The sequence below is a fragment of the Muntiacus reevesi genome, chromosome 21 (assembly GCF_963930625.1).
Source record: "Muntiacus reevesi chromosome 21, mMunRee1.1, whole genome shotgun sequence".
Lineage (NCBI taxonomy): Eukaryota > Metazoa > Chordata > Mammalia > Artiodactyla > Cervidae > Muntiacus > Muntiacus reevesi.
In genome coordinates this window covers 43,438,207-43,510,295 of record NC_089269.1, presented here as the reverse complement: position 1 = coordinate 43,510,295, position 72,089 = coordinate 43,438,207, and the positions used below count along the sequence as shown (strand labels likewise).

Sequence of the window (72,089 nt, the reverse complement as noted above, 5' to 3'; positions counted from 1 at the left end):
CATGATGAACGTCTCTCTACGCTGCAGGGCCGGCTCACAGAAGGGGCAGGGAGCGAAATATCTCGTGAGAGTACACATCGGAGGACCGATAGGTGTCCTGGTGTTCCAGGATGTCACAGACATTAGCAGCGCTTAAATAGGGTGAAACAGATTTAGAATCAAAGAAATACGACTAAGTCTCAGATTTCACTAACCATAAATGTGAAAATTTCTGTAATTAGTGAATCAACCCAGATAAAAAGTGCTGACAATTCTGACACCCATTACCATAAGACACAGGAGAACATTAAATACAATAACAGGAAATACAGTTATAGGCCAAATGTGCCATCCTTTTATTAGTATAAGTTTGACAGCTAACATCAAGCAAATACATTAATATTATGCATTCATTCCTATAATCATTGATTCAAAAAATTATTCAGACTATCTATCACACGCAAAGCATTGTGTTACGGACTAGATGTACTGTGTCAAACAAAACAAGGATGCATCCATTTCGGGTATTTCTATTTAAGGTGACAGAATTCCTAATTAAGCTAGCATAAATAAAAACCTGATTGCTATTGTGGTTCTAATGCTACTGTTATCCCTTTTCTCTCCTCCCTGTATCTTATTTTCTCCCTCTTGCTCTCTTCCTCACCATGGCTTCGCTTCATTCATAGTCTTTTTCCATTTGGTGGCCTATCTAAGATAAACGGCTGTCATCAAAGACAGACTCAATATTGTTTTTGCCCCCTTTCTTCTTCTTGGGTTCATCCTTGCCTATATCTGCTTTATGTCTGGGTGGATCTCCACGTCTAGTTATGCCAATGGACTATTAGCTGAATTGAAATATGCCACTGGGCTTCCCAGGTGGTGCTAGTGGCAAAGAACCCGCCTACCAATAGAGGAGACATAAGAGATGCAGGCTTGACCTCTGGGTTGGGAAGATCCCCTAGAGTAGGGCATGGCTACCCACTGCAGTATTCTTGCCTGAAGAATCTTAAGGACAGAGGAACCTGGCGGGCTACAGTCCACAGGGTCGTGAAGAGTCGACCATGACTGAAGCGACTTAGGATGCATGCACACATTGAGAAGGGAGAATATTTACATACATTTCTAAGTTTGTACATGTTAAATCCTACTTCCACAGACAGGAAAGACAAGAGATGGTGCTCTGCTGGGCTCACAGCACTGCCAGGAAGATGCCTCATCTACTCTTTCTTTCTTCCCTAAGCGAGCCTTTGAGGCAACAGGTGGAGGATGGGGTAGGATTACAGGATGAAACAAGGTTGGTTCTAGATGGATTGCATGGAACAGTACTCCACCTGCCATAAACTAGCAAAGAAGAGTGATACCAAAGGCTAAAACATGATTATGTAAAAGCACTGAGAAGTTGAGGATGTTTATTATAACAGTTAGAATAAACTTTAATTGTGTAAGACCACTGAGAATTTTTTTTTTTTACAGAACTGAAATTTCCATTTTTAGTAATCATCCTTACCTCTTCTGATCATGGAGAAAAAAATTAGATGGCTAATGACCTGGGCAAATATCCCAAGTAGGAATCCAAAGGGCAGAACTCTTTCTGGGACACACCAATTTCTGTGGCCAGGTCAATGGGGTGTTCTGAGCTTCCAGGTTTAGTATCAAAAACCAACACCTGTGGGAAAGGGGTAGCAATGGGATCAGTTTTACACGAAGCATCAATTTGGTTTCCCTGAGAAGATGTGGTTTTACTGTTAGAGAAAGAATGGCAAAAAAAGGTGACACAAATATTTTAAAAAATGCACAAATACCTTAAAAATTAACATAAATGTTTTGCATAGTTAGCATATACCTACTCATGTATTCCATTTGCCAGTTACCAAGAACAAAACTGCAGTTACAAGGTGATAAAGACGAGCATGCTTCCTGTTTTCATGGTACATGCACTCTAGTGGAGAAGACAGACATAAAGGAAGAGAGAGGGAACTTCTCTGGTTGAACAGTGGTTAAGAGTCCCCTGCCACTGCAGGGGACACCAGTTCGATCCCTGGTGCAGGCAGATTCCACATGCCACGGAACAACTAAAGCCCATGCACCAGAACTCCTGAAGGCCTGCCAGCCACAACTACTGAAGCCCAAGCGCCCTAGAGTCTGTGCTCCGTGCAACAAAAGAAGTCACTGCAATGAGAAGCCCATGCAACACAACTAGAGAAAAGCCCTCACACAGCAGGGAAGACCCAGAGCCACCAAAAATACATAAATTCATTTTAAAAAGAAAGAAAGGGAGAAAGAGGGAGGGGAAAGGCGAAAGAAGGAAGAGAAAAAGGCCAGGAGTAATTCTGAGACATGGAGTTATCTTCAGCTTGCGTAAAGTTGACTTGTGTAGGAGGAACCCAACCATTAGACTTGTCAATGATCAAAGGCAAAAACAAAACAAGGTTTATGATAGAGAGGGAGGAGGAGGCAGGCAAAGACAGAAATGCCTCATAGTCTCAAGACACTGTTTTGCGTTTTTAGGGAATAAATGGTTTGGCTCAAAGCTAGCAGAGAATCAGTCAGGATAGTTTGCCTTTTAATCCTCTTAATACCAGTATTTTAAAAAATTATACTCAGAGTTTCTGAAAATTCTGTAGAGTTTAGCTATGGAATATATGTGAGACTTTCTTTTTTAAGTTAATTTTAAATTGAAGGATAATTGTTCTACAGAGTGTTGTTTTCTGCCAAACATCAACATGAATCAGCCATAGGTGTACTTATGTCCCTTCCCTCCCAAACCTCACTCCCATCTCCCTCCACATCCCACCCCTCTAGGTTAATTCAGAGTCCCAGTTTGAGTTCCCTGAGTCATAAAGCAAAATCCTATTGGCTGTCTATCTTACAGACCATATTGTGAGTTTCCATGTTACTCTCACCATACATCTCACTCTCTCTTCCCCCTCCCAGGTCCATAAGCCTTTTCTCTTATGTCTTTTTCTCCATTGCTGCCCTGCAAATAAAGGCATTGGTACCATCATTCTAGATTCCATATATTTGTGTTAGTTTACAGTATTCATCTTTCTCTTTCTGACTTACTTCACTCTGTATTATAGACTCTAGGTTCATCCACCTTATTAGAACTGACTCAAACACATTCTTTTTTATGACTGAGTAATATTCCACTGTGTATATGTACCACAACTTCTTTACCCATTCATCTGTCCATGGTAATCTAGGTTGCTCCCATGTTCTAGCTACTGTAAATAGGGTGCTGCAGTGAACATTGGGGTTCATGGGTCTTTTTCAATTTTGGTTTCTACAGGATATATGCCTAGGAGGGGGATTGCTGGGTCATGTGGTGGTTTTATTCCTAGCATTTTAAGGAATCTCCATACTGTCTTCCATAGTGACTGTATCAATTTACACTCCCACCAACAGTGCAAGAGCATTCCCTTTTCTCCACACCCTCTCCAGCATTCATTTTTCGTAGACTTTTTGATGATGGTCGTTTTGACCAGTGTGAGAAGCTTTCTTTATGTCATACTTTACATTTTCTTGCCTCGAATGCCTCTATTTATAGAAAGTAAATAACTTTCTATCTGCCTCATTTTTCTCAACCCGCTTTTCTAAAAGATATATCAAGCAAAGAGTGAGTTCAGTGTTAGTGACTTGGTCACGTCTGACTCTTTTTGACCTCATGGACTATAGCCCACAGCTCTGTGTCCATGGCAAATAGATGGATAAAATAATGACCTATTTGATTACTGCTTTGGCAGAAATAAATGAGGATCTGAGATGCAATAAAACAGGTTAGAGAGATTATATATAGTTCATTGTAAATATGTGTTTAGTAATTCACAACCAACTACTGGTACTTAATTCTAAAATCACGAGTCAAAAGGACTCTTTCAGGTAAAATTCAAGTCACCTAAAACAGTTGGGCCCAGACTGGCATGGACCATCAAGACTCTGATAATCCTTGCTTGTAAGTAGATATGGTGAGGACTCTGTTTAGAGGATGATTTGAATGTAGGTTTGAGTTTCATGAATGACAGCATTACTGCCTCAGTCTTGCTCATCCAGTTGTTTTCAAGAAAATGTGATGACTCCCATGTCTGAAGGACAGGGGGAATCTTACTTCATCACTAACCTAAACTGAAAAGAGTGTAGATGGACTGGAAGAAAATCCCAAAAAGGAAAAAAAAAAAAAAATAGAGGAGCAAAGGTAAGACTCTGACTTTGGGGACAAATACAGGAAAATGTGGGCAAAAAGTGGGGCCCTCAACTGAAACTCAATCAAATTTCATTTCCTCTTCTCTTCCTGCCTTCTCAAGCGCATCTGCTCCTATTTTCAAAGATGAGCGATTGAACCTTATTGGGACCCTGGGGCATGTCAGTAGTGGTGAAAGGGGAATTTCCAACAGGTCCAGAATGGACCAACTGGAAGGAAAAAAGAGGGAGAGTTGATGGTGACTGTCATGTAAGGGGTTCCTTCCTGATTGAGTAAAATCTGCATTCAGTCAGTCAGTCAGTGAGTAATGGTGACGTTGTTACTTCCTGTTAACTCCATGATTCAGGGCTTGGGATGAGGAGTATAGGATGAGTGACACGTGTGAAATTAAAGAAAATAAGTAAACACTGCAAGCTTTTTACTCGAACTCCCATTCTCATGTAGGGTCATATCCAGGATAACTGCTCCATCCATCTGCTAGTACCTGCCTAGGAAAGGTATGTGTTGGACAGGTGTGTGTTAGTAAATGGACAGTCATGAAACAAATGATACCAAGCGTCTCTTCTCAAACAATCTAAGCAACTTTCAGTGATCCCAATAAAATGGGTGTAAGGTACACCTTTTGATTAGATAGCTACTGTGTTCATTTCCTTACTAGCCAGGGGTGAATGAGGCAGGAAAAAATAGCTTTGTCTGGACTAACTTCTGCTTCTTACCTGACTGACCAGAACAAGACAAATGCACTTAATAAAGACTGACTTGTTTCTAGGGAGATCAAGAAACTGGAGAACTTGAACAAGGTGTTGTTACCATGTAAGCTTAAAAAAAAAAACTAATTGTAGGCTTATGGAAAACAATTTGTAGCTACTACAATTACAATGGCAACTACTACTCATTAAGTAATTTGAAATTTCTGCTTATATTTGTCATCATGAAGGAAAAAATTAAAACCTCAAATGTTTCAAATTACTCCAGGCTGGAAATTCCTGATTTTCCATGTGTTTCCAGTAAGGTTTGACTTTGAGATGATTTCCGGAAAATAAAGAAAAAAAGAAAAAACTGGAGTAACTCATAAAAGCAAGTAATATGCACATAATTGTGTGAGAAAAGCTAAAACAACATTTCACAGCTGGTCAGCATAAAAACTGACTTGTCGGTTTTACTTTACAGATAGCACCTGTATGTCTTAAATAATGCACATGTACATTATTCACGTGAAGACTTCCATACTGTGTAAAATTTCTGTGTGTGAGAAAAATGAAAATCTAGCTTTTCTCAACATTTTTTTAATCAAATTAAGTAACACTGATTCTGAAGCATATGCTATCCATCACAGCAGATAGACTGTTCTGTAATCTGTCCTAGGCAGAGACAAAAGAAAAGGATTTTGAGTTTTATCAAGAATGTGGCATATTTCCCTAAAAAAAAAAAAAAAAAAATCTGCAATGCAGGTCTCAAGAAGGTTTGTTTTCTCTGCAAGGGGAAAGGAGGAGTTGACACAATACCTCCTCCCATTTTCTCAGGATTTGGTATGCTCTCATCACGTCAGTACAGCCTACAAGGAACACTGAGTGAGGGAAGAGGGTACGTGTGCAGGCCTGCACAAGCCGATGTGCATGATTGTGCACGTGCGTTGGCGTGTCAAGGGGCACTTTACACCATTGTGGATTGTGGGAGGAACATGGACAGGGAGGTAAAGGGCTAGGAATAAAGAGAAGATAGTTTAAGCGATAGTTCCCCCTTTAAAAAAAAATTAGGGTTAATATCAAAACTAGCATACTATCTATACTCTCTTCCCTATTTCCAAAGTGCAACCTTTGGTTTTCATTTTGTTTCCTGTTAAGAATATTTAATGAAATCTACCATCAATAAACTCTGAGCGTACCATGTAGCATTGCTAACTATGTGCTCAGTTGCATCTGACTCTGCGACCATATGGACTATATTCCGCCAAATTCCTCTGTCCATGGGATTTCCCAGGCAACTGGAGTAGGTTGCCATTTCCTAATCCAGGGGATCTTCCCAACCCAGGGATGGAACCCAAGTCTCCTATGTCTTGTCTTGGCAGGCGAATTCTTTACCACTGAGTCACCTGGGAAGCCCCTATTGTTAACTGTAGGCACAGTGTATTATAGCAGATCTCTAGATTTCAGTATTCTCAGTAACTGACACTTTACACTCTTAAAGAGGAACTCTCCATTTCCCCCTCCTGCCGGACCCTAGCATCATCATTCTTCTCTCCAGTTTTAGAAATGTGCCTCTTTTGTGTGCACGACACAGCAGAAGCTGGACACTGTGTGTGTCAGTCACTGAGTCATATCCAACTCTGTGCAACCACATGGACTGTACGCTGTAGCCCAACAAGTTCCTCTGTCCATGGGATTCCCCAGGCAAGAACACTGGAGTGGGTTACCATCCCCTTCTCCAGGGGATCGTCCCAACCCAGGGACCGAACCCGGGTCTCCCGCATTTGCAGGCAGATTCTTTCCCATCTGAGCCACTAGGGAAGCTCCAAAGGACATGAGGTGAAATGAAGTCAACCAGTCATAGAACAGACACTGCATGATAGCACTTATATGAGACAGCTAAAATAATCTTTGGTTTTGAAGCAGGTCTTCGGAGAATTTGCAAAGGTGAGGGGCACTTGCAGGGAAGGGTGACCTAGAATCTTTAAATGTGCATACAGGGCCTCCAGCAGCAGTGGCGCTGGTCTATTTGCTGCATCTAGCACCCAGCCCCTCGGGGACATGACATTCGGGGACCTCAAAATACAGCAAGACCTGTAGGGTAGGGACCATAATATGGGAAAAACTATTACAGAGTTGAGAGACTGAGATTGTCCAACTTGGGAGGTAAGGAGCAGGTGTTTGGCTAGAGGGGAATATTTTATTGTCGGTTATTTCCTCACTCTCAGCATTAAAATCATAGATGGGGGAAGGGGAGGAAATAACACTTTAGCGAATGGAAATCTGAGAAAATATTACTTACAAGAACATACACATCCTTTGCAGGGAAGCTGTGCTGGAAATACACAGCTGAGAGCACCTGCAGAAGTGGTTCTCTTGCTTTTTTTCCCCTCTCTAGTTGCATTTTCCAGTTTGCACTCCAAGTATTTCTTGGTACAGTTGGCTCCTTCTCTGAATGCTTAGCATCTCTGAATATTAATCATGACTTATTCATCTTTATATGTCTCCGGAGAACCTCCAGAGCACTCTGCAGTGGGTGCTTGGCAGGTATTTGTTACACTGGGTGGATTTTAAGAGACGTGGATTGAACATCAAATTATAAGGGAAGGGATTTTAGCTTTAGGAGAGCTGGCCACTAGTGGACTTTTGGCTTACCGGCAACTCATTTTGGTCTTGACTTTTATAAAATCTCTAGTTTGCAACTGATAACATTCTGGAGTCCAACATCTGTTTTCCTTTGGGGAAATGTGAAATCACACATCAGGGATGCTCATGTACTCTCAAAATGTAGTAGACACCTCTCATTAAATATGCACAGATAAAACTGTTACTTAGAATAATGAAATAATGAAGTAGCAATAAGTCCCCCTAAATGTGATGCCTCATATATTTTCTCTTTCTACTTTAAAAAAGGAAAATAAAAACCAACTATTTCCATCCAGTGCAAATTATTTCCTTGGAGGAACAGACATTAATTTTTCTGCAACATTTCTGGAATTTTCATGCTAATCCATTTTAAAAGTGTTGTGAGATGAACTTCCTAAAGTGCCCAAGTTACTTTCACAGAAAAAAATTATATCCAAGTAGAAGTTTTCTGAATGTGTAACAATTTACTCATCGTATTTATAAGCTATATTAGTTTCTGCCCTTGTAAATATGTGGTTATATTTATATTTATTATTTGATATTTATCTTTGCAGCTTTATTTGTTTCTATTCTGTTGCTCAACATATCTCTAAACATTTAAATCATCTATCAAACCAGTCAATCCTAAAGAAAATCAAGCCTAAATATTTACAGGAAGGACTGTTGCTGAAGATGAAGCTCCAATACTTTGACCACCTGATATGAAGAGTGGAAAAGACACTGGTGCTGAAAGGATTGAAGGCAAAAAAAGAAAGGGTTGATAGATGATGAGATGGTTGGATTGCATCACTGACTCAGTGGATGTGAGTTTGAGCAAACGCTGAGAGATAGTGAAGGACAGGGAAGCCTGGCGTGCTGCAGTCCATGGGGTTGCAAATAATAGGACACGACTTAGCAACTGAACAATAACCTGAGTACAAATATCATTATGTAATTAAAACTGAAGGCCTAAAATTCATGGACACGATTCATAGGAGAAATGCAGTATTTTGGAGAGGAGAAAAATGTTCACTAAGAAGAAAATTCATTTGGAATGTCCTTAAATGCTAAATAAGAAATCTGTGAATGCAAATGATTATAGTTAATTAATGTACACCACTGTCATCTAAAATGCCTCTCTTTAAAATGATCCTTTGAGATTAACCATGATGAAAAGGTTAAAATTATTGAATCCAAGTAGCTTTAGAGATGGCATTTCGTGACATATATTGGACTGTTTTTTACTGAAATTGGTAATAGCAATAGTAATAATAACAAACGCTATCTAAGGGCACAAGACAGCGACCACTGAAGACAGAACGGCCAGCACAAACTTGAAGACTAATGGAGGAAGAGGGAAACTGCAAGAAAACTAGGTTGTCCCCCTTTATTTCCTGATCTTGAAAGTCTGCAGCTCCTCAAAATATTCAACTGGTAGTATTGGTCTTAGACTGAGAGCCTGAGGGATTGTGGGATTAAAAAGCAATGGCCCCATATAAATTTCCACTAACAGTGGAGGAGGGTTCCCCTTTCTCCACATCCTCTCCAGCATTTAATGTTTGTACACTTTTGATGATGGCCATTCTGAGTGGGGTGGCAGGGGGTGGGGGAGCGGCCAGGGGGCTTCCCTTTTGGCTCAGACGGTAAAGAATCTGCTTGCAATACAGGAGACCAGAGTTCAGTCCCTAGGTTGGGAAGATCCTCTGGATAAGCAAATGCCAACCCAGTCCAGTATTCTTGCCTGGAATTCCATGGACAGAGGAGCCTGGTGAACTTCAGTGTATGGTATGGCAAAAAGTTGGACATGACTGAGTGACTAACATTTATTTACTTTTTCTGACCGGTGTGAAGTGATATCTCATTGTAGTTTTTATTTGAATTTCACTGCTATTGTGGAGAACAGTATGGAGAGACCCTAAGAATCTAAGAACAGAGCAACTATATGATCAAGTCATCCTATTTCTGGGCACACATCCAGAGAAAAGCAACGTTCTAAAGGACATATGCACCCCAAAGTTCATTGCAGCACTATTAAAAATTGTGAAGACATAGGAGAAACCTAATGGTCCATCAACAGATGAATGGATAAAAAGAATGAAATAATGCCATTTGAGGCCACATGGATGAACCTGGAGATTATCATACTAAATGAAGTAAATCAGAGAGATAAAGACAAATATCATATGATATTGCTTTTATGCAGATACAAGAAAGATCACAATAACTTATTTACCAGACTCAAACTTAAGAGAATGAATTTATGATTAGTAGGGGATAACTGCTGGAGGAGGGTTAGCCTGGGAGACTGACATGTACACATTGCTACATTTAAAATAGATAACCAACAACAACCTACTCTGTAGGATCTCTGCTCTACACTCTGTAATAGCCTAAATGGGAAAAGAATTTGAAAAAGAATAGATAAATGTGTAAGTATAACTGAATTACTTTGCTGTGTATCTGAAACTAACACAACATTGTTGATCAACTATGTCTGTGTCTATGTGTGCATGTGTGTGCTCAGTCATGCCCTACTCTTTTCGACCATGGACCGTAGCCTGCCAGGCTTCTCTCTCTATGGAATTTTCCAGGCCATAATACTGAGGTGGGTTGTCATTTCCATCTCCAAGGGATCTTCCCAACCTACATCTCTTTTGTCTCCTGTATTAACAGGCATATTCTTTATCGCTGCACCAGCTGGGATTCCACTATACTCCAACATAAAATTTTACTGAATTTAAAAATAAATTTTTAAAGGCAATGACCTTCAGCAATAGTAACTTCTTCCCAGATGTTGTGGTATTTCAGAATCCACTAGGGGTCATTGAGGACCCCAACGATCATTATAATCATTACAGCTATAAGTGATAGCTGACTCTCAGAACGTGCTTCACCTCTCCTCTGCAATGACTCCAGAGGGTGCTCCAGGCAGAGGACAATGGGCATCATTGCAGGCCACTTCTGGCATTCTCAGGTTGATTGCTCCACCAAGAACCTGAGTCCAGTTCAGGACCCTCCTGATTCCCTGAAAAAGTGATTAAATCTCTTGGCAAGGATACAAGAAACCATCCGCTGCTTGGCCTACACAGAGGTGCCCCTGCTATCCTTGGCATGCATCCTTGTGAATTTGAGGTAGAAAGCAGATTCATTTTTCATTGGTGTATTCATTAATTCGCCTAGGAATAACGGGGAAGGAAGATGCTCTTGTTCCTAGAGTAGACCTTTTAATCATTATCAGTAGTGGTTGTAATGTTTTTCCAGTGGTCATGTATGGATGTGAGAGTTGGACTACAAAGAAAGTTGAGCACCAAAGAATTGATCCTTTTGAACTGTGGTGTTGGAGAAAACTCTTGAAAGTCCCTTGGACTGCAAGGACATCCAACCAGTTCATCCTAACGGAGATCAGTACTGGGTGTTCATTGGAAGGACTGATGCTGAAGCTGAAACTCCAGTACTTTGGCCACCTGATGCAAAGAAGAGCTGACTCATTTGGAAAGACCCTGATGCTGGGAAAGATTGAAGGCAGGAGGAGAAGGGGACAACAGAGGATGAGATGGTTGGATGGCATCACCGACTCAATGGACATGAGCTTGAGTAAACTCAGGCAGTTGGTGATGCCCAGGGAGGCCTGGCAAGCTGCAATCTATGGAGTCGCAAAAAGTCAGACACGACTGAGCGACTGAACTGAACTGAGTGGTTAGAAAGTCGTTGGATTTTCCTTTTTTCTCTCTCTTTTTTTCTGCTAGAGTTGATAATTTGAGGAAAGAAAGAGGAGGGACAAATAAAGTTGCAGTCACAATTCCACTCACATAATAACACCAATTGGCACCCTTCCTCCCAAAAAACAGTCTTCTTTTTCACCTACAAGGAATTTCTGAGAATGATAGTATGTCAGGACCAAGGGTGGTGAGTGGCTGTTTTAAGAGAAATAAATATAAATATAGGTATTTATGGGCTTCCCTGGTGGCTCAGCTGGTGAAGAATGCGGCCTGCAAGGTGGGATACCTGGGTTTGATCCCTGGGTTGGGAAGGTCCCCTGGAGAAGGGAAAGGCTACCCACTCCAGTATTCTGGCCTGGAGAATTCCATGGAAGAAGTCCATGGGGTTGCAAAGAGTCGAACACAACTGAGCAACTTTCACGTCACTTCACTCATGGGTATTTATCATGTTCGTATCATTTTAGCTGAAGGAAGTAGTGAAGTGTAGGTACATTATTTTTTTAATACTACGGGAGGGAAATGAGTTAACGCTTTCAACCTGGCCGTCATAAAGCAAAGCAAAGGAAGTTGCAGTCATCCAGGGTTCAGTGACAGATTGTGGGCGCGGATGAAAAGCGCGCTGGGGAAAGCGGGGAGCGCGCGGCTCGCACACAAAGGCGAGGAGTTCCCAGGCCTCCCGCGGCCCTGCCCGGGGACACCGCAGCGGCGCGCCAGCGGCCGGCCCCTCTGCTGGAGGCTGGGAGAAGTTAGTCACCCGAAACCCTAGCCTAGCGGGCATCCGAACGCGACAGCGAAGAGTCTGGGGAATGTGGAGGGAGGAGATTGGTACCGGGAGCGCGGGGCGAGGGGGTGCACGGGAAGCCGAAAGCCCGTGGCTGGTGGATGCTGCTGCAAGGTCTGCGAGGCCGGCGCGCACCGGCGTGCAAAGAGACGGGGGAAAACTTGCGGCAGGAACTTCCTACCGAGGCAAAGAAAAGCAGGCGAGAAGGAGGCAGGGAGAGACTTAAAACGTCTCAGTAACTTGAAAAGCACACTCAAAACACCCCTTCTGGAGATGAGGTAAGCCGAGGTTAGCCAACCCCATTGGTTGTGAAATATCAGACAAACCCCGAGCCTCTGCGGCTTTAAATGAGGCCAAGGAAATCTGTTTTGCTTCCTCAAATACTTTTTTCTCCCCCTTCGCCCTTGCTCTCTCCCTCCGCCCTCCTTCCACCTCGCCGGGTCCCTTCCTCCTCCGCGGTCGCCCTTTCCTCGATCAACCCCTCACCCCCCCCCCCACCCCACCCCACCCCAGGCCCGCCCTCCCCCATCTGATTAGGCGCGGACCAGGAAGGGTGGGAGTGGTGGGGGAAGCTCTCCCTTTAAGAGGCAGCTTGCAGTGACGAATTGTTGAAATTGCCATTGCAGGATGGCATGCCGCTATAAATTCATTGTTCCACCTCCTCGCATCTTCACAGCGCTCGCGCTGCTCTCGGCGCTCGCAGCGGCAGACTGGGGATGACGGCGGGCAGGAAGACACCGCATCCGAAGGGACCCAGACGCGCCGCTTCGCTGGCTCGCCGCAGGCCGCCCCTGGCATTTTTGTTTTAATTTTTCTGCCTTTTTTGCCTCTTCTCCTTCCCTTCCGGCCGGTTCCAGTAGAGTCAAGGAGACCCCCCAAATAAGAAAGGAAGCCGGCTCCGGAGCTGGGAACCCCGCGACCGGCGGGTCGGGAGCAGCAAGGAGCCTGGAGGAAATCATGCACCAGTCGCCAGCCTGGTGCGCGGCACCTTCCTGACTTTTTTTGGTGCCCCGATCCTGGCTGTGTTGGGATCCTCCCCCCCGCCCCTTTTCTAGTACTTGCTGAATCTCGGCAACCCGGCTTTTGTGTGTGTGTGTGTGTGTCTTTTTTTTTTCCCCCCCTTTTCTTTCTTTCCTCCTCTTTTCGGAGCCCGAATCCAAACATTTTCCAAAGCAACAAAGAAAAGTTCGCACGCTGGCATCGCGGCCGGGACAGGCTGGCGCTGCTACCGGGTGCCCCCTCCCTCCGACACTAGATTCAACCTTGCAAGCAAGTGTATGTGTGTCCCCACCTCCCGCCCCGGTAACTTCCAGAGCTAATAACGAATAACCCACCAAGTCCCCGCCGGCGCGCAGCCCCTCCCCGCGGGCAGCGCACTATGCTGCTCGGGTGGGCGTCCCTGATGCTGTGCGCGCTCCGCCTGCCCCCGGTGGCCGCCGGCCCCGCCGCGGCACCTGCCCAGGATAAAGCCGGGCAGCCTCGGGCTGCTGCTGTGGCTGCGGCCGCCCAGCCCCGCGGACGGCGGGGGGAGGAGGCGCAGGAGCCGGCCGAGCCTCCGGGCCACCCGCACCCCCTGGCGCCGCAGCGCGGGAGCCGCGGGCTCGTGCAGAACATCGACCAGCTCTACTCCGGCGGCGGCAAGGTGGGCTACCTCGTCTACGCGGGAGGTCGGCGGTTCCTCCTGGACTTGGAGAGGGACGGTTCGGTGGGCACCGCTGGCTTGGTGCCCGCAGGAGGCGGGCCGAACGCGACCCGGCGCCACCGGGGCCACTGCTTCTACCGCGGCACGGTGGACGGCAGCCCGCGCTCGCTGGCCGTCTTTGACCTCTGCGGCGGCCTCGACGGCTTCTTTGCGGTCAAGCGCGCGCGCTATACCCTGCATCCGCTGCTGGGCGGCCCCTGGGCGGAGGCTGAGGACGATGCGCGCATCTACGGGGACGGGTCCGCGCGGATCCTGCACGTCTACACCCGCGAGGGTTTCAGTTTTGAGACTCTGCCCCCTCGCACCAGCTGCGAGACCCTCGCGACCCCGCCAGGCGCCCGCGAGCGCCCCCCGGCGCCCCGCCGCGCGGACGGACGCTGGGCTCCGGCCCCGCAGCAGCTCCCGGGCCAGTCGGCCCCCTCGTCCGACGGAAGTCAAGGACCACGGACGTGGTGGCGGCGGCGGCGCCGCTCCATCTCCCGGGCCCGCCAGGTGGAGCTGCTCCTGGTGGCCGACGCGTCCATGGCGCGGATGTACGGCCGGGGCCTCCAGCATTACCTGCTGACCCTGGCCTCCATCGCCAACAAACTGTACAGCCACGCCAGCATCGAGAACCACATCCGCCTGGTCGTGGTGAAGGTGGTGGTGCTGAGCGACAAGGACAAGAGCCTGGAGGTGAGCAAGAACGCGGCCACCACGCTCAAGAACTTCTGCAAGTGGCAGCACCAGCACAACCAGCTGGGGGATGATCACGAGGAGCACTATGACGCGGCCATCCTGTTTACTCGGGAGGTAGGTCCCGCCTGGGTGAGTGGTTCAAGCCCTGCGGTAAGGAGGTAGGTCAAAGGGGCGGCCTTGTTGACGGTCTTCTTTCTGCCACGAACTGCCTGGCCCCATGGGTTTGCTAATCTGTTCCTTGCAGGAAACCCATGACCGCCTCCCACTGTGCTCCTGTGTTCAGAGGATACAGTCAGCAGTTAATCAAACCTTAAATGACCATGTCGGTCTTAGACATCAATCCATCAGTTAGGATGTCTCCAGTCCGAGATCTGGTACCATAGAGGCGTAAATAGGATAAAATGGGGCTAGCATGCTTGGGGAAATGTGCACGGTTCCCAAGGGGAAAGGGGGAAAGCTGAGTCTGTCTTTGGAATCAGGGGTCATCTACTTTACACTGAACCCAAAGGTAGAACTTTGGCTAACCTGAAGGAAATGGTTGTGATGGGTGATTCACTGTAGTCACTCTTACCCACCATCTTCCTGTATAAATGCCCAAACTTCTTCCTTGAACCTCTTTCCGGGCATAAGTCAAAGGAAGACTTTCTAAAGGAAGGATTCATTTTCTCATCTGGCTTTCTAATGGAGTTCTTACATATCCACTTTGGTGGAAACTTGGTCCCTTGGATGGAAGAGATGCGGGAGGGCCAGGAGAGTATAGAAACCAGTCTTGTGAGGTTCCTTAGCAACGGCTTTGCCTGGTCGTTCAGTGCACAGCTCTGCTAGGCCGTCCACAGCTGCCAGTCAAGGGTCACATCCAACTCTCATGTTTGGGTTTTGGATGAATGTTTCTGAAGTCCCAGAGCGGAAAGATCTGGGCAGAGAGTCAAGACATGAAGGAATGTTTTTCCAGGATTTCCCTCTTTTAAGGACGGAGGTAATGGGAGGGGGAGAAAAATGATCTTTATAGACTCAGAGGTTCTGGGAGTAACCCAGTACCTATGTAGACCACCACAAAAATGTGACATTCGGATACATAGTCCGAGCTGGTTTTGTGCTGGTTTTGCTGGGAGCTCAGAGCCTCGGTTTTCACAACTGTCCTCTGATTGGCAGTTTTAAGTCATGCTGTCAGATGTCTGGTAAGAATGGACCTTGATAGCACATTCTTTAAGTGTTTGGGACCCATTCAGGATAGACGAAGGATTAGAAACTTTGGAATATTATGCAAAATCATGGTACAAAAGGGAACGAACAGAAACAGGACAGGAAATTCAATGACGGCTTGCAGGAGGTTTCAGAATCACACAGTTCCACCACCTAATTCTCCTATTTTTACTAAGGAACTCCTGGTATGAAGGAAAAGTGTTGATAAATTTGGAGTGAAGAAACACTTGTGGTTCATGGTGTGGACATAAATGTAAACCACATGTAAATAAAGACGCTGGAGGGCAGCAGTTAGGGACACGGTGCTTTGCAAGATGGAAAATCTTTCTCTTCATTAAGTGATCTCTGGGACACCATCCTTTAATTTTTCTGCACAACATTAATCTTTAAAACGGAAGAGCATTCACTTTTGTAGCCTTCCATATGAAGTGAAGTTCTCCTGTAAAACTCTCCCTTTCTTATTTGGTTTCCAGTTTTTTTTGGGTGTTTTTTTTTTTTTTTTTTGGTAAGCAACTTTCCGTGTCTGGATTTCTTGCTTTGCTACATCACTAGAGGCTGCCAAGAAGGAGGCTTCAGAAAGTTTATGGAAGGAAGTTCTCCAAAAACAGAAGAAAAAATACTTTTGTAGACATACTACTCCAAAGTGTTCCCTTTGAATATTGTCATGGTGCACTTTCATTTTTAATACAAATGCAGATTCCATAATTTTTTTTAATTAACATAAATAGAAGACCCCATGACTCCCTAGTTTCTGCCCTATAATTTTCCTAGTTGCGTCTGAGAATAAAAAGAAAAAAAGTAAAACTAGTCAGTGATTCTAAATGATTTGCCTGTTGCCTTTTCTGGATTTGATTTGAGTAGTTAACAATTGCTATTTTCCAAGCTTTGGAATATATCAGTACCTTTTAATAGATAATGAAGGAATAAACTAACATCTATCTTCATTTTAATAAGTACTATAAGGACATTCATTTTTCAAGCTAGTCTACACATGGAAAATATTTAACATAGGCCCTCCCTGGCCTCCTTGCCAAGTAGCAGCAGTAAAGTAAATCTCATTTAGCTGGTGGCTGGCCCTCTGGTATATACATCTAACTTGATGAGAACCAAATATTTAAAAAGCATGTTATCATGATTATATGCATCTAATTTTAAAAAGCACTATTAATTAAGGAGCTGAGAAGAATATTGCAAGATTCTCACATAGCATTCACTGGGGAGTACTTTAAAATACAATGTCAGTCTCTGGTTATTACTTCAGAGTGTGGAAACCAAGGGGAACTAAAGGAGAAATGATCTGGGATCTTCAGTTTCATGGAAATCAGATATCTGGGATCTAAAGAAAAACTTTCATGGCTGTTTTTTTTCAATGAGAAATACCCGGAGTTGGCACCACGATCCCACTTTTACAACTCTGTTTTGAATGTAAGAAGTATGTTGCTTAGCAGCCAGACGCCAAGCCGTGAAATCCATGTTTTGATGGGCTCTGAGCACTGTTCAAATTCTGTGTCCAGATGTCTTCTCCTAAATTGCTTGTTTTTCAGGCATGAAGCAAATGTGTGAGGATATGTTTTCCACCCCTGTTGACTAGCCGAGGCCACCTTGAATGCTGTGTCTAGGAGTCAGCAGAATACTGCTGGTAATTCATTTATCAAACTAACAGACTTCACTGTTAGGACTGTACCCCAGCACTTGGCGCTGTCCTAATTAGAGAAACTTAGCACCAGCCACTTTTTTTTTGCAAGAGGAGCAGTTTTCATTCCGGAGTGGCACTTACACTGGAATTCACACCACTTCTTCCTTCAAACAGTAGAAATCCGATCGCCCTAGGATTTATTTTTGCCTTCCAGAATTCTTTTCTGGTTCTTGGCCTCCTCTTTTATTTTTTTTTTTTTTAAGATAGTTTCTCTAAAGACAAACTCCTAAATCCATTTTGGAGGCCAGGCTATTTTCTTTAGAGATACAACACCTACCTGCTTGAGAACAAAGTGGGAAATTGTCTGTTTAATATTTTCTGCCCTCTGCACATCATCAATGAAAGCTTGACTTTTTCATGGATTGGAAGTGTTGGATTGAATCTGAACCAGCTCTCAGACTATGCAATAGAAACAGTTCATTCATTCTCATGAATCATCATTGTGTCAGTTAACACCTTGCTCCTGTAATTGGTCTTGTTTTTTAAGTATTTTTTATATTGGTGTTAGTTTCAGGCATACAGCAAAGTGATTCAACTATGCAAATACATGTATCTATTCTTTTTTCAAAGTTCCTTTTCCATTCAGCCTATCACAGAGTGTTGAGCAGAGCTCCCTGTGCTACGCAGTGGGTCCTTGTTGGTTATCTGCTTCAAACATAGCAGATGTTGAACATCTGATGTATGTACGCCATGTACATACACAGCATGTGTACATGTCAATCCCAAACTGCCAATCTGCATTCTTCCTTGTAATGCCGTAAGACTTTATAAGGGGGCCTCTTACACTGGAACGGGGACTCCACTCAGAATTATTAGCTAGCTTCTTGCAAGGTTATCATAATAGGGGGCCCTAGAAGAAGATTGGGAGCTTGGAAGAGGGAGAAGAATGAGCTTTTTCTTATTTGCTTGTAGGCTCGATTAACTGATTCTGTCACACATTTGAGTTCAAATCCCATTTAAACTGAAAAGGGAAGCCTTCTCAAAGAATCATAACCAATAGGTCAATTCTAACTGGTAAAAAGCTAAATAACTCAGAAATGGGAAGATGGGGCAGGTTCAGCAGCTGAAGTTGGCATTTAAATAATAAATTATGAGTTAAAAATTGCTGAGAGTAGGTCTTAAAAGTTCTGCATCAAGAGGGAAAAACTTTGTGATAGATGTTAAGTAGACTTACTACGGCGATCACTTTGCTATTGAATCATTATTTTGTACACCTGAAACTAACATAATGTTGTAACTAAATTATGTCTAAATTAAATAGCTGTGAAGAATATTCCACAAAATCAAAAGCCATTAGATCAGAGACAATAAACCACAACACAGAGGATATATTTCAGGGTCGTCTCTCTTTTATTCAGCTCATGCATCTGGGCATCTCCTATTTGTGAGACTCTCATTTAGGGAGTTGAAGGGAGTAGGAAAATATCTTATCCCTGCCTACTCTGGCTTGTCGCCAGGGGAGAGGAAGCAGATATATGCATGTTGTTGTCGTTTAGTCGCTAAGTCATGTCCAACTCTTTGTGACCCCATGGACTGCAGCTCGCCAGGCTCCCCTGTCCTCCACCATCTTCCATCATCCACCATTTGAGTTTGCTCGAATTCATATCCACTGAGTCAGTGATGCTATCTGACCATCTCATCCCCTGCTGCCCTCTTTTCCTCCTGCCTTCAGTCTTTCCCAGTATCAGGGTCTTATTCCAATAAGTCGGCTCTTCGCATCAGGTTGTCCAAGTATTGGAGCTTCAGCTTCAGCATCTGTCCTTCCAATGAATATTCAGGACTGATTTCCTTTAGTATTAGCTGGTTTGATCTCCTTGCAGTCCAAGGGATTCTCAAGAGTCTTCTCCAGCACCATAACTCAAAAGCATCAATTCTTCCAGTGCTCAACCTTCTTCATGGTCCAAATCCCACATCTGTACATGACTACTGGAAAAACCATTGCTGTGACTATACAGACCTTTGTCGGCTTACGTATATGTATATGTGCTGTGCTTGCAAGCTAAGTCGTTTCAGTTGATGCAGTGGATTATAGCCTGCCTGTAATCCTGTCTGTAAACTCTGTCTGTCCATGGGATTCTCCAAGCAGGAATACTGGAGTGAGTTGCCTCGCCCTCATCCAGGAGATCTTTTCAATCCAGGGATGAAATCCACCTCTCCTACATTGGCAAGCTGGTTCTTTACCACTAGTGCTCCCTGGGAAGCTCACATATATGCATGTATCATTCTAATATTAGGAAAGCTCTAATAATTGCTGCAACTGAGCTATAAACAAAAGCTGAGAAAGGAAAGAGAAGGGAACAATCAATTCTGTCTCTGCATATTTATACAGGCCTTATTGTAAATGGAGAATTGAATTGGTCCTCAAAGGATGGATAGATTTGATTTGGATTCAACCAGCTTTTGTTGAGCATTTCGTAAGATGCTATTCATAGTCATAGATCATTTAAGAATTAATTCTTTTAGCAATCTGCATGCATCTGATCTTACTATCATTTGACACATAAGGACATTCATACAAAGATAAACAGAGATAAACTTATCCCAGTAACAGCTGACAAATGGCTGAGAGGGAAGTTTGTCCTCTCAAGTGGTCTCTAAGATAGAAATATTACAATGAATTTATGCGCGCATTCAATATATTTCTAATAGGCAAAGAAGGATTCAGAGGTTTGAAAAGTGGCCCTTTCCCTAAAAATCCTAATGTAGGAAACAGAAAAGGAAGTAGATGGTTGTTATACAGTGTGATGATGTTTTAAGAAATGTGGTCGTTAAATGTCATGGGAGTACATTAGAAGGTAGCCTAACCCATCTGAGTTCAGTTTGGAAGAAAGAGAAGAATTAACCAGATCCATAAGGAGGATATAGGCATTGTAGAAACACCAAATTAATTCTTGGAGTTGCCCAGAGGCAGCATGGCAATCCTGGGAAATATAATAAGGTTTAGGTCCCTGGTGACTCAGAGGATAAAGCGTCTGCCTGCAATGCGGGAGATCTGGGTTCGATCCCTGGGTTGGGAAGATCCCCTGGAAAGGAAATGGCCCACTCCAGTATTCTTGCCTAGAGAATCCCATAGACAGAGGAGCCTGGTGGGCTACAGTCCATGGGGTCGCAAAGAGTTGGACACGACCGAGAGACTTCACACACGTGCGAAAGGACAGGGGCTTCCCAGGTGGCGCTAGTGGTAAAGAGCCTGCCGGCCAATTCAAGAAACACAGAGACACAAGAGGTTCAGGTTCGATTCCTGAGTCAGGAAGGTGCCCTGGAGGAGGTAGTGGCTACCCATTCCGGTATACTTGTCTGAAAACTCCCATGGACAGAGGAGCTTGGCTGGCTACAGTCCATAGGATCGCAGAGAGCTGGACATGACTGAGGCTGCTTAGTGCCCAGCAGAACATCAAGAGGCTAAGAGGTCACTGACTGCAGCGTATAGGTGGGGATCCCACAGGAGACAGAGGACCCGTTAGAAGCCTCAGGTGGTAGGCAGGAAGGAACACTGAGAGGAAGGAGAGGATGGCTACCTGAGACATTTGGGAGATGGAGTCTGACTCCCAGTGACCGATCTGATGTGGCCAGTGGGAGGCAGGCAAGTTAATGACGTCACCAGGTGTCTTGTCCATCCCTTTCAACTTCTTTTCTGGAATATCTTTCTCAGTGCATTTCGTATGGATTGTACTGTGCAGATTGTATGGAGTCTGCTGTGTAGATTATTGAATTTCACCAGACGTACCACAGAGATAAAGATTATGCTTCCCGGGTGGCTCAGTGGTAAAGAATCCAGCTACCAACACAGGGGCTGCAGGAGACACGCGTTTGATCCCTGGGTTGGAAAGATGCCCTGGAGGAGGAAATATTAATCCACTCCAGTATTCTTGTCAGGAAAATTCCAGAACAGAGTAGCCTGGTGGGCTATAGTCCATGGGGTCGCAGAGTCAGACATGACCAAGAGACTAACACTTTCACTTTTTTTTTTTTTTTTAACACTGTCAAACATCTTTTTATCCCTCCAGATCCAGTGACCTCCTTTGAGACACCTTTACTGATTTCCCCAAGGAGAATGCATCATTCCTCTTCTGAAATCCCTCCATAGTCTGTTCACTCTGCATCCCTCTTGACATGTCTAAATCATGTCACGTTTCTTAACCTTTGAGATCAGATCTTATTTTATTTATTCACTATCCTGCCAGCACCTAGTACAGTGTCTGGCAGATTGTGAACACACAGTAACTGTTTCAGGAGTAAGTGTACCAGGTGCCTTGGTCCCTCATCCAGCAGGGCTCTCTGTGTTTTCTGTCACCTAGCTCTATCCAGAAGCCCAGATGGAGATTGCATAACATGGGACATTGTCTTGTTCGGCTTAACAGACCCAAATAATGTAGTCTCCGCTGAGGTCCACATAAGACCCTCTGTTATTGGGGGATGCCATTTAGGTGGCCAGAGAGGGAAATGGCACCTCAAGAATCAGATCCAGGGAAACTTCCCTGGCAATCTAGTGGTTAAGACTTCACCTTCCAAGGCAGAGGGTGTTGGTTCAATCCCTGGCCAGGGAACTGAGATCCCATATTCGTAGAGGCGAAAATACCAAAACATACAACAGAAGCAATATTATAACAAACTCAATAAAGACTTTAAAAATACTCCACATCAAAAAAAATCTTAAAGAATCGGATTCTACAGGACAAATATGAATTATGATGCATAAGTGTATATCTGAGTTATACTGATGGCCATAATATGTACCACACCCCTTTCTCCTATCAATAATTCTTCATTAGGAACTGGGCAGACAGGTAGGCAGACACAGAAGGCTACGTAAACCCTCTCCTCTGCCCTTCCCTTGAGCTCCGGGCTTGTCCGGTGTGTGCTCAGTGGTTCAGTTGTGTCCAACTCTTTGCAACCCCATGGACTGTAGCCGGCCAGGCTCCTCTGTCTATGGCATTCTCCAGGCAAGAATACTGCAGTGGGTTGCCATTCCCTCCTCCAGAGGATCTTCCCAACCCAGGGATCGAACCTGCATCTCCTGCATTGGCAGGCGGACTCTTTACCACTGAGCCACCAGAGAAGCCCAGGTTTGTCCTTATCGGTGGTAATATCTGTGTAAATATTTAATAGAAAGTACTGTTATGAACACTGGGAGAATCTAGGCTGAGCATCACTTCACCACAACTGTCGAGCACCTCAACAGCAATGACCAGCTGATCAACAGTAGGTAGGGGTCTAGCAGAGAAGCCATGAGAAACCCAGATAGTGCATTACAAAGCAGACATTACTCTGCCGGTCTTTCCAGTAGTCATGTATGGATGTGAGAGTTGGACTATAAAGAAAGCTGAGTGCTGAAGAATTGATGCTTTTGAACTGTGGTGTTGGAGAAGACTCTTGAGAGTGCCTTGGACAGCAAGGAGATACAACCAGTCTATCCTAAGGGAAATCAGTCCTGAATATTCATTGGAAGGACTGATGCTGAAGCTGGAACTTCAATACTTTGGCCACCTGATGCGAAGAGTTGACTCATTGCAAAAGACCCTGATGCTGGGAAAGATTGGAGGTGGGAGGAGAAGAGGGTGACAGAGGGTGAGATGGTTGGATGGCATCACTGACTTGATGGACATGAGTTTGCGTAAACTCTGGGAGTTGGTGATGGACAGGGAGGCCTGGTGTGCTGCAGTCCATGGGGTCACAAAGAGTTGGACACCACAGAGCAACTGAACTGAACTTAACTGAAGTGTTAGTTAACTCCAGATTCCCCCTTCCAAAGTGCTCTGCCTTCATTCTGGCTGCTGTCCTGCAGATGTGATCAGATCTGCTCTTAGCCTCTGTGTTCCTTCCTTCCTTTAGCGTGTTTGTGCTGCCTGAGAGACCAGTCTCCCCTGCATCTCTTGCTCTTACTTCCAGTTTGCACATTCATGTCTGCTTAGTTCCTTTTCTCCGCCCAGTACCAATCACTTTGCTTTTCCAAGTTGTATTAGCTTCTAGGCACCTGCATTTCAAGGTAGCATCCTTTGCTGGTTCCCTGCTCCCTGCTCCATCCGCAAGAATAGGTCTGGGACACTGTGAGTCCTTCTAACCCCCATGATGAATCACAGATACTGCTATATTCATGATATTGTAAATGTCCACCCCTAGTCACCATGTCAGTGACCTCTCTGTCACACTTTCCCTGGTCTTGCTGACCATTTCAGCTCTATTTTAGGTACACTGTCCCAGACCTGTCGCCCGGCCAGGAACACCCCAGAAGCCCACTGGTTAAATCTCTGCATGCTCCTGCAACTCTTATATTGTATTAAATTTTCCATTGCATCATTGTCTACACATATCAATATCATAAAATCAATCCTGCTTAAAAAGGACCATCTTTAACATGACAGATATAACTTACCTTCAGATTTACACTAAGCAGAAAAGTCCTTGTCAGCACTCTTAATTCATTTGACTCTTCTGTGGATACCTTTTGTGATTTTCATTCCTTTAGTATCTCCTACCTCCAGTTTTGGAAGATAAATGAGTGGATGGACAGACAGATAGATAGGTAGATATGCTATTGCCTCACTAGGATACTTAATCCTGCTCTGAATTAAAAAAAAAAAAAAAAAAAACCTATAAACATCAATAAGCTTTGCACCTGTAAATGTTATAAATCATCATCAGAAAATAGAGACGAGTTTGATGTGTTATATTCTTAATAATTTGATGCACAAGTTCAGTTTTAATGGATTGGAATGAACATTGGATCATAAAGAAGCACAGGCATTCACTGTCAGTCTTGAGGAAGACACCGTAAGTGGGCTGCCATGATTTGAAACTGCATGAGTAAAATGGAAAGGTTGCCAGTTCACATAATTACAGTTACAGAAATAAAGACTGTGGCTATGCAGTCAAGGGGTTTAATCAATGTGATTTAAAAAAAAAAAAAAAACTGCTTTTGTTCATAATTTTGTCACATGTACAAATTTCCATGGCAAAGGGCCAAATGCATTTAATGCAATTCAAGGATGACAAGGAGGGTTGATGGGCTCTAATGAGCAATTGATTATCAGTAAACAGAGAGAGATGAAGAATCCACATTAAACTCTGTGTAGAACAAGAGGTCATTTCCATTAGCTGTGACTCTTCATCCAAGCTTATTAATGAAGTAAAGCGTAAGAAGGGGAAACATTTCTTAGATTTTATCATTTGAAGATAATAACCCCAAACTGTGAAGGTAAACATAAATCCTGGTTTTTTAAAAAAAAAATTTGCATGTGTAGAAATAACCTACAGTGTCCAGCAATTCACTTAAACCGTGACCTGGGTTTTTGGTCTTAAAGCTACTAAAATGACTGGAGGGAAAAAATGGATTAAAACATGCATTCTACTATACAATTATCTCAAAGACTGATTGTTATGCAAACGTGTGTTCTAATTTCACTTTTAAAAACTACTAATTTGTTCTCAACAGCAGTAATTTGACATCCCACGGGATGGCATATGAGGATACCCAGGAGACTTTGGGAGACTTTTGTTGGTTTGGTGACTCGATTCACCAAAGCTATTTGGCTGAGATTTCCACTGTCTGAAGTTATAATGACATGGCGACCACAGTACAGTTCATCACAGCTGGGATTCCATAATATATGGAACACAATAAGGATCTGAAAAAGTACTAGGGAGATTGTAGGGCGTATCTTTTAAATATTATTCACCTTGGCTGGACTTCCATGCAGCAAAATAGAGAAGAGTTAGAAGCGTATGTAGACATTGACTAGGCGGCGTTGGTTATATAGTAGTAACATCTCCTGCTGGCTTCCTGGAGTCTATTGCGGTCTTGTAGCATACAGCATATTAAACATGTGTGACAATGTTCAGTAAGGCAAAAATCCACATAAGATAAACATCTTTTCTCCTTGTCCTAGTAGAATATAAATATTAGCTTATGTTGTCAAAAAAATGAACAAAAAATAAAGGTGTGTGAGGTCTACATTGCATCCGACTATATGTCAGAATTCATCTTCATTTAAGCAAATATTTTTTGAGTTCCTGTTAAACGTCAGGCATTGTGGTAGTTGGCGACACAAAGCTAATAGCTACAATAGAGAGAACAATTTCAATTAGTAAACAGTCATCTTTCATAGTAATTAATATTTTAAAAAACTCTTCTGTCATTATTCACTTATGGCTTTTTTAATAGAAATATACAAACTCTCAATTCATTTTCATTGAAAACAGGAGTCAAATACAAGAGAAGTTAATATCCATTAATATTCAAATAACATTTAGTGGAAAGTTTGTCATTACAAATCTATATTATAAATTTTGGCTTCTATTTTGTCTCTATGCTTCATAATTTAAAATTGTCTTGTTGATGTCTCTTTCATCTAATTTGATCATCTTAACCATCAGTAGCAGGCTTCACTTGCGGCTCAGCTGGCAGAGAATCCTCCTGCAATGTGGGAGACCTGGGTTGGGAAGACCCTCCGGAGAAGGGAAGGGCTACCCACTCCAGTACTCTGGCCTGGAGACAGTTGATGGGGTTGCAAAGAGTTGGACACGACTGAGCGACTTTCACAACCATTAGTGAGGTGTGATCGTGTTCTCCTTTGAAAAACTCTTATGAGCCATACAATTTCTCACCAGACAAACACATACACTCATTTATATAAATATAATGTATTATATTACAGGGGCTTCCCAGGTGGCACCAGTGATAAAATTCTGCCTTCCAATTCAGGAGACTCAAAAGACTTGGGTTCAGTCCCTGGGTTGGGAAGATGCCCTGGAGGAGGAAATGGTAACCCACTCCAGTATTCTTGTGTGGAAAATTCCATGGATAGGGGAGCCTGATGGGCTACACACCGCAAAGAGTCAGCCACAATATGTTACCTATATTTTCTGAGGATTGATCAGGTTGAGAAACACTACATTAAACACTATGGGAAAGACTGTATACATTTCTGAAGAAACAATCTATGAAATTACAACTCGATTTGGAAACTTGAGATGATCTTTTGAGGAATTACCCTCATACATTAAAATTTAGTTTTCTATCCAAATGACTGAGAAATTTATATTCTGCCATAAATAGGTGGCAGAATTGCAGTTTTGCCCCTGTGATGGAAAATAAATTATTACGTTTGACTTCTGATACATTTAACATGAATTAAGGTCAGAATAGTAAGACTTTCTTAAGCATGAGCCTATGTGAAAAAGATCCGTAACATACGTGCCTACAGTTACATGATACAGCTTTGTTAAGACCGTGGCTGCTTTTGTAACGGACAAGCCACAATCCTGGACATCTTTTAAAATGTAGTTTAGTCCCATCATCCTTCTGTGCTTCTAGGGACCGGAGAAGCCTAGCAGAGTCAATGCCGTTGGTTTGTCTTTGGACCATTTCCAGAGCTGAGCAGGTGATACCATAAACAAATCCCAGTGTTGACATTTGGAGTGAGCAAGTGGTTCTACGAGGTGGCTCCTTCTGGATGTAAATTGACTTTAATGATTTCTTTCTTTCTCTGGGGCAGGATTTATGTGGGCATCATTCATGCGACACCCTGGGAATGGCAGACGTTGGGACCATATGTTCTCCGGAGCGCAGCTGCGCGGTGATTGAAGACGATGGCCTCCACGCCGCCTTCACCGTGGCTCACGAAATTGGTATGCAGCGTCTTTTCTCTTCCCTGGCCAAATCAAACACTTGTAACAGCTGCAACAGGAACCGGCATACTTGGCAATTCATTCCAGATTTCTCCTGGTTCGGATAACCCTTGGGGATTACATTTGTTTATATTTGCACTTTTAGGGTTAACTCCTAAGAGGGACGGAAACCAAAGTTAGGCACACGTGGCAGAGACTTCCTTTCTGTTGGTGCCATTTGAAAGTTTAAGAGAAAGTTACTACTGCCAGTCTTGTAAAGCATCCACCCAGGACCTGAGGAGATAAAATCTGTCACAGCTGACAATGGAATGCAGAGATGTTTGTCTTAGAAATTACTCTGTGGACTCATCCAGGGTGAGTCAATGTACACAGAAATTCATCAGGTTTTATTCCACTGTCAGTGATACATCAACTCCTGGCAAAGGTAATCAATAGCTTATGGTCACCATTCCAGTCTTGTTTTTAAGAGCAAAGCAAATGAAACAAAACCTAACAGTCACCAGGGTTGATTGTAAAGTGTTCCTTACCTGGTGACATTAAGAAACTCATTTCAATCCAGAAACTAGAAAAGGCTAAATATGACAAATATCCCAGCAATTAAGAATATGTGTTTCGTAATCACTGACCGAGGCTACTAGACATATGAGAAGTTAATTTAGTATTTAGGATTAGGTTTTAGAATTAGATACATCTGGGCTCAGTTCTTGCTAAAATACTTTCTGCCTATGTCCTGTTGGTCTGATGATTTAAACTCTCTAAGCTTCAGTTTTCATATCTGAAATATAGAAATAATTGTGCCTACTTCATTGAATTATTTCAGGGACCAAGTTGGGTAAATTGTAGATACCAGCTATTATTTATCTTCATATACACTTCTGTTTTGCTTTTTAATTAACTAATTCATTTACTTTTTAATGTATCACCTTTTAGAATTAACTTTTTGGGGGCAAACTATGGTTTGATAATTATTGCACTTTTGCTGCATTTTATTAAACATATTTTCTTAAGCTAACACAGTCATTTTAAAATAGAAATTAAAACTTGTCTTCCACTTTAGTAGGCAAAGAACATTTCACAATATGTTGATTTTTGGCTGCTATGTTTTCTTTGGGGACTTAATTTCACATCAAAAGTACAATTGCATAAGTCAGTATATTAGAGCAGTAAAATAGAAATCAGTACTTAAGTTCCAACTAATATGTGTTAATCATGATCTTAGTTTTCTTTTTTTTTATGATCTTAGTTTTCTTAACTGACACACTTCTTACCACCTAAGCAAAGAAAAAAAAAAAGCACAAACATGGTATCTTAATGTAAATAACTGTCCAATAGCATCACTGATAATAATTCAATTTAACATTTTGCTAATTGAGCCTCTTTAGCTTCAAGATAGGAGAAGGCAATGGCACCCCACTCCAGTACTCTTGCCTGGAAAATCCCATGGACGGAGGAGCCTGGTGGGCTGCAGTCCATGGGGTCGCAAAGAGTCGGCCACGACTGAGCTACTTCACTTTCACTTTTCACTTTCATGCATTGGAGAAGGAAATGGCAACCCACTCCAGTGTTCTTGCCTGGAGAATCCCAGGGACGGGGGGAGCCTGGTGGGCTGCCGTCTATGGGGTCGCACAGAGTCGGACACGACTGAAGCGACTTAGCAGCAGCAGCAGCAGTGATCTATTTTCACACATTGACAGCATCTGGGAGGTTTCTTTGTAAGGAAACCACAGTGGCAGTAAAGAGCTTCTTTGAGGCTTCATGGACCCTCAAAGAAACTGAATTGGAATGAAGAACCGTTTAGCACCACCTTTCTCAGTCCTCCTGAGTTCCTAAACCAAGAGATTATACAGGCAGATACAGCAGAGAGGTAGGACACAAAATGCTAATGAGAACAAATGTTTTATTAAAACTATTTATGTACAATAAGTTTTTCTTTTTCTTAAGTGGACATGACTCTACAAGAGAATAATGTGGGAGAAATGTGGGTTTCTCTGCAAAAAAGTCAAACGTAAATATTTGATGATGTCTGACTAACACTCCATGTTCCTTTTAATTTCTTCATTTCTATGTACTTCTTTAGAATTCTCTGTAATTTATTCTCCAATAAAACAGTGCCTACTTCATTTCTCTTTATGTGTCACATATGACCTAATCTGAGAAATGTAAGGTCTGGGGATAGAGGGGTATGGGTTTAATTTCCCTTTCATAAAGGAATCTGGCTTTCATTCATTTTGTTTTCTAATTGCTTTATTATTCTTTAATTTCAATTTTCGCCTAAATCTTGTGAACACGTGTTTTAAAGTATGAGCCTTAAAAATTGTAGCAAAGATAACCTTACAAAATATTTCCTAATCATCTGTGTACCATTGCAGAGCTTTGACTCTGCAGCCAGTGTGCTCTTGGGTCACGGAGTTCCCTGTTCTGTTTCCAGCACTTTATTTTTAGATTCTTGCTTGTAGCTATCAGCCTGAGTTTACTATGCTCTGGATTCTAATTCCACCCTGTTCTTCTATGTAATTTCCTCCCTTTTTATTAGACATTTACTACTTTTTAGATCTGGATGTTATGTCCAGGCTACATTTGGTGATAAAGCACTGCTGTGAAACCTCAGTTTTGCCAGAGTGTTTTGAATTCGCTTGAGTCTATTCCAAAATGAGCAATTCGCTTCATGTATATGGTAAATACGTTTCTGTGCTCAAAACATAAGCTGTGGAGAAAATTTCCAGGCTGTTCCCATGATTTTTCTACTTTATTTCATCTATCAGCAATGAAAGGTATAGTCAAAAATCAGTTCAGTTCAGTTGCTCAGTTGTGTCCAACTCTTTGCGACCCTGTGGATTGCAGCATGCCAGGCTTCCCTGTCCATCACCAACTCCCAGAACTTGCTCAAATTCATGTCCATCAAGTCAGTGATGCCAACCAACCATCTCATCCTCTGTCATCACCTTCTCCTCCTTTCCAATGAGTCAATTAGTTCTCATCAGGTGGCCAAAGTGTTGGAGCTTCAGTTTCAGCATCAGTCCTTCCAATGAATATTCAGGACTCATTTCCTTTAGATTTGACTGACTTGATCTCCTTGCAGTCCAAGGGACTCTCAGGAGTCTTCTCCAGCCCCAAAGTTCAAAAGCATCAGTTCTTCAGCACTCAGCTTTCTTTATGATCCAACTCTCACATCCATTCATGACTACTGGAAAACCTGTAGCTTTGACTACACGGACCTTTGTTGGCAAAGTAATGTCTCTGCTTTTTAATATGCTGTCTATGTTGATCATAGCTTTTCTTCCAAGAAGTAAGCGTCTTTTAATTTCATGGCTGCAGTCACCATCTGCCGTGATTTTGGAACCCAAGAAAATAAAATCTGTCACAGTTTCCACTGTTTCCCCATCTATTTGCCATGAAGTGATGGGACTGAATGCCATGATCTTCATTTTTTGAATGTTGAGTTTTAAGCCAACTTTTTCACTCTCCTCTTTCACTTTCTTCAAGAGGTGTTTTAGTTCCTCTTTCCTTTCTGCCATAAAGGTGGTGTCATCAGCATATCTGGGGTTATTGATATTCTCCCAGCAGTCTTGATTCCAACTTGTGCTTCTGCCAGCCCAGCATTTCTCATGATGTACTCTGCATGTAAGTTCACTTTTATTAACGGGTTTAGTTTCTCATGGCATGCTCTAGTCACTACTTCCTCTTTCTAAACCATAGGGGTTTAAAACACACAGTCTTGAGAGTTGAATATAAAGCTTTTTGTTCCTTTTTTAATAATATATTTACTTATTGGGTCTTGGTTTCTTCATGCAGGATTTTTCATCAGGGTCCATAGGCTGTGAAGTGTGCAGGCTCAGTAGCTCTGCAGACATGTGGGGTCATAGTTCCCTGACCAGGGATCCAACCCGCATCCCTTGCATTATAAGGTGGATTCTTTAACAACTGAGTCACCAGGAAAGTCCCCCAAAGTTTTTTTTATTCTTTTACTCACTTTGACTTGCTTTTTCACTTAGTCCATTGAATCATGTCCCTACATTGAGAATTATCATGTAAGACAGAGGCAAACCTTAAGTCTTTATCTTGTACGTGTTCTGTCCATGATGTTAAAGTCATAATGAAGTGACTTAAATGAACAGTTCTGAGAAGTGATGCTTCTTGTGCCGCATGTGAATGGGAATACTTCTCTTTTCCTACTTTCCTATTCCTTCCTAACAGAAAGCTGTGTTGGAGACACAGTCCACTGGTGTCAATACAGCTTTCTGGAAAATAGATTTTGATGCATCTAGACCCTGCCTAGGCAGTAATGAATTGCCTTACTGCCTGCCTTCTTGCTATCTTATGGACAGGTCAACATCAAGTAAAGTAAAACTTTCTTTGAGAAAGTTTTTTAAACTATCAAGAGCATGGTTCCCATCCCTGGACTATGGGTGGAGGTAAGAATGCGACTATAGCTGTTTTACAATCCAAACGTGAGCTGTAGCAAGTTTCAAGTGAATGTAAGTTTACATTTGGAGTTTATGTTTTTAACTTGTCAAACTTTTATTATGGGCTTGGAATAACGATTTCACCTGCCGCACACATGGTTCTCCAACATAATAATTTTCTTGATGTTGGGCCAGCCTCTAATGTGCGAGGGGAGCCATCTGATTTTATTTAGACTCATGAAATCCGTAGTTTGCAAACAGGCTGAAGTTCTGCCATAGAGTGGTTAATTATAAAATGTGCTAAGTGAATCTCTCCATCATGAAAGACTCCAAAAATGCTTCCTAAGCTAAAATCAGGCAGCTCAAAGAGTCAGGGCCAGAGAGTCAGCTGGAAGCTTCGGAAGCGGTGGAGACACAACAGTATGGCCGCCTGTGTTTTGCTGCGGTTGGAGCGAGTGCTCTGGTTCTGCTGATCTGCGTGTGACTCTACCCCTGCCATCGATTAGATTAAACGAGGCCATGTTTTGAAAGGCTGCAGAGGCCCTGGAAACACCATAGACCAAAGCCAAGTACACAGAATCAGATGTCAGGACTGGCTGTGAGATGTGAGGTGAAAGGAAGCCAGGATTAAACTTGGTATTTACCCTCAAAACCCATAGCTTTAATCAACATGAACTGTGCATTTTTTTTTTCTATCCGGTTTGGAGCAGTGCCACACTGTGTCGTTCTTGGCCCCCAGATGAAAGGTGGGAATAGGTCTTTGCTCCGTGTCCAGAGGCAGCATTGAAAGATGTAGTGTTAGGATCAGCTGGTTTGTTTTGAAATCAAATCCCAATTCCCCAAGGTTCTAGGGAAAGCCTATGGATTGTCTGCCATGGGTATGGAAAGCCAACGAGTTGAAGGTGACATAAAATAAATATATCACACACAACGTGTATTTTTTTTTTTCCTTCTTAGGCTTAGAAAATTTCCCCTTGTCTCCCAAATTGAGTGTCTGATTATCAGACACTAGTAATCTAGTGTCAACTAATCAGACACTAGTCATCTAGCATCTGGTAATCAGAATTTATAAAAAACTAGGTAAGACTAGACTACTCGTAAGTTAAAATTATAACAAACCCAAGATATCAGTGAGAACAATAAAATTCAGTAACAATCACTGGGCCTTTATATTTGTCAGGCACATTTTCTAAGCACTTTGCAACTTTTATATCCCTTAAGCCTCACAAAATCCCATGAGGTGAGTACTATTAATGAGTCACCCAAGAAAGGAGGATGCTGACACGCAGAGAAGTCTCTAAACTGATCTAAGGTCAACAACTAGGTATACTGCTTGGGGAAAAGTTAAATCCAATTTATCCAGCTCCAGAGCCCAAAATTTGGACACTATGCTAGAATGGCTTGTTAGTGTCCCTTTTGAAAGATAGTCTTGAATTTGAATCAAAAGGATATTGACACAGCTATTTATAAGGTGAAAAAAATTTATTTTCTTCCTTCTAAATTACATCATTGATATAACATTTAGCATTTGTGTTTAGGGCTTCCCTAGTGGCTTAGATGGTAAAGAATCTGCCTGCCAATGCAGGAGACCTGGGTTCAATCCCTGGGTCAGGAAGATCCCCTGGAGAAGGGAATGGCTACCCACTCCAGTATTCTTGCCTGGAGAATTCCAGGGACAGAGGAGCTTGGCAGGCTATAATCTATGGGGTCACAAAGAGTCAGACAGGACTAACTAACACATCTGTTTTTAAATGGGAGTTTAAGAGTTTTATCACTTCTCTTAAGGATTTGCATTTAAAAAGATGTGTAGGATCCAATTACTGGGGCTCCTGGTTTCCTTCACCAAGGATTCTAGGTCCTGATACCCTGTGAGTTTTTGACTTCTTTCTCAACCCCTGGCAAGACCTTCCTGAACGTTAATAATCCCAGCTGGAAAATTAGGTAAAAATAAAAACATGACCTCATTAAGAAACAGATGCTTCATGAGCAGGGCTTGCTTAAGCAAACACATGACAGAGCTTCTTGTGACATTTTTTTAGGATGTGATGCTGTGGCCCCATGCCTATTGGCCAGTTCGGGGTCAGGACACAAGAGCTTAAAGTTCTGTTTAATTTACAGACCAAAGTTTAGAAAAACAACCCAGTTTCCTTCCTGAGGTTAATATTATAAATCAGCCCTGGTTGTACAGTAATACCTGAGTTGAATAAGAAGCTGAACCAACATTTTCCTGTTAAGTAATGTGTCTTCACCAGGGTGTTCATTATTTCAGATTTTCTGACACCAAATTCATGTGTGAATTTAAGGAGACAAGATGCTTTTTAAAATCTACATTGTGAATATCCAAGATGAAATTTATTTAATGAAGTGCTGCCTATTTACCAGTTTTAAAAAATGATTGATGTCCAAAAAAATTACCAGGTGACTAATAGTTTGCTGTTTCTGAACTGACACTTATAACTCAGACTCTTACCCTGCAGACTTTGCTTTGACATAATTTACCCGAAACTCATTTCCTCGGCGTAATTCAAATAAACTCTTTGCTGAGGTTACTTTGTGTGATGGGCACTCATTAGCAGGACTGTCATGTTTATGATATGGTTTAATATCTATTAAGAATAGATGGGTATTTTCTACAGAAGCCCTTATAATTTACACCTTGGTTTTTACTAATGATTTCAAACATCAAGATACAGCTGTAAGGGCTGCATCACTTGGGAAAATAATTAATTGGACCCCTGCATCACCATAAATTTCACTCTGACTTCTGTAACACTTTTTTAAGAAATTTAGTGTATGAATGCCTTTAACAAACTCACCCACTGCCTAACAGTGTTTGGTCTGTAACTGTGTTGGGATTTTACGTGAGAAGTGGCTTCCAGTTACATCACTCAAGAATTAAAGATTCACCAAGAAAGATAGTATTGTAAATAAAGTTGCTTAACTTAGTTAAGGCAAACAAACCGCTCTTAGTTTTTTGCACGTCTCCTGATTACAAATGGTTCCAAATACAAATGCTAATGCTTCCTTGAAGCAAGACTTTGGAACCTCTCCTTTAAACCCAGATTTTGAATTGTGGTCCATAATCCATATCAGCCTTGCTTCCTCACTAGGATTTTTCACATCCTGTTTTAGTAAGGCAGCTTGGGAGAACTTCCTCAAATCTCTTCGCTTACCTTTCAAAACTGCCTTGAATCTTCTTCACTCTGTTCCCATACTTGGCCTAGAGAAAGAAATTTCCAAGGGAAAGAATTGCCTTTCTCTGTGACTTTCTGGACCCTGTCTCCCTAACTCTTCCTTGATTCTTGTACTAAGTCATTTCAGTTGTGTCCAACTCTGTGAGACCCTATGGACTGTAGCCTGCCAGGCTCCTCCATGGAATTTCCCAAGCAAGATTACTGGAGTGGGTTGTCATGTCCTATTCCAGGGGATCTTCCTGATTCAGGGATCAAACGTGTGTCTCTTCCATCTCCTGCATCGGCAGGTTCTTTACCACCAGCACCACCTGGGAAGCCCACCCTTCAACTAACTCTGGTTTGCATTGCTCAAAAAACTCATCATAAAAAAGCCTTTTGATGAAAGCAGTACATTATTTTAGGAGATGTCAACATTTTCTCTGACACTGTTTTATCTTCTGGGGCACGTGTGTTTAAATCTCAACTTCACTAATCCTGCTCAAGCCTGCTTGTGGGAGAAGCGCTTAATCTCCAATCCACGCCTGTCATTTTACACATCTCATTTTATGATTTAGGAAGAGATTCTCACTGGAAAAGGCCATCCGTGACATCATGATAAATTCTGGTCAAGCCCTTCAAAACATCCACTTAAAATGTGTTGTTAGTTGCAACAGAACTTTCGAAATTTCCTAGATTCCAGGCTTTTCTCTATTAATAAGTGTGTGGTCTCTAAAGTGAGTGTCCCTTGAAAGTAACTTATGCTTTTATATGTATTTCACCACTCTAGGGCTCAAAGACACAGGATGATTTCAGACTGACATTAGGTGTCCTAGCTTAATGATGAGGGGAATCACATTTGAGAATGCCATTTCTTTGGCTGTCCACAGCCTTTAGTATGCCTGTCACGTCTCTCCTGAGGAGCGTCCAGACGCCCCGCACATTGTTCTTTCATTTCAATCCCTCTCCAGCTCCTGAAGGGAAGTCACGTGGGTCTTTCCCCTGTGCCCTGGATCCAGCTCCTGTGTTCCTGGCTCCCTGTTTCTCTGGGTGCTGAAACGGTCTTCACATTGCTCGTGATTCTCCTTGTCCTGGGGAGAGCATTCCTCTCCCAGCCTGCTGACAGGCTTTCTTCATGGAGAACAGAACATTTATCCTCACTACAAGGAGTCTCTCTCTCAGTTGACCTGTAAGCGGTCCCTTTCTGACTGACTCTGGGAGATCTTATAAAATTCACTTCTCCTTTCAGCTCTTGCCAAAGTGGAACTCAGATTTGTTCTTGCCCAGAATGACAGTCTTCTGATGACTGTCTACCTGTATCTTCAGCAACAAGCAATTACATGGATAAATTAGCAATTCAGAGGCCAAAGAATCTGCCAAAAGAGTCATTTAAAAAGCCCAGAGCATCTTTTTTTTTCCTTTCATTTTATTTTTTTTTAATTTTTTCTTCCAATTATTTTTATTAGTTGGAGGCTAATTACTTTACAATATTGTAGTGGTTTTTGCCATACATAGACATGAGTCAGCCATGGATTTACATGTATTCCCCATCCTGAACCCCCCTCCCACCTCCCTGCCCATCCCATCCCCCTGGGTCATCCCAGTGCACCAGCCCTGAGCACTTGTCTCATGCACCCAACCTGGACTGGCGATCTGTTTCACAATTGATAATATACATGTTTCGATGCTGTTCTCTCAGATCATCCCACCCTTGCCTTCTCTCATAGAGTCCAAAAGTCTGTTCTATACTTCTGTGTCTCTTTTTTTGTCTTGCATATAGGGTTATCGTTACCATCTTTCTAAATTCCATATATAGCGTTAGTATACTGTATTGGTGTTTTTCTTTCTGGCTTACTTCACATCCACCTCATTAGAACTGATTCAAATGAATTCTTTTTAATGGCTGAGTAATATTCCATGGTGTATATGTACCACAGCTTCCTTATCCATTCATCTGCTGATGGGCATCTAGGTTGCCTCCATGTCCTGGCTATTATAAACAGTTCTGTGATGAACATTGGGGTACACGTATCTCTTTCAGATCTGGTTTCCTCGGTGTGTATGCCCAGGAGTGGGATTGCTGGGGTATATGGCAGTTCTATTTCCAGTTTTTTAAGAAATCTCCACACTGTTCTCCATAGCGGATGTACTAGTTTGCATTCCCACCAACAGTGTAAGAGGGTTCCCTTTTCCCCACATCCTCTTCAGCATTTATTGCTTGTAGACTTTTGGATAGCAGCCATTCTGACTAGCATGTAATGGTACCTCATGAGGTTTTGATTTGCATTTCTCTGATAATGAGTGATGTTGAGCATCTTTTCATGTGTTTGTTAGACATCTGTATGTCTTCTTTGGAGAAATGTCTGTTTAGATCTTTGGTCCATTTTTTGATTGGGTCATTTATTTTTCTGGAATTGAACTGTAGGAGTTGCTTGTATATTTTTGAGATTAATTCTTTGTTTCTTCATTTGATATTATTTTCTCCCAATCTGAGGGCTGTCTTTTCACTTTGCTTATAGTTTCCTTTGTTGTGCAAAAGCTTTTAATTTTCATTAGGTCCCATTTGTTTATTTTTGCTTTTATTTCCAATATTCTGGGAGGTGGGTCATAGAGGATCCTGCTGTGATTTATGTCGGAGAGTGTTTTGCCTATGTTCTCCTCTAAGAGTTTTATAGTTTCTAGACCAGAGCATCTTAAAATAAATTGCTTTGCTTTCATAATTGATATTTAGCATTATAGGCATCACCATTATGTATAAAAGAAAAAAAAAATAGAGGTAGTTTCCTCGGCCCCTCAAAGTGAATTTGGTGTTTACCTTTCGGCTTGTATTTAAATCAAATATCTAAAACTTAGCCTCCGGATGAAATGAGTATCTCTTGAGGCAACAATACACATGCATATGAACAGAACTTTTATCTAGATACATATGGAAGAAAAGACTATTACTCCATTGAAAGTGCTAGTCAGTTAGTCGTGTCTGACTATTTGTGACCCAATGGACTGTAGCCCACCAGGCTCCTCTGTTCATGGAATTTTCCAGGCAAAAATATAGGAGTGGGTAACCATTCCCTTCTCCAGGGGATCTTCCCAACCCAGGGATCAAACCCGGGTCTCCTGCCCTGCAGGTGGATTCTTTACTGTCTGAGCCACCATTGCTCCATTAAATAAATATAAATGTCTTATGAAATAGAGTGCAAAGATCACATTTTTTAAAGTATAAAACCTAGATTCATGATACAGAGGTTCCCTTAGGCCACTTTCTCTACTGTGCCAGGGGGGGAAAACCTCAAGTGTGAAACCTCCACACTAATCCCACAGTGTTCACTGATAACCTTTCTACATTCTCAATGAGTATTTGATGTACTAAGTAAGTTTTAGCAGTTTCGAATAGAATATGAATGAAAGGTACTATTTTTCTGTGGGTGCGGTGAAACTCAACATACCACCCAAAACTTGGACGAGCTCCTGCCAATCTTCTCTTGCATGTTATTTGGAAGATACTTTATGAACTCCACTGTGAGTTTATGCTGCTGACCAAATAGAACGTGAGTGGTGGTAAGAGGGTTTCCCACAGAGAACCGACTAGCTGAGTAAATGCTATTGAAGTAAATAACTGTATAAATAGTATCAAAATACGACGCTTAGAAGGTCACTGAACCCTGGCCACTTAATTTCAACCACAACAGCAAGCAGCTGTTCAGTGGACAATTTTGTTATGAGGTGTTAGTGATTTAACAAGTTGGCCCCAAGTAGTTGGAATTTGGCGTGAAAAATTTCATCTCTGTTGGGTTTTACTGTTGCACACTGGACTTTTTCTTGGCAGAATGGCCAAAGTTCCTGCCTTTGGTATTCAGGAACCCAAGAAGAACGCAGTAATCACTTTTCTATGGTATTTTCCACATTTTTTTTTTTTTTTTTTTTTGGTGGTGGTTTGTGTAGGGTATTAAAAAGCTTTGCAAAAAACACTACTAGGATGACCTGTTTACTTTTTAGAGTCTCTCCAATCTGTTGTCCTGGATTTTACCACTGAGGTATATACACTACTGTGTGTGAACTAGATAGCTAGTGGGAAGTTGCTGTATCACTACAGAGAGCTCAGGCTGGGGCTCTGTCATGACCCAGAGGAGTGAGATAGGAGGGTGGGAGGGAGGCTCAAGAGGGGGTGGATATATGTGTACTTATAGCTGATTCACATTGCTACGTGGCAGAAACCAACAGATCGATGTAAAGCAATTATCCCCCAATTAAAAAAATAAAAGCTAAAAAAACCCCAGCATTTTAAATGTGTTATAGAATGTATTATACCTTTAGACTATGTGAAAAATTAATCTTATGTAATAAAAAAATTTTAGTCAGATTATAAGAATGGGCATATGTGCTCTGCAGAATAATACCTTGCACGGTAGAACGGGAACACCAGTGTGGGGTCACAGAGAGTGTGTTTGGTAAACTTAAGCACAAACACCACCTAACTGAGTGGTTTTGGACAATCACTTCCCTTCTTAGTATTTGTTTTCTCTCCAAGGGCTAACACTTGGTGAGAGTCACATTGGTGCTTTGGACATTTCTTAAATGCAAATGGGTATATCCTCAAGATACACCATTTACTTGTGGAACTAGTGAACATTCCCAGCTCACTGAATGACTAAAAGAAATGAAAGAGTGAAGCAAGCTAACGTTTGCATGAAACCAGGAAGTTACTAAGTTCACTTCTTTCTTTTCTCCTGTAGTTATCTCTTATATGGCTACCTATTTACTTGGCCAAGAAAATGGAAGTCCCTGACCTTCAAATACCATGTATTAAGTGTTTGTAACTTGCAGAACGTTGAGTTAAATATAGATTTTCCAGCAGTGGCTGGCGGGGAGTGGGAGAGGGGATGCTCTCTGATCTCATGGGGCTTGTAGTTGAGCATAGAAGATGGAAAATTAACAACATTCGAAATAAGATGTCGTGAGGACTATGACATAATCCCACAGTTGCCTTGCGAATTCTAGATTCTAAATAAGGTCTGTTTCCACATATTCTTGAGCATGTGTGATCCAGATGGATTATGGGAACATCTCGTCTGGTGTAATTTTTCAGTTTTCCCCAGAATGTTCACCAGAAGTGACCGCTCTGATGACATGCAGCTTTAATTTCCCTGGGGGGAGTCCAGTCTCTGTGTGAAAAAGCAGTTAAAATGAACTCATGTACAACTGGGAGGAGAAGAGTCTAGTGCTAGTTTAACTGCCACAGAAAAGCAGATGTGCCAAAATCGCTCATTGTTTGCCCTTCATCCATCCTGTCTTTTAGGACATCTGCTTGGCCTCTCCCATGACGATTCCAAGTTCTGTGAAGAAAATTTCGGCTCCACGGAAGATAAGCGCTTAATGTCTTCCATCCTAACCAGCATCGACGCATCCAAACCCTGGTCCAAATGCACCTCAGCCACCATCACAGAATTTCTGGATGATGGCCACGGTAGGTACATTCCACAGGCTCAGAAACAATACCTCATTGTAGCCTCCTGGTGTTCACTTTGCCCTCTAAGACAATGGTTGCTGAGACAGTGTCAGAAAAAGGAACAAGGGGGTCTGTCTACTGGTATGGAATGCCAGCATCCTTGGTGGCATTATAGCTATGGTATTTTTTGCTTTTGAATTGCTAAGTTCAAAGAGAAGCAGTGTGGGAGACCACACAGAAGGCCTCCCTGGTGCCCTGAAAGCCTGGCTTTTATTCTCTCTTTGACCACACCAGCTTCCTGTGAGAATATTGGCAGATATCTCATTTCCCTGTTGTTAATAGGACTCTCAGAATTATTTGTTACACGCTTATTATAAAGGTATGGTTAGAATGTAAGTGACAATTCCATCAGATTCTCTTTATGGCAGCATAAAACCAAGAAAGGAAGCTCTATAGATCTACACTCACTACAAGACTTGGCTTCACCCTGGCAGCCCGCTTTCCTGAAAGTGGAGTAAAAGCTGCAGAAACAGAAATAGAAAATCAATCTGAACCGTGAGAAAACAGTTTAAGAACTTCAAAAGAGAATCTTTGGCTTTATCCTCTAAATGGAGTTCAAGAGCACAGCATACTTTATTAAGGTCTATTAAATCTAGGATTAGTGCCGTAAATTATATCAAAATACCAAGGAAGTCACAATTTTTAGAAATAATAAATTCTGACCCTGAAGTAATCTTTGAAACAAGCTATTGCTAATTTCCTAGCATCCCTGTTACCTTAAAATACTGGGAACACAGGCAAATAGATGAGTTAAATTTGGAAGAGATTTTCAGAGACCGCAGAGTTCCAGTTTCTTATATTACATGTGTGTGTGCTCAGTCACTTCAGTCCTGTCCTACCCTTTGACACTATGGACTTTTTTTCGACCCTTTGGACTGTAACCCACCAGGCTTCTCTGTCCATGGGATTCTCCAGGCAAGAATATTGGAGTAGGTTGCTATTTCCTTCTCCAGGGGATCTTCACAACACAGGGACTGAACCCACATCTTTTGCATCTCCTGAGTTGCAGGCAGATTCTTTACCACCTGAAAGGACATATTCCCATTCCTTTTGCTTTCCTCTTAAAATTTATTTCTTTCTAAAACTGATGGTTGAAGTAAATGGGACAGAAATTCTTGATCATGATAATTGTTTACAAATTTATCTCAGGATATGGTTCAAAGCTGGATAAAGAGAATCTGGGGTAACTATTTTTCCCTAGTTTCACAGCAACTAAAGCTTGATATTTTTGTAATTTCTTAGTGAGTTTGCCATCTTGAGCTTTGGCTACATAATTACAAAACAATTAGTAAATTCAGTTCTTTTCAAACAAAAGGAAATTCTACTATATAGCCTTTTGTTGTCTTGTAACCAAAATGTTCACAGACTCATTTTTGCTATGTTAATGGTAAACTGATAATGCTTTAGCTACTTCCGACTATTTAAATTTCCTGTTCCTGAAAACAATCCTTACCCAGCTTGCTTTAAAATTTCCTTTAACACAAAATAAATGTTCTCTGTTAGTTGAAAAGATGGCCTAATATCTCAAAGATTTAAAACAATTTCAAGAATCGATATATTAGGTTTATCCTTGACTAATAATAAAGTGGTAATTTTCTGTTTAGTTAACTCAGTTTAAAATATTGAGTAAATGCAGAGAGTCCTGAGATGAATGCTTACCTAATTATCTGCCTACCTATTGATCAAGTCCATATCTAGTAACATTTCTTCTTAGGTGGAGTCTTAGTTCCCACTCTTAAGTTACTTTTACTGGTTTTTTTTTTTTTTCAGCTTTTGTGAATATGGAATAACATTAATATTTTATTTTAGAATCCCGCATTACACATTCCAAAAGGTTGAGCTAAACTTTGAATCACTAAATGAATAGATTTAGTTGCTAAGGCAGCAAATACTTATGGCTAAAATGGGACCAACTTTTTTTTTTTTTTTCCCTGTATAAGTATTAGGTCAGCTAATTACAATGCTGTGCAAAATCTTGTTCCTTATTGCATATTTCTGGAATGATTCATTTATTTCATGTTTGTGGAATTCATGATTTTACTTTCCATGCAGTAAAGATGCTTCCAGTATTGTTTTCACTTTCTAAATCTCATTTCTGTATTTAAAAGAGTCTACACTCAGATTTTTAAAAATTTTACAACAAATTTTATACATCTTTCTGCATCTGCTCCAAAGGATCTCCTGGTAGATAACCACCAAACCATACTTTTACTAGAAATAGATCTCATTCATTTGCACTGAGAAAATCTTATCTAACTTTCACATCTATATGTTAATTAAATAAATAAATTTCATTACCAACATTTGTTGGACAGGAAATTCTCATAATATAGTCAATCATTCATTCATTTCATCAAAACCTAGACTCTCACTTTTGAATGTTGAGTAAGCAGTTTTGTGTTTTAGCTAACCCTTCAACCCTACTTCGCCCACCAAAAGAAAACTGATTTTATGATAAGAGTCTAAAAAAGGCACTGTAACTGTGACACAGTAGCAAGATCAATTATATTCATTTCAAACGTAACCTATGCACGCTCAGTCATGTCCGACTCTTTGCAACCCCATGGACTGTAGCCCACCAGGTTCCTCTGTCCATGGGATTATCCCAGCAACAATACTGGAACGGATAGCAACTTCCTTCTTCAGGGGATCTTCCTGATCCAGGAGTCAAACCCGAGTCTCCTGTGTCACATGCGGATTCTTTACCGCTGAGCCACCAGGGAAGCATTCATTGAAAACCAGATACAGAATCAAAGCTACAATACTCTATGTAGCACTGTCATTTAAGCGTCACTTTGAATACCTTAATAACTTTTAGATTGCAACCAAAAACTGACTTAAGTCAGTTCAACTGAGAGTGTGGCAATAGGAATTAGTCAGCGGGATTTTGAGATGGTGGCCGTTCTGACATTTCAACTTCAGAGCTTAGGAGAGGATCAAGAGGACCGTCAAAGCCCAGGACAATGGAAAGACAAACAAAAGCAAACAAACACACATCTTTGTTAGAAGACTAAGCTGACGTCATGAAACCATATCATCAAACCTTCCTTTTCCATCTACTCATAGGGAACTACTTGCATGCAGACCCCATTCATTCATGAAATGGAATGCAGTAGGAGTGAAATGGCTCTGTTTTTCTGTTCTGATTTTCTAGGCTATTGACAATTTAGGGCTTCCCTCATAGCTCATTCGGTAAAGAATTTGCCTGCAATGCAGGAGACCCAGGTTCAATTCCTGGGTTGGGAAGATCCCCTGGAGGAGGAAATGGCAACCCATTCTAGTATTCTTGCCTGGAGAATCCCATGGACAGAGGAGCCTGGCGGGCTACAGTCCATAGGGTCGCAAAGAATTGAACACAACTAAGCAACTTAGGACACACGCATGCAGAGTACCTAGAAAATCCATTTATGTAATTGCTTACCTGTCTCCTTCCCACCTCCAGCAATGCTGGAGAAATGAGTCCTTAGAGTACAATTTAATTTGTATCATTTGAGTTTTTTTTAAAGCATTAGCCATAAGTAGCTAGACACGCGTAGCGCTCTCCCACTGCCAGATTTAAATTTATTAATATTGAATGCTTTCTGGTTTAGTTCCAACAAGAAATGCACAGCAATTAGGTTATGATTGAAAATTCAGTGTGCACACTCTAAAATAACCGGGCCTGCAAATTTGTGATTCAGAAAGGAAGAAGTCATGTCTCATGGGGGACCTTCCCCCCCACCCACAACCCCAGCCTGACCAAGATACTTGTAACTTTCTGCAGTGTTTATACAACCTAGCTCTAGGCAAGTTGGCTTAGGAGTATGATCCTCAAAAATAAAGTAAGCACTGGCAGAGACATTGCTTAGCAAAAGCAAGTTATTAAATTTCCTTTCTCAAATGCTTAATAATCTTGAAGCCAAAAATAATAGCCATGTCCCCTGGATCCCTGAGTCCCCAGTGCCAGGTGATGAGAAAGGGTCACTGCCTAAGCAGATACAACTCAAGCACACCCAAGACACAGGCTGCTAAGGAAAAGCTATAGACATCTTTGAAAAATTCATATTTAAAGAGCTAAGTTTGCAACCACTTACTGAACACACAACTCTGGAGAAAAAGTGGTGTTAAAAAGCCATTCTCTTAATCCTTTGTTCTCTTAATCCTTTGTAAGTATAGATAGTAGAGGTCATAATATGATCTTAACATTTGGTTTTTAAGGTCTTACGAAATTCAAATCCCACTATGGTAGCCTCTTGATTTTTCACAGTAAATATGTTAACAGAGACTGCAAGTAAGACATGAATTTTAAGTCCACAGTGACCTCTGTTTAAAAAGCTAATCTTCATCCCCAAACACAGAGAATTTTTAGTCGAAATTTCCATGGCATAACATCTGCTAAACAATGTACTAATACTTCTCACAGTTTCACAAACAGATCTCTTGAATTACCTTGGCCAGCAAGTAATGTCTGTGTCTTTGTCATCACCCAAGTTAAAGGGCTTCCCTACTAGCTTCCCTTTAGCTCAGATGGTAAAGGATACCTGGGTTTGATCCCTACGTTGGGAAGATCTGCTGGAGAAGGTAATGGCAAGCCACTCCAGTATTCTTGCCTGGAAAATCCCATGGACAGAGGAGCCTAGAGGGCTATAGTCCATGGGGTTGCAAAGATTTGGACATGACTGAGCGACTAACACTACTACTAGTGGTTCAGTAGTAAAGAATCCTCCTGCCAATGCAGGAGATGTGGGTTTCATCCCTGGGTCAGGAAGATACCCTGGAGAAGAAAATGGCAACCCACTCCAGTACTTTTGCCTGGGAAACCCTATAGGCAAAGGAGCCTGGCAGGTTAGAGTCTACGGGGATCACAAAAGGGTCAGAAACGACTTAGGGACTAAACAACAAGCAACAAGTTAGTTTATCCATCACTAAACCCATGATGCATCAGTGTCTCTTTTAATGTTAGACATTCAAATAAAGACCTCAAAGAAGAGTTACAAGACCAGAGAAATGATGATGAAGAAAAGAGTTTGTAGTGTTATGAGGGTTCTTTGAATGAGTTTCATTAGGAATATTAATTTATTTCTCCTAGGCCAAGAATATTTGGGCCGCTATGTGTGTGTTGGGGGTGGGGGGGTGGTGGGCACACTACTCGGCTTGCAGGATCTTGGTTCACTGACCAGGGATCCAGTCCAGGCCCCTGGCAGTGGAAGCATGAAATCCTAACCACTGGGCCACCAAGGAATTTTCTATTTGGGTCAATTCTTAATTTCATGTGTGTGTATTAAAAAAGAAGAGAAGATAGAAATAACTACAGTGCTAGAAATAGGGGGGGAAAGAAAAAGAACAACCGACCTTCATATGATAATTTCATTAATCATTAATATGAAAGACGAACAGTGACACCAGTCAGATATAAAAAAGAAAGACTTTTCTGCTCCATTTCCTGGAGACCAGGCATACCTTCCATCACCCAAAAATGTATTTTATGGTCATGGGGTATGACCACATTATTCTCTTTATTTGTTCATCGCAAATCACTGAGTCTTACTTTTTAAACATTTCACTTTACTTAAAGCATTTAACATGGATAGTTTGCAATATGCAATTTGCAATATGCACACATTTTCATTGTCTTTACACAGAATGTTAAGACAGAAGAAAAGAAGGAAGGAAAAGAGATGGGGAAAGAAAAGGAAAAAAGAACTTGGCAATTTTATGGAGCAAATAAATAGACAAAATGTTGGCAGCGAAGTCCAGATGGGATTTCAGGCTAAGATAAATCTTGAAATATGTAAAGAGATGGTTGAGAATAAAAGTAATGGCGATTAAGAAAAGTCAGCAATAGAATGAACACTTTTAGAGGTCAATATAAATGGTATTAAAAGACTGATCAATTTCCTTGTCACCTCTCCCCAAATTGTACACATTTTTTAGATGAAAGATGTATATCCAATCCTCTGTTACTTAGATCTTAAATATTTCATATCGTGAGACACAGAATCAAACTGTATTTTTATTTTTTTCTTGTTTCCTGGCCCCAGTCTGCCATTTGGTGGCGCTGTCTATACCTATTTTATCACCAAATGACATGTCAACATATAAATGAAATCGATCGACTGTAGATTTCAGTGTTATCAGAAACTAATGCAGCAATAAATCCTAATGTTGACAACATTAAAGTCATAAGTAAAAGGCAAATCTGAATAAAATCTTTTTTTTTAAGCAAGAACAGCTCCTCTCCAAATGACCTCTAAGGGAAAACCACAGAGCTAAATATGTTTTGTTTTTTTTTAATAGTCAAGCAAATATGTTATACATTTTTAAAACTTTTATACTTTGGTATTGAGCTTCATAGGCTTCCCTGATGGCTCAGTGGGTAAAGAATCCACCTGCATTACAGGAGACACAGGAGACACGGGTTCGATCCCTGGATCAGCAAGATCCCCTGGAGAAGGAGTTGGCAACCCGCTCCAGTATTCTTGCCTGAAAAATCCCACAGACAGAGGAGCCTGGTGAGCTACAGCTCAAAGGGTGGCAAGCAGTCAGACGTGACTGAGCACGAGACACACATTGAGCTTAAATGAAGAGGGACCACATCTTAACGCCAGTTTCCAATCGCCTTGTCCATTTCTTTTCACAAGCCATCTGCCAGGGAGGTTGAAAGGGTGTCAGTGCCATATGCATGGGGAGGTGATGAGTTGTTTTGACTTGGGGAAAAGCAATGTCGTCCCATGCCACAGGCACCCACATGTGTTAAATACTTCCCAGCTGATATTTACTCACCCAGTATTACACTTTGTGATTTTCAGTGGGAAAAAAATAAAAGATTCGTCAAACAGTACTTTGGAAAAGCATTCTTGATGGCTCAGAGATCTGTTGACAGTCTTCTACCGTCATCAGTCCACTAAGCATTCTCTGCTATACACAAGGCTGTTTTTTATGTAGCAGGAAGATAATGCTTTTCCTGGAGTCCAAAGGGCCTCATCTCACTTTATCTTCTAAACAAAGCTTAGTGAGGTTTGACAATCATTCCTTCCTATTGACTTGCTGTTGATGTTTTTCTTTTAGCTTGATGTTTTTCTCCCAAAGTTCTATTTGGCTGGATAGTAAGTTTTAATGCTTTTTCTGGCCTGCCTTAAGAAGCTTTACCTCTTCAAAAGTTCTGGCTCAGAAGTTAAATAGGAACTTTGCTCTTTATTCATTTTCATATAATGCCTCCATCACAGATTGACAAATTTCAAGGTATTCGCTTTGAAGAAACTTGAGCATAGTTGTAAAAACATTTGCAGTGTACTTAAAATGTGCTGAATATTCCATTTCTCAGTGGAAAATAGGATTTAAACATGGTTTTCTTTTGTTGGATAAAAAGAATAACTCAAAATAAATCTGAAATGTTGTTAAATATGTTAGGCATAGTACCAGTTTGATTGTTTTATGTTTTTCTGGTCACCCCTTAATTGCTCCTTGAGCTAATTTTGCCCCTCCAGTGTCACAGTGAGAAAAGCAACATTTCATAGATCTTGAAAATAAATTAAGGACAGTGAACTAATTTGGCCAAGAACACTCAGCCATTTAGTCTTTTGCCAGAATTAGACTTTAGACCGGGTGTTTCTACCATTAGGCCTGGTATTACCGTTTAAAGGATTCGTACACATGCCTGCCCTTTAGCAATAAAATAAGCAGCCTATCCACATGGTAAGCAGAGTCAGGTTTGTATATGATGAGAAGAGCAGGCTCTGAGCATAAAGCCCTAATAGCTAGCTTAGGTAACTGATCCTTAGGTCTTCAGTTCCTCAGTTTCCTTATCTCAAAATAAAGAAAATAATGCTCGAGTTGACCAAAAATTCTGTTCCAGCTTTTCCATAACATCTATGGAAAACAACACAAATGAACTTCTTGGCCAACACAACAGAATCTGCTATGTAGAATTCTCCTAAACATTGAATAAACTGATGCATTTAAAGAACTGAAAAGACTGTCCTGCTAAGTTGCTTTGTTGCTGTCTGACTCTGTGTGACCCTGTGGAATGTAGCCTGCCAGGCTCCTCTGTCCACGGAATTCTACAGGCAAGAATACTGGAGTGGGTTGCCGTTCCCATCTGCAGGGGATCTTCCCAACCCAGGGATCAAACCTGGGTCTCCTGCATTGCAGGTGAATTCTTTACCATCTGAGCCACCAGCGAAGCCCAAAAAGAGTGTCAGTGTATAACAAATATTCATCATTTTTAGTGTATAAATAGTCAGTGTGTAGATCCTAAAATCAAGTAAATAGAAAAGTACTGAAACTGAAAGATAATATGTAAGCTCCTGTACAAACTGAGGAAATTAACGGAGTTAACTCACTCGGAAGGAATTTCTTAGGGAAGCTTTCTGGGGAAGGGGAGGTGTAGTTTAGCTTCTGAGTTTGCACTGTCTGTATGTCAGCTTCTACTGACTCCCCACTCCCTTTCTGATCACCCCATCACTGTGTACCCAGACACCCTCCAAGGACCCAACAGATACCAATTGCATTCAACAACCGACACAAAGGGGAGAAAAGGGTAAAGAGTGACAAAGTGGGCTCAGTCCCAAGTTATCAGAGATATTTTCCTTTCTTTTCCCACTGCTCTAATAGGTGGTGCCTGAAAGCTCTTCATTAAAATGCTTTCCGTCTAAGAGAAAGACTTGACTTTGCTTCCTTCAGCTTATCAGGCCTGAAGGGGTGGATCTGGGTCATTTTTCTGTATTCCCAAATATCTGGTATGTTCGGTAGAACACGGTACATGCTAAGCAGATGCTTACTGAGTGCAGCAATGACCGTGGCATCTCATTGTTCTTTATTTATGGAATTAATGGAAAGGTAACGTGGTTGGGGGATGAGTGCATGAAAAAGAGGCAAGAATTGGGGCTGGTAGTGGACAAAGGGGTATAGACAGGGCGCAAGGACAAACTCTCTTTCTCAAAGTTGTGAACACAACTTTATCGTTATTGTTGTTTTTGTTGTTGTGACACCCAGGTGGCACGAGTGATAAACAACCCGCCTGCCAGTGCAGGAGACATAAGAGACACGGGTTCAATCCCTGGGTCAGGATGCTCCCCTTGAGGAGGGCATGGCAACCCACTTTAGTATTCTTGCCTGGAGTATCCCATGGACGGAGGAGCCTAGCGGGCTACAGTCCATAGGGTTGCAAAGAGTCGGGCATGACTGAAGTGACTTAGCACACAGCACACACATTGTTATTATACCCACTTTCTGATTTCTGCCAGGTCCATCCCAGTTTCTGTTAGTCCCTCAGCACAATGGTTATTTTCACAGCTAATTATTGCAAACTTTTATTTTATCAAATAAAATTCACTGCCATCATTATGATGCCATCATTATGGATACCCCAGGGCACATCATCCATCAGAAATCCTGGTGGGTGTTGGCGAGTTCATGGAGGCGCCCAGCCTCGTCCAGAGAGTCCCCTCGCTGGGGATCTGGGAATGTGATGTGTCTCCACACCAGCCAGAGTCTTGCCTCTTTAGATCCATCATTTTCAAAGTTGGAAACAGAAACGCCGAACCGTGGCCAATCTTGGTTGTTCTTGTAGGTAACTGTTTGCTGGACCTCCCACGCAAACAGATTCCGGGCCCCGAGGAGCTCCCAGGCCAGACCTACGACGCCAGCCAGCAGTGCAACCTGACCTTCGGGCCAGAGTATTCCGTGTGCCCTGGCATGGACGTGTGCGCCCGCCTCTGGTGCGCCGTGGTGCGCCGGGGCCAGATGGTGTGCCTGACCAAGAAGCTGCCGGCCGTGGAGGGGACGCCATGTGGGAAGGGGAGGATCTGCCTGCAGGGCAAGTGTGTGGACAAAACCAAGAAAAAATATTATTCGGTAAGTGCTTTTCTTGTTACGCAAGGCCCGGAGCCCCAAGGGCTGAAGCACATTCCTGTGACATGTGGAGGGGACCGTCCCCAGAAGGCTCTGCTTCCTAGTTAAAATATTTCTCCTTGAGGGATCTATTTACCGCTTCCTCTTTTACCTGCAGGAGTCAGCTGTCAATTACTGGAGAAAATGCCGGTCTCGGGTTATACCCAGTAATAAATAAGTAGAGAGCCCAGATTCTGTCTCATTGATACCACAAGTAGGGCCCCCGAGTCACTGCTTGGAGTTTGTTTTCAAACTGCTCAAGTTATTGGAATACATTTGTTTCAATTCAGGAAGGAAATCCCAGTGGAGCTGACAGATGATCCTCAGGCATACTTGCTCAGCTCCAAAATGGTCGTGTTTTCCCCCTCATCGTGTGCCTGCTGCATGCTTAGTCGCTCAGACGTGTCGGACTCTTTGCAAACCCACGGACTACAACCAGCCAGGCTCCACTGTCTGTGGGATTCTCCAGGCAAGAATACTGGAGTGGGATGCCACTTCATTCCTCAGGGGATCTTCCCAATCCAGGATCAAACCCAGGCCTCCCGCCTTGCAGACAGATTCTTTAAGCATCTGAGGCCATGGCAAGTTCATCTAACTTCAGGAACTAAAATAGCCACACCTGCTGCAGGAAGGCACCCCACCTCCCTCCCTGTATACCCAGTCCAGCTTCAGGTCAGCTCCCACCAGCTTCACTGTCAAGCAAAGCATTGGTTCCTTCTCACTTGCGACATTTTCAGAGTCCCTGGAAGACCTTTGCCATGGGCACATTGCTTGTGCCTTTCAAGGCTTACCACCCAAGCTACCAGTCTCAGATACCCTGACACAGACACCCTGAACCATGCAACCAGAGGAGGTTCTTCAGGAATGCCCTTGACAAAGGAGTTTCTAATATCTTCCTTTTGGCATCTCTCGGCTTCCTGCTGCAGCGTTTCCAGAGGAATCAACCTGGGATGTCATCATAGGACTTCATTCCCTGTGGCATGGGTCCATGTGATTGGATGCTATTAGTGTCTGCCTTGTTTCCTTTCTACTGGGTGTTAGGAAGTCAAGCTCAGGTCAGATACGTTTACATGTGACAGATGGGCTGTGTGATGTCTGCAAAGGGACTGGAGAACTTGAGCACTCAAGTGGGAGAAAAGATGGAAGCATAGTCAGCCTGGGATCATGCAGCTTCTTTAGCATCACACAGTTCTTTAAAGATGCCAGGTCAGAGTGGACACAGAGTGAACCATGATTCGGTGGTAACGGACAGAAATGCGCAGCATCAGAAGGTCCTTGTGGCATGCTCAGTACTTCAGGTGAAGTCTTCAAACCCTCTGGGCTTCCCAGGTGGCTCAGTGGTAGAGAATGCACCTGCCAGCGCAGGAGATGCAGGAGACACGGGTTTGATCCCTGAGTCAGGAAGATGCCCTGGAGGAGGAAACGGCCACCCACCCCAGTATTCTTGCCATGGACAGTGGAATAATCCCATGGACAGAAGAGCCCGTGGTGGGCTACAGTCCATGGGGCCACAAGGAGCTGGACAAGAATGAGTGACCAAACACATACCCATTCAAATCCTCTAGTGCTGGGGCGGGGGGCAGGGGGCAGGAAAGGTGGATTGTTTAGAATTGGAATCGCGTTGCAATTTCAGAGTGTTCAACATCTGTGATTGTGTTAAACTCAGAGATGATCATGTCTTATCTGCAATGACGTTTCCGCTGAGTCATTGCATGCAAGTGATTTCTAAATGTACATTTTGAAAGTTGTCCACCCTTCTGAGTAAAATATCTCCTGTTTTCTATTTTAGACATCAAGCCACGGCAACTGGGGGTCCTGGGGGTCCTGGGGCCAGTGTTCTCGCTCGTGTGGGGGCGGAGTGCAGTTTGCCTACCGCCACTGCAATAACCCGGCGCCCAGGAACCACGGCCGCTACTGCACCGGGAAGAGGGCGATCTACCGCTCCTGCAGCGTCACACCCTGCCCGGCTAATGGTATGCTGCTCCCAAGAGTCAGCAACCACCGTAGATCGAGTGTCATTTATATTCTGGGGCTTCCTTGGTGGCTCAGTGGTCAAGAGTCTGCCTGCCTATCCAGGAGACAAAGGTTCAGTTCCTGGGTCGGAAAGATCCCCTGGAGGAGGGAATGGCTCCAGGATTCTTGCCTGGGAACTCCTCTGGACAGAGGAGCCTGGTGGGCTATAGTTCATGGGGTTACAAAAGAGTCAGGCATGACTTAGCAACTAGACAACAACAATTTTATTCTAGCAGTCGTCAATAGGAGAGGCTGAAGAAATATTCTGTTAATCTTGTACCACATTGTCCCACCAGTGTGCAAATCAGTAACAAATACATGAGTGGTTTTTAAATTATTATCATCAACAGTTGAGTATTCCGGGAGTAGGAAAAAATAATTGCTATTTTCAACTCTGTGGATAAAAATCCTGCAACACTGGTGTGTTGAGAGACTGTAGGGGAAAAAAATAGTTAGCATCTTCTCCTTGCAAGTATTTACATGAATAGGAATATATCTGAGTTTCAGAACAGAGTAATAATGTACTTTTTTTTTTTTAGGTAAATCTTTTCGTCATGAGCAGTGTGAGGCCAAAAATGGATATCAGTCTGACGCAAAAGGAGTCAAAACATTTGTGGAATGGGTTCCCAAGTATGCTGGAGTCCTGCCTGGAGACGTGTGCAAGCTGACCTGCAGGGCTAAGGGCACGGGCTACTACGTCGTGTTCTCACCAAAGGTAACCGCTCCCAGACTGCCCAGAAAAGTGGGTGTCCTTGGCGGAAGCTATTTGGTAGAATGGAGGCTGCGCATACCAAATGTAAGCAGTCATTATTTGAGGGGTGGCTAGATTTTGGAAGGTTTTATTTTCACCTCTGTAATTTCTGTATTTTCAAACTTGCTACAATGAATCAAAAGGATTTTGTAAACAGAACAAGTAAATGTTTTAAAAGCTATTTTTTGAAAACGTGTTACTCTGTCAGGAAGATGAGCTGTGACCTTAACTTCAAAATAGTATTCCCTAGGTACGTTTGTAATTTGTCGTGTCTGACTCTTTGCAACCCCATGGACTGTAGCCCGCCAGGCTCCTCTGTTCGTGGAATTTCCCAGGCAAGGATACTAGAGTGGATTGCCATGTCCTTCTCCAGAGGATCTTCCCGACCTAGGGTTAAAACTCACATCTCCTGCACTGGCAGGCAGATTCTGTACCCCTGAGCCACCTGGGAAGCAAAGATAAATATAAAGGATGCTTAAAGTTTGTGTCCCCTACGTAGATGGAATGACTGCTTCTCAAAAGAATACTTTTTCATATTTTTAGCACAAATTATATTTGTAAAGGGGACTATAAAACAAGAAAGTTTTCTATTTTTCTATGTTTTATTGAAGAATTCCATTGGTGATTCATGAAGTAGGATGTCAACATCATTATCCCTGACCTAGACTTTAAAATGTCCTGCACTTTTAATATGAATCAGTGTCCCTCTAGATTTACACATCATAATATATACATGTGAAATGATCCTTTATTTTCCATAGAAGAGCATTTTCTAAATTACTGAAGTTTCACTTCTCACAATCAACATTATGCTATGGTTTAAAATACTGTTAATCTAATTTACAAATAGGCATGATATTTAAAGCCACCTCTGTAACAGGTCTTCAGATATTTATGACATATTATTGAAAAATAAGTTAATGTCCAAGTTATGTGTGTTTTAAAACATTTCATCTTTTATTTAAAATAATGCATTTTCTTTTAAAAATATTAAATAAAAGTGAAAAACATTATCTGGAAATATAATCATCCAGAGAGTTGTTAACCTGTTGAAGAAGAAAGAAGGAAAGTGAAGTCGCTCAGTTGTGTCCAACTCTTTGCGACCCCATGGACTGTAGCCCACCAGGCTCCTCCGTCCATGGGATTCTCCAGGCAAGAATACTGGAGTGGGTTGCCATTTCCTTCTCCAGGGGATCTTCCTGACCCAGGGATTGAACCCAGGTCGCCCACGTTTAACCTCTGAGCCACCAGGGAAGCTACCGCACCCCAATTAACACACGTCCACATATTCACATACTCACAGACGTATGTGATAAGAGGTTTTGTTTATACACACATACAAAATATGTACATTTATTCATATGACTGTGTGTTACTTGCACTTACATGCACAAACCACTAAGAGATCATATACATACTATTTTATAACTACCTTATTCAATATACGCTAATTCTTTTTTCAAAAATATGCAATCTCTTCCAGTAAGTACTTTTCTCAGACTTCCCCAGACTTCTTTTTTTATACAAATTTGTGTCTATTTGGGGCTTCCTTAGTGGCTCCATGGTGAAGAATCCATGTGCAATGCAGGAGACACAGGAGACTCGCGTTCAATTCCTGGAGGAGGGCATGGCAACCCACTCCAGTATTCTTGCCAGGACCATCCCATGGACAGAGGAGTCTGCTGGGCCATGGTCCATGGGTTTGCAAAGAGTTGGACACGACTGAAGCAGCTGATTATGCATGCCCACATCTCTATTTCAGCATCTCACCACTCCACACAATAGGGAATGCTTCCCAGCCGTGACAAGGCTGCGTGTGTCCATGTAGATTTTCAATGTTACGACAGTAATAACAAGTATGCAGCCAAAAAGGATGTCCACATTCTTGAGCCTGCTCAAATCCTGCTCTTCCTCTCTCCACACAAGTGACAAACAGTCCCACATCCGGGGTGAAATAGTCTATCAATGAAAAGACAAGGCTATACCACGGGGACTTATCGCAGACACAGAAATGGAGATGAGGACCTTGGTTCTCCTAACACATTCAGGATTAGACTCAAGAGAGAAAGAAGAAAGAAAGGGCATAACCCTGATTTATCCCAGTTCTTCTTCCTGCCAATATGTCAAAGATTTTCTACTCAGTACTCCTGAAAACGGAGGTGGGGGGGGGGGGTTGTTTTTCTTTTTTCTTTTTTTGGTTGTTTAGTTTCTGATATAAAATCAGTTTCTGATCAAACTTAAAAGTCCCAAATTAAAACTTGATTTTATCAAAGAAGCCACGTATGCAGAGCCAGTATTTCCCATCACTAAGGTGTCTCTCGTTATTCAGGTGACCGATGGGACGGAATGCAGGCCATATAGCAATTCTGTGTGTGTCCGGGGGAAGTGCGTGCGGACAGGCTGTGATGGCATCATTGGCTCGAAGCTGCAGTATGACAAGTGTGGCGTCTGTGGAGGAGACAACTCCAGTTGCACAAAGGTGGTTGGAACCTTCAATAAAAAAAGGTAATGTGAGAGAACCATTGCCCTCAACTGACCTGAACAAGACTTTCAGTTCAGCCACTCAGTCATGTCCAACTCTTTGTGCCCCATGGACTGCAGCATGCCAGGCTTCCCTGTCCATCACCAGCTCATGGAGTTTACTCAAACTCATGTCCATTGAGTCGGTGATGCCATCCAACCATCTCATCCTCTGTCGTCCCCTTCTCCCGCCTTCAATCTTTCCCAGCATCAAAGTCTTTTCAAACGAGTCATTTCAGGTGGCTTTAGACTCTTGCAAAATTCATAAAGGAGGACTCGTTACATCCTAAGCTATCTGTGGGCATGTTATTCACCAGGGTTCTTGGCCTCCTCCAAGCAATAGAAATTGACTAGAGGGCAGACAAGAAATTCAGGCAAGCCTTCACTGGGGCCCCTGCTGATGCAAGGGGGAGCAAAAAGCAAGCAACAGGTTCCCTTGTTTGCTTACTCCCCTGGGCGGATGGAGCTCATTCTTTATATGGGGTGAGGGTAGGAGTGTGTCCTTGGGCTGGCCAGAGGGGGACCTAGGTGTTTTTCCCACCCTTCTGGTGGTATGACTCAGATGTTAAAGAATCCGCCTGCAATTCGGGAGACTACAGGTTCGATCACTGGGTCTGGAAGATGCCCTGGAGAAGCAGGAATGGTTACCCACTCCAGTATTCTTGCCTGGAGAATTCCATGGACGGAGGAGCCTGGTGGGCTACAGTCCATAGGGTTGCAAAGAGTTGGACGCAGCTGAGCGACTGACACGCTCACTTTCTGGTGGTGTGGAGTGAAGGGTGGCAGGCACAGGCCCCTGTTTTTGGCTCCATGCTCTTCAAAAGTGGCGGTTGGGTTTTTTGATCTCTGTGTGTTTCTTGGGCCCAGAATTTGCCCCAGCGACACACAGTCGATCACACATGCAGTGATTTTTAGGCCCACACAGTTTCGCTGAGTTTTGTTGCTGGAGGAGAGGTGTGTCCAGGTGCGAGCATTCCAGCACTGCAGCAAAGCGTCCCGGGTCCCAGGCCCGTCCCAGAAGGAGGTTTAGCCAGGCCCCCCCTACTTAATGCTTTATGAATATGAGAAGGGAACGCAAGGACATGAAATGAGCCCGGATGCCGACTGGAAACTCGTGGCACCTTTCAAAGCAGATGGAATCACAATGGCCGTGGCTTCAGGTTTTGTAGAGTGTGAAAAAGGCAAAGGAAAAATCTGTGACATTCCACTTGAGCCATACCTTGCAGATCTGTTATTCCCGAAACACAATTTAGGAAGAGATGACTGGTTTCCATCTTAACTGCTTTTTTTTTAAACAAATAAATTCTCTTTGGGCTATATTTTTCTTGAGAAAACATTTCTCAAACCAAAATGTAAGTGATCTGCAGTGGTGTTGAGGGCAAGCCTGTTTTTGAGTGCACTACCCTGGTTTCTATCTACTCTATGAAGCATAATATCTGTTTCCTGCTCCCTCTCATGGTCCTTGATTACACTCTTGCTTTAAAAATGTAAGTTTAGAACGTAACCAGTTTCTGGCATGAAATATTATACTCTCAGCTAGGATGACTGAGTCAGCTAAAGAGTCTGCAGAAATGCAGAATTGCTTTTCCTCTTCGCCAGACTACCCTTGCGCTGTGTGGTGTTGGTCAGATGGGACTTCCCAGGTGGCACAGTGGTTAAGAATCTGCCTGCCAGTGCAGGGGATGCCAGAGACACGGGTTTGATTCCCGGACCGGGAAGATCCCCTGCAGCAGGAAATGGCAACACACTCCAGTATTCTTGCCTGAAAACTTCCATGAACAGAGGAGGGCTACAGTTCCATGGTGGGCTACAGTCCATGAAGTCACAAAGAATCAGACATGACTGAGCGTGCACACACACTCACACACACACATCAGTCAGGCGCATCTGTATTCCTGAGGTGTGTGCTGTGTTCTCTGTAACCGGAGAGGAATATACAAGCCAAGTCCACAAGAAGCATTTCTAAGAACAAATCCCATGCCATGGTAATGTAAAAAACTGGAAGTGATCTTTGATATGATAAAAAAAATATATGGCTGGAGAATAAATTCTGTATTAAAATAGCCATTACAAATCTTGTTTGCTAGTGATATAATAATTATTCATCTAATGGTGTTGGACCATCTAAGTCAAAAAGGCTGCAAGTCCAATTATATTCTGCATTTCAGTATATTTCAAAGATGCAGGCACCTTAGAAATGATCCAGTCTAATGTTGTGCTTTATAAATGAGAAATCTGGGACTCTGAAACTTTAAGATTTACGCAGTTTTACATGACAGTTTTACATGAGGAATGCCAAAGTAGAGGCTATAGTTTAGGTCATAAAAATAGGATGCACAAGCTATTTGTTAAAAAAGAAAAAAGGAAGAGACAGAAAAAGAAGGAAGGGAAAAAATTCAGAACCAAAAGAGAAATAAAATTATTTTTTAAAAAGTAGCTTATGTACTATATGCTATGTATTCTTCCTACATCAACTTATAAGACTCTTGCAATGCTAGATTTAGCTTTTAGGTTTTTTATGTATTTACAGCAAATAAACACATATTTGCTATCACACAAAAAGATGAAGGCACTCATGATAGCAACAAGAATGATGCACCATAAATCCTTGCAAATTGATTTGATCAAGATTAGAGTATGTGATGCAAATGACCTGTTTGAGTATCCTGAATAAATTATCTTGACATCGTTGATTGATAAAAAGGAACATTGATCTTGGAGCTGGAATATTTGCAATCCAGCTCTGATTTAGTAATTCCCTAGCCACGTGGTCTTGAAGAATCACTCAACTTCTTTCCTATTAACATCCTTGAAAGTAGAATGGAAATAATAGTAATTATCTTGCAAATAAGTGTTTCTGTGAGGATCAAATGAGATTATGCATATTAAAATATTTCACTAAGTTCAAAACTCTTCAGGAACGTGATCCTAATTTTAGTTCACTCCTCTCTCAATTTTCTTCATGTCACTAAAGGGCAATTCAGTCCTTCTACTGCCTGGGGCTAAAACGTTGAGCCGTCTTTCACACCTCATTTTCTGTCACAACTCACATCCATTCATTTGCAAATCAGTCCTACTTCCAGGGTGTGTCCCAGAATCCGGTTACCCCTCACCAGCAGGAGGACAAACACCACCATCCTGTGGTCATCCTCTTTGGCTCTATCAGTCCAGCCGTCTTCCCATGGGTGGCTCCCCAGCCCGTGGTTCTTCACTGTCTCTTCCTCACAGAGCAGAGGGAGTCATCCCTGCATTACCTGAGTCAGCTGGTGGCATTCCTCGGCTCACCCCTTCAGTGGCTGCCATCTCACTTAGAGTCAGTGCACAAGGCTGTTTTGTAACCTGGGTGATGCCAAAAGCTTTGGTCCCTGCCCTGCTCCAAGTCTCTTCTTCCCTGGCCTCTTCTCTTGTTCTGCTCTAACATCCTGGACTTCCCAACTTCCCAACGCTCTTCAAACATGGCAAGCAGGACCATGGGCACTGTTTCCTCTGCCTGGAACAGTTTTTGACAATGAATATAACCAATGCTTCCTCTAGAATTCCTTTAAATGTCTGCTAAATGTAACCCCCATCGCCCCCAGGCAGTGACTTTCTTAAATGAATTGGAGGGTCTCTCCGCCTTCCTCCTTGTTCCACTGTCTTCTACTCTCCTCTCTTCTTCACAGCTCTTATCATCAGATATAATCGCATATCCTGTTTGGGGGTCTAACTCCTCCACTCTTGCTAGAATGTCACTTCCATGACAGCATGTATAGTATGTAAGAATGCACATATTCCTTCATGGCAGGTACTGTTCTTAGTACTACGGAGAAAGCCCTGGACACAAGAAGATTCCCTTTGCAAATAGGTTCATCTGTACCATTTTTCTAGATTCCACAAATATGCGTTAATATAATATTTGTTTTTCTCTTTCTGACTCCATTCTATATGAGACTCACTAGGTCCACCCATGTCTCTGCAGATGGCACAATTTTGTCCCTTTATATGGCTGAGTAATATTCCTTCATATATATATATGTACCACATCTTCTTGATTCATTCCTCTGGACATTTAGGTCGCTTCCATGTCCTAAATGGGAAGGAAATCCAAACAAGAGGGGATATATGTATAAAGAAAAAAGAAGACTCCTTGCCCTGCCATCCACACTTCATACATCCATGAAAACAGCTGCATTCATTCATGGTGACCAAGGAAACTGGTTAATGCCCAGAGTTTAAATGATACCAAGCAGGGTGAAAGAAAACAAATAAGGAATAAAAGGAAATCCTATTTTACTGAAGCATCAAGAAATCAGCACACGAATCTTCATACTGCCCAGTGCCTTGAGCACCTCAGTCTGGAGACCTGCCCAGGCTGAGCTCCCAGTGATTCTCATGAGTATGAGTCAGACTCCAAGAACAAGGATTTTAAAAAGCCTGTGCTGTCTGATTCTCTCAACCAACATTCTTTACTTTCTTGACACTCTGCTTGGTATCGCTTAAACTCTGAACATCACCAGAACATATTTTCATTTAACTGTTAGGAAGTTCAGCTGATTGAGCTAAAGTTTCCATGCCTAGGGACGTGGTAAAAGGAGCAGAAATTGGGAGTCAAATGTCCTAGCACTGCCACTGGTTAACACTAGTGAACTTGGGCAAATTACTTTAATACATCTTCCCTGATAGGCTTTTTTTTTTTTTCAAACACGTATTTGAATTTTGTTTAGATTTAGCGGTGTAATTCATTTACACATTGAATTTTTCTGCTTTCCCTTTTAAAAAATTCATTTATTTTTAATTGAAGGATACTTGCTTTAGAGTATTATGTTGGTTTCTGCCGAACATCAACATGAATCAGCCATGAGCAGACATATGTCCCCTCCCTCTTGAACCTTCCTCACCATCCCACCCATCTAGGTAGCTACAGAGCCTGAGCTGGAGATCCCCGAGTCATACGGAAAATTCCCATTGACTATCTATTTTACACATGGTAATGTACGATTGTGTCATTGTCATTGTTCGGTCACTTAAGTCATGTCCAACTCTTTGTGACCCCATGGACTGCAGCACACCAGGCTCACCTTTCCTTCATTATTTCCCAGAGTTTGCTCAGATTCATGCCCACTGAGTTGGTGATTCTAACCATCTCATCCTCTGCCACCCCCTTCTCCTTTTGCCTTCAATCTTTCTCAGCATCAGAGTCTTTTCCAATGAGTCGGCTCTTCTTATCAGGCGGCCAAAGTACTGGAGCTTCAGCTTCACCATCAGTCCTTCCAATGAATATTCAGGGTTGATTTCCTTTTGGATTGACTGGTTAGATCTCCTTTCAGTCCAAGGGACTCAAGAGTCTTCTCCAGCACTGCAGTTTGAAAGCATCAATTCTTTGGTGCTCAGCCTTCTTTATGGTCCAACTCTCACATCCATATGTGACTACTGGAAAAACCACAGCTTCGACTAGATGGACCTTTGTCAGCAAAGTGATGTCTTTGTTTTTTAATACACTCTCTAAGTTTGTCATAGCTTTTCTTCCAAGGAGCAGGCATCTTTTAATTTCATGGGTGCAGTCATTATCGACAGTGATTTTGACGCCCCCCAAAATAAATTCTGCCACTGTTTCCACTTTTTCCCCTTCTATTTGCCATGAAATTATGAGACCAAATGCCATGATCTTCATTTTTTGAATGTTGAGTTTTAAGTTAGCTTTTTCACTCTTCTCTTTCACCCTCATCAAGGTGAAAGGCTTTTTAGGTAAGATGGAATATTTTTCTTCTGGCTTAGTTTGAAGCCATAGTAGAAACATCTCATCTCTTAATATTAGACACTTAAAAAAAAATCCTGTGACAGAATCTAATCCAAAATGTACTACATAAGTAAAGTTAATAAATCACATTGAATAGGTAAGCCATATCGTCAGCATTGCATCTTCTCTCTTTAAGACAGTAAGAAGCTCTGCCACCTGCCTGGCCATCACTGGAGATCAGATGCCCAGTACAAAGGGGCCTTCCCTGGGAATAAGCCTTCTCTCCAACTCAGAGGAAATACTTGAGTGGGAAACACACTTGGATTTTCCATATATGGATCAGTTGCCCCATATCCTCTAAACTTGAGTAAGAATTTGAAAGTAAATAAGTAAATTTCACACACATTAGTCAAACTGCACAAGCAGAGTATTTGTATATATTTAAATAGCTAGGAAGCTAAAACATATGGAGACATTAATATAATTACTTAGACAAAGATTTTGGCAAGAGATGCCTCCTCTGCACTGGTGTAATGCCTTAGTGCTCAGCTAACTTTCATCCTAGCCTTTTCTGCAAACTTATGGGTATCAGAGAAACTTTTACCTTTGCCCACTTTCCTGAGCAGAAGATGGATCATTAGAAATTTATCTCATTTGTTGCTCATCATAAAAGCCTGAGTCAGTCCACCATAAAGTTTTGCAGACCCTAATAATTCTGGGAAATTTGCTAAGGCATTAATGTTTCTTCTTTTTTTTTTTTTTCCCCTTTTGATACCAGTAAGCTGTGGTTACCCAGTTACAGAATTTTATGTTTTATTTTCTGTCCTGCCCCAGCAAATCCAGAGTGTTAGGTAGAAACAGAATCAGAGCCTCCACCCTGTCTCTAGTCTAACAAATAATTAAGCCCATGGTTTCTCAACTAGTCTGAGCATTGGAACAGTGGGAGAAACTCCAAAAGTACTGCTGCCTCTGACCCATCCTGAAAGATGAGGATTTAACTGCCCTGGATTCAGATTTACAGGCTTTGAACTTTTTCCAAGATCCCCATGTGATCTTAATGTGCAAACAAGCTTGAGGAACGTTAATTGAAAGATTTCTGTGAGATTAATTGAGGGTAGATTTTTGTTGGTTTCTGTTTATGTATATCCCATTTTGTGCCAGAAAGAACATAGAGTTGCTTTGTAAATTTTGAACATCATAATAAAATTGTATGCAGGACATCCCTTCTCAGTTCAGTGGTTAAGACTGCAGAAGGCACAGGTTCAATCTCTGGCCAGGGAACTAAGATCCCTCATGACTCATGGTGTGGCCAAAAATAATAAGAGAAAATTTTAAAAGTAAATAAAAATCTGTTGTTTAAAGAAATGTATACAATATGATAGTCTAACTATAAAATATATTTTGCTATAAGAAAACCAATGTTTAAAACCAATTTTAAGCTTTAATAAATTGAAATTTTTTAATTTTAATACATTAAAACTGCACTAAGATAAGGTGATGTGCCAGTGCTAATCATTCAGTCAGTGTCCGACTCTTTGTGACCCCATGGACTCTCTCTGTCCATGGAATTCTCCAGGCAAGAATACTGGAGCGGGTAGCCATTCCCTTCTCTGCATTCCCTTTGGTACCCACCCAGGGATCGAAGCCGGGTCTTCCACACTTTTAGAAAATGTCTATTTACGTTATCTGTTTGTTAAACGTTTTCCTTATTTTTTTTTTTCCTTCCTCTCCCCTCTCCCCGTTCTTTCTCTCTCCCCTGCCGGACATCCCTGCGTCCAGTAAGGGTTACACTGACGTCGTGAGGATCCCCGAAGGGGCGACTCACATTAAAGTCCGCCAGTTCAAAGCCAAAGACCAGACCAGATTCACTGCCTACTTAGCCCTGAAGAAGAAGAACGGTGAGTACCTGATCAACGGCAAGTACATGATCTCCACTTCGGAAACCATCATCGACATCAACGGGACCGTCATGAACTACAGCGGCTGGAGCCACAGGGACGACTTCTTGCACGGGATGGGCTACTCGGCCACCAAGGAGATCCTCATCGTGCAGATTCTTGCCACAGACCCCACCAAGGCGCTCGATGTCCGCTACAGCTTCTTCGTTCCCAAGAAGTCCGCCCCAAAGGCAAACTCGGTCCCCAGCCAGGGCAGCAATAGCGTGGGCCCGCCCAGCCCGCAGCTGCAGTGGGTGACGGGCCCCTGGCTTGCCTGTTCGCGAACCTGTGACACGGGCTGGCACACCAGGACGGTGCAGTGCCAGGACGGGAACCGGAAGCTGGCGAAGGGCTGCGCGCTCTCCCAGAGGCCTTCCGCGTTCAAGCAGTGCCTGCTGAGGAAGTGCTAGCCCTGTGCTTACGGCCCGCTGCCGGGACGGCTGAAGGGACAGCTCTCGGATGGCCCCCGGAAGCGCAGAAAGTCACAGCCTGCAGCGTCGGCGCCCCGGGGAGTCCGATTATGGGCAGAATCTGCCCTCGGCGACCAAAATGGAGGTGTGCACTGCTTCGTGGGACAGTGGTGACCTCGGGACGTGGAAACACTTGCGAGTTCTTGAACATCCCCTGAGCCGACGAGATTTGCAGAAACATGGATGAATGTAGAAACAGGACATTCGAAGACGGCAGAGCAGTCTCTCCCTCGTCACCTACCTCTTATAGAATGTCTTCAAAGGCATCATAATCATTTTCATGCATATTATTTACACAGCAGCTTATTTTTATTGTTTGTAAATACATTCTTCCTTGGTATGTCACTTTATATCACTCGGTTCTATTAAAATATATATATATATATATATTTCTATATAAAAAAAAGTATTTGACCAAAGGAGGTCTGCAGCTATTTCCACTCTTTCCAGTTTCCAGAAAGAGCTGTGGATGTTTTACTGGAAATTAAGAACTTGCTGCTGTTTTAAAAAGAGTTAGTTATACGTTCAGACTACGGGAGATATAATTTTTGTCAAAAACCATTTTGACAGCAAGCATCTTCTAAGACATTCTGAAAAGAAAAAAGGGTCTCAGTGTATCTAGTCATTTAAATATACACAGGGGTCCATTTATTTAAATCACTAACTGCCTGTATTTTTTCAGGCAGCCAGACAAATTAATGTATCATGAGGAGGTAGAAGAAGCATTTCTGTGTGCATCAGTATTCAAAGGTCTGAAAATTAATTTCCTCCTGTTAGAATTTAAAAGTAAAAACAAACAAGCAAAAATACCTGCTTCACCGTATTTTCAAGTTATATTTTCACAACTGCTTTCTCTCTCTGTGGCTCCTATCTGATATCTCACAATGTGTCGTATCCATAGAGAACACACAGCAAAGTTTTCAGTCACATTCAACACTGGTATACCTCTTACCAGCAAGCCTTTATAGCGCGTTTTGTTTTTGCTCATTTCTTTGCTTTGTTCAAGACTTCTTAACCTATGATGTTTTGGACTTGTTGACTTGGTAGTCAGCCGCATATAGAAGTGGTTATCGTTAATGTGGCTAGTGCAAAAAGAAAAAAAATGGTTAATATTAACAAGACTGTTTCCACACCATAGGCAATAATTCTTTGCATATTTTTTTTAATCCAAGTATACTGATACTGTTAAGATTGTTCCCAGTTAGAAAGCATTTGGTTGTACCAGTGAGTGATGAAATGTGATGGCCTTTGCAAAGTTTGCTCTTATTTCCATAGCCTGTTTAGGTAGATTGTGAGTTGGAATAGTTAGGCATGGAAAATTTTTCCAGTCATCTGCATAGAAACTTCATAGGCAATAAACCACATCCCTCTATGCCATGGTTCAGAAAAACCAAAATATTACATTTTATTTGGTTTTTCTTTGTGAAATAGCACAAACAATTTGCTTTTATGAAATTTTCTAATAATCCTACCAAGTGTGCCCTATTATTAGAGATTTGCTTATAAGGATATTAGGGAACTACTATTTGAGTTTCCTTAAACTCATGAGAGTTTATTTTTGTCATAACATATTTTTAATATAAAAGAATTATGTAATTGATCTTGCTATAGCACATTCATTTCAGTAGACCAAGGGAATGGATATCTCTGTGTGGATATCCATTGGATATAATGGATTTGCTCAAGAAATCAAAAGTGTTAATCATTCTTTGGGTTTTTGTAGGCTGACTTTGCTTTAGACATGGTCCTTTTTCTTAATCAAATGCCAGTTAGAGAATGGAGGCCTGTACAAGACTGGTAACCTCCATTTGATGAAGGTACCAGATATGAGGCACTGAGAGCAAAGCTGTTCATGTCAAAGTAATACTGATCATTTGACTATGCCAAGAGAATTAACAGACCAGCTTTACTTTTTCCAATATTCAAAATAACTTGAATCAAGTAACTCAGCTATGGCAATTTTTTAATCTTTTGTGGTTGTATTGGCAGTAACATTAAAAAAATAATTAAAGAGCAAATGTGATTGTCTCCTATTCTACTTCTCCATACTGTATTCATAGATTTTAAAATATGATTTATCAATGATTCCTTTTTTCCCCAAATAACCGAAGTTTTACACTTCTCGTAGGAGCAATCCTAGAGAGTTTAAAATAAATAAATAAACCACTATTCCATGCTTCTATCTAAGGGACTTTTTTAGTTTTTGGGTTATTTTTTCCCTTGTATGGGTGTCAGTAGATTGACTAAGGAATGTATGTCTAAACTCCTGAGAAAATATGTAGACTGGAAACTGAAATTTAGAGAAATGGAGTGTTTAGTAGACACAGAGAATGATAAGCAAAGGGAAAATCCTCAATATATGCAAAGTAATTTAGTTCAGTTTCAGGTTGTGTTATGCCTTTTCTTTTTCCATAGCTGCATCTTGAATTAAGAGTGTAAAATTCAGGATGCTAGAAGCCACTTCCTAAAAAGAAAAGACTTTAAAAGAGTCTGTCTGAAAAAGCTCAGGTTAGTAAGAATCTAATGGCACTCACAAAACTAAACACTCCAGATTATTTCAGTAGATAAAAGGGAGCCCAGAACAATACAACATTTATTTCTTCTGGAACAGAAAGTGTCAAATGAAGCCCTACCTTGTTGTTAGAGGTTTAAAGACATTGTTTTAATTTATTCAACCAATTCAATGTCCTCTGCCTTCCTGTGGAAACAGTTTTAGCACATTAAGAATGAAGGGATTAATCACAGACAAAAAAGTTGCAGCACTGAAAAAAAAAAGTAATTTATTGTTTTTGCAACTGGTATGTGAATTTGTGTGATAAAATTATTTATTCTTATTTAACAAAAATATGTGCAAATTCTTCTATATTTAAGATGTTCTGCTGTTGTCCTACTTTTTAATTTATGCTTCATGTTTGTGTATAAAGTACACTTTGTGAATTTACATAATATATGGCACTGGTTGCTTTTGTATTTTTTTTTACTGAAAGCTTTCTGTGTGAAACAGGTGTATATGTGTATATTCCTCATGTATTCTTATTCTGATACTGTCCCTTTCCTTACTAAGGACATTTTAAATTTAATCTTCCGTGGCTAGTAGTATTTATCACTTGTAGTTATGTTAACAGGTCTTTGGGTTCCTAATCTTCCCAAACCTCAGCTAAGAAACACATTTATTCAAGGAACTAAGGTCTAAGTTTAAAACTAGAGCATATAGGTAGCCTGGAAGCTTCCAGTAGAAGCTAAGACAATTCAGAATCAGGTCCATACACTTTCACTGACGAACTTGGACAGGGAGCTGTTGATATATCACAACCTCCAAATGATATCAATGATAATAAAGCAAAATAATGTCTTCTGCTGCTTTAGAAACCCTTCTTAACATTAATAGCATTTCCTCTCAGCATCTTTAGGAATTTATAAATGAGAGTAAACAAATGGATTTAAATGATTCAGATGTTTGCAGTCATAACTGTTTCTGCAAGTGTGGGATGTCCATTGATATGATATGATGTTTTATTATTACAAGTTAATCTTTTGGAGGGATAGTAGGATTTGGGACAAGCAGGGACACCTATGATCACACCAGCTTGCCCCAGACTAAAATTTCACGATTTGGTCACAGTAAGGCAAAACACCTTTGGACACACAGTTGACCAGATCAATCTTTGGTTCTGATGTTTCTCCCCTTGGCTCCTTCTTTATTAACAAGGTCATTTTAATGGTTTAGGAGACGACAGCAGCCGGATCCAAAGAAGTTCAGGACTTGTGCTATAACTTAGAGTTCACTGTGAAATAAGATTGAACTTAACAATCGCTGGATTTTGCTAATAGCTTGTGGCTGAGTATGAAATCTTATCTGCATGATGAGTGACTATTATTAATCAGTTAATAGTCAAACTTGAAGTCATAAAAACACCTTATTTTTTTTTTAACATTTCAAAGCTACAGAGTAACTTTGAGTTACTATTTTGTTTTACATGAATGACCTTGAGAACAGAAATGGCCATTTAAGTGCAGGGTCAAAGTGATCTATCATATAGACACACAGAAAGGGAACTTGTAGGTTTTCTTTATTATTTTTCTTATTTGCCAACAACCTGTAGTTTTAGGTTATCAAACAGGTAGACCAACTAAGTGGGTAGATCAACTAACCCACTGAAAAATACAATCTTTCTAATAGCTTCCTGTTCGCGTGAACTACGGGGCTTCCTTTGTAGCTCAGCTGCTGAAGAATCTGCCTGCAATGCCAGAGATCTGGCTTTGATCCCAAGGATAGGAAGATCCCCTGGAGCAGGGAAAGGCTACCCACTCCAGTATTCTGGACTGGAGAATTCCATAGACTGAATAGTCCATGGAGTCGCAAAGAGTCAGACACGACTGAGCGAGTTTCACTTTCACTAGCATGAACTACAGAAATGACTTATCAAGTTACAGCTCTTAAAACATATCAGTCTATACTGCATACTGAATGTCCTATTTAATTAATGTATGAGAACATATTGAAACACCAACCTATGCATCAGTGATTCAGAAAATGCAAACATACATAGTGTTCAGATCAGAAAAGTATTCCATCTGGCTATCCTGTTGCCATGATATCATAGTTATCAATGCAGATTTTGTACAAAAGATAAAGGAAAGTGTTGTTAGAAAATGTTGGTTTTAAAATGGAATAGGACTGATATATATATATATACATATATATATATATGTATATATATATATTCATTAGCTTGCACTCTCTTAATGTTCCCTCACTAAAAGTAAGTTTGCTGTCTGTGGTCCGTATCTTACATCTCCACCAACTGCCCTGCCATAGGTCAAGTGAAAAAAATAAATAATGGCCCATCATCCTATTGTGGGTTCAATCCTTGGGTAGGGAAGATCCCCTGGAGTAGGAAAATGGCAGCCCACTCCAGTATTCTTGCCTGGAAATTCCCATGGGCAAAGCAACCTAGTGGGCTACAGTCCATGGGGTCGCCAGAGAGCCGGACAAGACTGAACACACACCTCACACATCTTCCTATGAGGCACTGCTGCAGCAGAATGATCCAAGTCTAACACTGTGAGGACAACTGTGATTTACAAATAAAACAGGGCATTTTTTTTTTACTTTTCCTTTGGCACATCCAATGAACAATTGCAATCTTTATCAAGGTGCTAGCATTTTCAGTGACCCAACTGCCAAATGCATATTTCTGAGTTACTATTTTATTCTACATGATTTCTTGGTTTGCAAGAAAGAGCTCTTTAAGTCTTTTTGTCAAAGCTGGACACAACTTGATAATCAAAGTTTGGGAAATTGTACCTAATGGTCATTCAGATTGGCAGGGTTTAGTGACAGAAGCTCCATGTACATTGAGGATATTTAAGGTGACATCCAAACTTGAAAAGCATCAGGTCGCCATAGCCCAGTTTTAGATCAGTCACATTCTATCATGTACTAAGCCATCAGCATTCCTTTCAAACAAACTTGTTTCAAGTTGCTTATACACAAGGGAACTTTTGTGTATATTTGGCTGGACTTCAACTTTTGCAGTATTTTCTGTCTGGACACTTGGCTATTCTATCTCCATCTTTTCTGTAACAATTCACAACATATTAGAAACATTTCACCCCATGCTGAGTATATCTAAGATAGAGTATCATACTGTGTGACTTTGTGAAACTAGACTTTGGATTAAAAAATTTATATTTTCTCTGGATGGTATTTTTGCATTACACACTCCAGCGTAACATAAATGTAGGAGTTGACAAATACTGCTTACATTTTAATAAGCTCATTCATCAGAGGAAATCATGCATGCGCTTTGTAAATAGACTGCAGATAACTAAACAGATTGCAAGAATATGTTGGATTTGATATAGGCAGTGGCCACGGATATTTGATTTCTATATTAGTGTCTGTGAGTCAAGTCAGGTAATAAACCTAAATAGGTATAGAACTGATATTTTTAAGTCTTGAAAGATCCTTTCAAGGCAGAATAAAATATTGAAGATTTACATACTGTATACAAGCCGTAAAATGTACGCTGCTTTCTACTCTCAATTTTCCAGAAGTGATGGCATTTTTCAGTAAATACAATGCTGTTGGAAAACCAAAAAAAAAAATCTTGGAAAACTAAGACGGGTCTTGTTTAAAATGTCTCTTCAGCTTTGGCATATTTCAAACCTGAAACAGCTATTGAAAGTGTTACTGTGTTTTGTAGCCTGCATTCCACAACTGCTCTGTTATTCAGGTAAACCACTTGAAATAAGATATTTGGGACCTTTACTGTAATATTTTTCATTAAGGAACAATATCCTATTTTGTAAAACATTTCCTTATGTGTGACTTTAAACTGTAAAATTAAACATTGGTTTTGTGGTTTCAGTGGGCATAATAAATGTAAATTTTAAAATAGGTTAAAGTATGTATGGCATATAATATGTTTTAGAGGTAGAAACTATTGTCCATTTATTCTTAATTTTCTCATAACAGCAATAGGACCAAGTTAGGTCTTAATGAAGCCCCAGGTTCTCTATAATTTCTACCATCTCTTATCCACTTTGGCACTGGCCTTTAATAGTTTGTCTATCTTAAACTATAAAGAACTTTTACTTCAAGTTCTTCTTACCAGACCATCAGCCCCTAAATCTGTCTAGTTTCAAACGTCTGATGTTAAATTGGAACCACAAGCAACATAACCTACCTACTTCATCCTTACTTTTATAAAGACAAATGTATTCTAGCTATAAAACTAAAGAGCCAAAATAATAATGCATGATCGAAATTTAAAAGGAATTAACATTCACTAGCAAAAGGCTATTTTTTGGTATCAAATTTATAGCATGAAGATTCTGAAGGACATGAATTCCTTCTAAAACTGAAATCATTACTAGTCAGTGTACCTTGCAAACACTGAATTTCTCTCTCTTATCAACTAGTATTTCAGAATTGTACTTTAAATTTTCTTCTTGGTAGGATGTATAGTGTCGAAAGAAATAACTTAAAACACTTAAACATTTAGAAGTCTGGTATATTATAGTTTAAGATTATTGAACACCTCTTGTGTCAGGCACAATAGTAAATACCTCACAATTTTCTCCCAGGTTTTCCACTCCATGACCCTTAGGACACTGGTCTTAAGATCCCAACATTGCAGATGGCCCTCAAATCATAATTGTCAGTGATTGTCTAGCTGTCACCAAATACCACACACTAGTGTAATAACTTTAGATATTTGTTATCGATTATTGGCTTTTTAAAGTACTAGGAGTCTGAGGGAGGCGTTGCAGGGTGCATGGAAGAATGTGTGAGATTGGGGGGGCTAGGGGGAGAATTTAAATGACCTAATGTGTGGGCCCTTGAGTAAAAACAAGAGTGATCCTAAAATTCCAATTAAAATGGCATGGAAACTGTGGAGAATTGGGCAAACAGTGAGAATAGAGACAAGAGCTTAGAGTGTACAAAGAGCTGTTGTTTAAGGAGAGAGAATTTGATTTAGAAAACCAGTAATTGGCTGGAAGGGGAAAAAACACTTTGGTATTTAATCTTACAAACTCTTTCACATTAATATTGAGTTGGTTCAGGCAAAGTTGAAAGTATAAAAGTGGTCCGGAGGGTAGTTTTTAGATTAGGAGTAAAATGAACAAAGAAGATGGTTCAAAATGGAACTATAGGCATGTGAAAAGTCCAAACTATCTTTAATTCCTAGATTCTCTGGAGTCTTTCCTGATATATTGGGCTGGCCAAAAACTTCTTTCAGGTTTTTCTGCAAGATGTTATGAACTTTTTGGCCAACTCAAAACATAACTTGAGAGCAAAGTCTTTTTGTTTGTTTCTTCACTGCCATCCCATCAGCTACCCTGAAAGTACCTGGCAAAAATAAATACTCATAAGTACTTGCCAAATGAAGGAAAGAAGGAAGGATTGGATAGCAAACATGTAGATAATCGTCACTAAGGGGATTCAGAAAATGGTCAAAGACATCATAGCAAATGGGCAGGCAATGAAATTTTTTTTTTTGTAATGAAAATATTCTAAATAGGGAGCACTGACACTTTAGACAAAAGGTCAAGGATGAAGGGAATCAAAAGCAGATGCGTAGCTCCTTAGTTCCAAGACAGACCTTTAGTTCTTAGGATGGCATATTGTAAAGGAATTCTAAAGATGTCCCTCCATAATTCCCAACCCTTGATCATTCAATCAAATGCTAATCCAGACACTGCTGTAAAGGTATTTTGCAGATGGAATTAATGCTACTAACCTCTCTAACTCAAGAGAGAAAATTACCTTGGGTTAACCGGAGGTGGGGTGGAGGGCTCAAAGTAATCAAATAAACTCTTAAAGACAGGAAAGAAAGGCAGAAGGGCAAATCAGAGAAATTCCAAGAATGAGAAGGATTCCATGCACCACTGCTGACTCTGAAGATGAAGAGGGAGTCAGGGGCCAAGGAACATAGAATCTAGAAGCTGAGAACAATCCCCCAGTTGACAGCCAGAAAGAAAACAGGGACCTCAGCTCTACACCTGCAAGACTCTGGATTCTGGCAACAGCATGAAGTTCAAAATCAGAGACATCCTCAGAGCCTCCAGAAAGGAATGCAACTCTGTTGACACCTTGATTCCAACCTGGTTACACCCAAACTGGAGACCCAACTGAGCCAAACTGAGCCTGATGTTTTTCAGTCAATAAGTCATGTCCGGCTCTTTGCGACCCCATGGACTGCAGCACACCAGGCTTTCTTGTCCTTCACCATCTCCCTGAGTTTGCTCAAACTCATGTCCATTGAGTCAGTGATGCCATCCAACCATCTCATCTTCTGTCACTCCCTGCCCGTCCTGCCCTCAATCTTTCCCA

At 41.7% G+C, this 72,089-nt stretch overlaps 1 protein-coding gene across 2 annotated transcripts; it reads left to right on the top strand.

Annotated features, from left to right (window-relative positions):
• Positions 1-11,744: 11,744 nt before the first annotated feature.
• Positions 11,745-69,651, top strand: ADAMTS5 (ADAM metallopeptidase with thrombospondin type 1 motif 5). Of its 2 annotated transcripts, XM_065913796.1 has the most exons (9): positions 11,745-12,266; positions 12,615-14,482; positions 26,762-26,894; positions 39,761-39,928; positions 49,521-49,804; positions 51,630-51,813; positions 52,393-52,568; positions 54,934-55,109; positions 62,620-69,651. In XM_065913796.1, exons 2-9 carry the CDS (start codon positions 13,367-13,369, stop codon positions 63,185-63,187), a joined length of 2,805 nt encoding a protein of 934 aa, XP_065769868.1. In that variant the 5' UTR covers positions 11,745-12,266; positions 12,615-13,366; the 3' UTR covers positions 63,188-69,651. The 2 variants fall into 2 exon arrangements, with proteins under 2 accessions (XP_065769868.1, XP_065769866.1); XM_065913794.1 differs by lacking the exon at positions 11,745-12,266 and having other exon boundaries at positions 12,565-14,482.
• Positions 69,652-72,089: the final 2,438 nt, after the last annotated feature.

What these genes read in the sequence shown, in the direction of transcription:
- ADAMTS5 (XM_065913796.1), top strand. Translation starts at nt 13,367, where the DNA reads ATGCTGCTCGGGTGGGCGTCCCTGATGCTGTGCGCGCTCCGCCTGCCC. An exon ending in CCATCCTGTTTACTCGGGAG is followed by an intron (nt 14,483 to 26,761) that starts GTAGGTCCCGCC and finishes TCTCTGGGGCAG; the next exon opens with GATTTATGTGGGCATCATTC. An exon ending in GGAACCTTCAATAAAAAAAG is followed by an intron (nt 55,110 to 62,619) that starts GTAATGTGAGAG and finishes CCCTGCGTCCAG; the next exon opens with TAAGGGTTACACTGACGTCG.